Source organism: Aquila chrysaetos, chromosome 7 (assembly GCF_900496995.4).
Source record: "Aquila chrysaetos chrysaetos chromosome 7, bAquChr1.4, whole genome shotgun sequence".
Taxonomy (NCBI): Eukaryota; Metazoa; Chordata; class Aves; order Accipitriformes; family Accipitridae; genus Aquila; species Aquila chrysaetos.
The window spans coordinates 11,545,524-11,617,612 of NC_044010.1; the positions used below are offsets into that span (position 1 = coordinate 11,545,524).

General features: G+C 39.9%; 1 protein-coding gene across 2 annotated transcripts; it reads right to left on the reverse strand.

Moving 5' to 3' along the window:
* Positions 1 to 13,171: 13,171 nt before the first annotated feature.
* On the reverse strand, positions 13,172 to 49,626 carry GUCA1C (guanylate cyclase activator 1C). Of its 2 annotated transcripts, none has more exons than XM_030020445.2 (4): positions 49,328 to 49,626; positions 21,090 to 21,239; positions 18,226 to 18,313; positions 13,172 to 15,163 (listed from the first exon to the last, which is right to left on the reverse strand). In XM_030020445.2, the coding sequence occupies exons 1-4, from the start codon at positions 49,529 to 49,531 to the stop codon at positions 15,033 to 15,035; spliced, it is 573 nt and encodes a 190-aa protein (XP_029876305.1). In that variant the 5' UTR covers positions 49,532 to 49,626; the 3' UTR covers positions 13,172 to 15,032. The 2 variants fall into 2 exon arrangements, with proteins under 2 accessions (XP_029876305.1, XP_029876306.1); XM_030020446.2 differs by lacking the exon at positions 49,328 to 49,626 and adding an exon at positions 43,377 to 43,664.
* Positions 49,627 to 72,089: the final 22,463 nt, after the last annotated feature.

A 72,089-nucleotide genomic window follows, 5' to 3' on the forward strand; every position in this document is an offset into this window, starting at 1 on the left:
AGATCTCTGGGGATGGTGACTCAACCACGTCCCTGGGCAGCCTGTTCCAGTGCTGGACAACCCTTTTGGTGAAGAAATTTTTCCTAATATCCAATCTAAACCTCCCCTGCTGCAACTTGAGGCCATTTCCTCTCGTCCTATCTCCAGCCACCTGACAGAAGAGACCAGCACCCACCTCGCTACAACCTCCTTTCAGGTGGTTGTAGAGAGCGATAAGGTCTCCCCTCAGCATCCTCTTCTCCAGGCTAAACAACCTCAGTTCCCTCAAGCCGCCCCTTGTAAGACTTGTTCTCTAGACTCTTCACCAGCTTCGTTGCCGTTCTCTGGACACGCTCCAGCACCTCAATGTCTTTCCTGTAGTGAGGGGCCCAAAACTGAACACAGTACTCGAGGTGCGGCCTCACCAGTGCCGAGTACAAGGGGATGATCACCTCCCTGCTCCTGCTGGCCACACTATTTCTGATACAGGCCAGGATGCTGTTGGCCTTCTTGGCCACCTGGGCACACCGCTGGCTCACGTTCAACCAACTGTCGACCAACATCCCCCTGGTCCTTTTCCACCAGGCAGCTTTCCAGCCACTCTTCCCCAAGCCTGTAGCATTGCATGGAGTTGTTAACAATGAACATTATGCCATTTTTTTGCTATAAAAGAGAATATTGTTAATTAATATACCACAGAAACACAGACATTTCAAGAAAACTTCTTTGGTGCCTGTATATGCTTGAAGCTTGTCCTCTGCTCTGTCCAAGCTCCACATCTTCTGCAATTCTGTTGAGTAGGTCTAAGCAGAAATGTTTGACAGAAGATTTAACTTCAACTTCTTCTTGATTAGTTTGGCTTGTAGAAGAATAATTTGTGGGACTGAGTTGTGTGTGCCGTTGCTTACCCCGTGGTACACTGCCATATGTAATTGTTTTATTCATGGTGTTTATTTATATTTGCAGAGAACTGTGTCCTCTCTAGCTCATCAGTTAGCCCAGCCTCAAGCTGTATTTTATCCCTTTAATCTTTTTATCACTTTTTTATAAATCAAAACATCTGCACTAAGTGATCATTTTTACTATTTGGCTCTGAACTCTCTCCAGTCAGTCAATATCTTTGAGTATGTAGGCATCTGGAATAGTAAATCATTTTCTGAAAGCAACCTCTGAAGAACCATATAAAAAGTGATTTACACATCTATTCTCTGTAAATGTTGATCTTCAGACACAGCCAAAACAGCACATTGACTATTGAAATGACAAACTCATCTCTCTTCAGTATATTTCTTCCGGATTGCATGCTGCTCTCATTCTTTGTACAAGGGAGTATGAAAGCATAAAATAACTGCTCTTTTCCAGAAACCCTTGCACAACTCAGCTTGTGTCAAGTCAGTGAATATAATTGGAGATTCAGAGGCTGTGAAAAACCACTGAGAAGTGTGGAGGGGGAAGTAGCTGTAAGCATGCAGAAGAGCTGTCTGCTTGTGGAAAAGGGAGCATCGAGCATCCCGGGAAAACACCACAGTAAATTAGTTAGCACAGGCCAGGTGCTGCAGCAGGCGCTGTGTACCATCGCCTCTGCGAGGAGCCCTGCCTTCCCCGCTCTCCTAGAGGTAGGACAGAAAACCGTATTTTACTCCTCCTTACTCATGACTCTATCCAGGATAAAGTCACAAATTAGTTCCTTCACATAAGGCAGTCCCTGCATGAGTGTCTCTATTAAAACAGACAGCTTTTTCCAAACCGTACCATAATTAAACACATACAACCACTCCATAACTCTGCTTGTGTAAAACTTAAAAGAAAACAAAAACAAAAAAAACCCCCACAGTTGGCCATCAGGAAGCCATCAAAAATCTTGCCCGTCAAGCCAAATAATTTGCTGAGCTCCCAAACACAGTACTGGGCTGAGTAACACTATTTAGCTCCCTACTTCTGAACATTGTGTGCAGGCCTGCTGGAAGGGAATTGGAGCAGGCTCTAAGGCTGCCCTTGCTGGGTCGCTCGTTCTCTGAAGGTTGTTTACTGCCCTAAGTTGTTCAAGAGCATATTTAATTTTGTGGGGGAGTGATTTAATCAGTTCCAGTCTAATCAGTCCTCTGCCAGAATGGAACTTTGCTATTTTCATTTCTTTCCTGGTGTACTGAGTCTGGCCGGGCTAGAGCTATCTTCCTTCATAGCAGCCCTGTGGTGCTATATTTTAGGTTTGTGGCTAAACCAGTGTTGGTAAGACATTAATTATGTGGCTATTGCTGAACAGTGCTTGCAAGCATGAGGCTTTCTCTTTTTCCCAGTATGCTCCCCCCCACTGTCCAGTGAGTATGAGTAGGTTGGGTCTGTGCCAGAAGTTGGGAGGGGATGCAGCAGGACACCTGACCTGAATTGACCAAAGGGATATTCCATGCCATATAACGTCATGCTCAGCAATAAAAACTGGGGTAGAAGAAGAAGGTGGTGAGGGTTTTTTCCTTCCATATTGGCCATTGCTCAGATACCTCTGCTTGTGGGAGGTAATGAGCCTTTGCATCAGTTGGCTTTTGTAGGGTTTTTAGAACAGAATAGAATAGAATCATTAAGTTTGGAAAAGACCGCTAGGATCATCAAATCCAACCGTCAACCCAACACCACCATGCCCACTAAACCATGTCCTGAAGTGCCACATCTATGCATTTTTTGAACACCTTCAGGGATGGTGACTCCACCGCTTCCCTGGGCAGCCTGTTCCAGTGCTGGACAACCCTTTCAGTGAAGAAATTTTTCCTAATATCCAATCTAAACCTCCCCTGCCGCAACTTGAGGTCATTTCTTCTCGTCCTATCTCCAGCCACCTGACAGAAGAGACCAGCACCCACCTCACTACAACCCCCTTTCAGGCGGTTGTAGAGAGCGATAAGGTCTCCCCTCAGCCTCCTCTTCTCCAGGCTAAACAACCCCAGCTCCCTCAGCCGTTCCTCGTAGGACTTGTGCTCCAGGCCCCTCACCAACTCGGTTGCCCTTCTCTGGACACGCTCCAGCACCTCAATGTCTTTCTTGTAGTGAGGGGCCCAAAACTGAACACAGCACTGGAGGTGCGGCCTCACCAGTGCCGAGTACAGGGGGACAATCACCTCCCTGCTCCTGCTGGCCACACTATTTCTGATACAAGCCAGGATGCCGTTGGCCTTCTTGGCCACCTGGGCACACCGCTGGCTCATGTTCAGCCGGCTGTCAACCAGCACCCCCAGGTCTTTTTCTGCTGGGCAGCTTTCCAGCCACTCTGCCCCAAACCTGTAGCATTGCATGGGGTTGCTGTGACCCAAGTGCAGGACCCGGCACTTGGCCTTGTTGAACCTCGTACAATTGGCCTCGTCCCATTAATCCAGCCTGTCCAGAATGTGTAGAGCCTTCCTACCCTTGAGCAGATCAACCCTCCCTCCCAACTTGGTGTCATCTGCAAACTTACTGAGGCTGCACTTGATCCCCTTGTCCAGATCATTGATAAAGATATTAAAGAGAATTGAACCCAAAACTGAGCCCTGGGGAAAACCACTTGTGACCGGCTGCCAATTGGATTTAACTCCGTTCACCACAACTCTCTGGGCTCGTCCATCCAGCCAGTTTTTTTACTCAGCGAAGAGTGCACTTGTCCAAGCCATGAGCCGCCAGCTTCTCAAGGAGTACTCTGTGAGAGACAGTGTCAAAGGCCTTACTAGATTTTTTTCCCCCTCTTTTCTTCACCTGCTCAACTGTGTTTATCTTGACTCATGAGTTTTCTTGCATTTGCTCTTCCTATTCTCTCCCTGTCCCACTGGGGTGCGTGTGGGTGCTTGGCTGCTGGCAGGGCTCAACCCACAGCACCTAGTTACTTCTGAAGCCTTCTGATCACTGAAATATGTCCCACTAAGCTCAGTTATAAAGGCAGGTCCCAAGTTCAACCACCATGTCTGTGAATAGAGGGACAAACAATAACTAGGATAGGCATTACCTTGAAATGGTCAATCCTCTTTTCCATCACATGTGGAAATGGAGAAATGAGAACAAAAGTCACTTTTTATCATTGAGGACTCAGGGCACAAAGCTCAGGAATCAGACCTAGTAAGATTGTACTACTATTGAAGGAAAGAATGAGAATTTCCTTGAAAAGGAATGAGCAATTCTTGCCCCTTTCACTACTCACCACTTTCCCCAGTTTCTCAGCATCGTCTGAAACTGTCTGCATTGACTTTTGCTCCAAACCCTTCACTCTCACTGGCATTTTGCAGAAGTAGCTCCTGCCTAGATTGGCAAAGAACTGAGTGTCACCAATGTGCTGAACAAGTGCCACGATGCAACAGTTGCATCACGCCTCTTTTGCGTAGATGTCAAACTGTTACACAAAACATTGTAAGAATTACTAACCTTGCTTGATAGATGGAAAACCTAAGGCGCAGAGCTAAGTGATTTGCCCAAGGTTATGCACATGCCGTTGGCAGATTGGTGAATAGGCTGTAGGCACATCCTAAATTCTAGTCTAGCATCCCTCTGCTTGACAGGATTAACATCTAAATAATTGTAGCCAATTCCCCTGAGCGCTTTCACACACAGCAGGATGGAAGGCTCAGGGTCTAACCCCAGTATGCTAGTCCTCCTGAGGAATGCATGACTACCTGTTGTGTCCCTTTAGGTCTTCCTTTGAAAGAAAGGAAGCAACCATTCTGCATGACCCCATCTGTTCCTACCAGCTTGCACAAATGAACGAATGCAGTCAGATACATTGGATGTGATATCAAAGCATATTTGTCTGTAACAGAGGCCACTAAAAGATGTGCTGTAATCAGCACCGCTACCTAACCTCTGTCCTGCATGAGCAGAGTAAATTGTTTTAAAATGTTTGAACACAGCACTCATTGTGATCAGTCATTCTGTTGATCAGATCAGTGGGAGTGAAAAATAAAACCACATTTACTCAACAACAAATATTGGCAGCGCTTCTGAAACAGGCCAAGGGCTTATTGAAAAGAATATTGATTGAGCCAAGAAAACATCAAGCAGTTATAAAAGTTTAATCATATTCTCATTCAAGCCTGCCTTCAGCGCCAGGAATTAAAATTCTCCCATCTCCTGAGGACAGAAGATGCATTTCCATAATGTTCTGTAACTTCCAACGCTTTGCATCTGTACCGAATGGTGGAATTATTCATTGCAAATGATTTAGCTGAGATACGTAGCTCTTTCTACTGTGAGCGTACAAATTATGCATAAACAAGCTGTGATTTTTTGAATGTTTCTCATTTGCAATTGTTTAACAAAGAGCTGGGCAAACCAGACTTAGCCTGCAAGGTATTTTTGAAGTGGTCAAAGTAAATATTTGGTCTGCATGATTCAACAACATATGTCTGGTCATTCAAACCAGATGAAATTATAACAATTCCTCAGCTAGAAAAGATTAGTTTCATTAAAAGGATGTATCCATGTCCTTATTAGAAAACTGCTCATAAACATTAGCAGTTGCCAGAGAGAACTACTGTATGCAGAGAGTGAAAGGCCATTTTCAGAATGGCATATTTTGGCACAAGTGCTGTGGCAGTGTCTGGTTATAGAAGCTGTATGTGGTTTAAGAGCACAGGAGAAGTTAGTGCTTGCCAGGAGAGAATGGGAAATGGTTTCTCTGGGCTGCAGTTGTGAAGATTCACACCTTTCTAAGCTAGACTTGCTGCTGTGGAGAACAAAAAGAAAATAGAGCTATGTCTGAGCTATTATTTCTTTCCTTTTACAGCCCTCTGCTTCTCTTACATCTGTGGCAAGCTTTATGGAAGTCAAGTGCTGCTGGCTTCCACATAGCTGGGACTGTAGCATTAGCAAGGGCAGTAGGGTTGCGCAGGGCATGGACACCCCCTGTACACACCTGGGAACCCTCAAACATGCTGATGTATTCTCAAGGATTTTTGTATAGCAGGCACCTGGCTAAATCAGACTTATGTGGCATGTACTCCCATGTGTTGTAAAATTGACTTATATCCTACCCAAAATAAGGTGTGCTGGGTGTCCTTCCCCCATTGCAAAGCTCAGAAGAATTAATGGCTGTAAACAGGGTCAGTGGGCGGCATATCTTTACAGACACGTCTTGCTTGCCTCAGGCCTCTGACTTCTGACCACTGTGGACCGCAAAGAGAGGAGTTAAACCCATTTGGACATGTAGGCTTCAATTTTCTTTGTCTGGCTTCTCACTTCTGGGGTGCAAAGGACAGTTACATTGGTGCATGGAGTTCTGAATTTCTGACCTTCCTCTTTCTTGCCCCCCACCCTTCAATTGCTGCCTTTTGTGGGATCTCTTCAAGGAATTGGGAAGAAATTTCATACGTGAAGAAGGCTTTAAAATTAAGGTAGGGTCTGTGTGAAGTTGGCTTAAGGATTGGATTGCAGAAAAAAAATAAAATCAAAGGGGATGAATAAAGACCTAGTAGCAAGTGCTAGGGTAGAAAATAACACATTGGTGGCCATAGCTTGGGTGGAGGTGGATACAAATAGGAGCAGGGCCAAGAGGAACAGGGAAAACCTTGAAAACTTCCTTGAACCATCAACAGATGCACACAGCACTTGGAGGCCCTTTCTCAAGGCAATGAGGAGGAACTACATCCCCCTACTTGAAAAGAAAAAATACAACAGGAAGATTTAGACCAACTCCTCTTCCAATTTATCTGGGAGGGAAACAGTCAAAGTGACAAGTCCAGAGCATAGGGCTCTGCAGAGCTGTTGTGTCCTAAGGCACCTTGCCTACATCCGCTTGTCCGTTTTGGCATCTAACACTCGTGGAAATTCGTAGTAGAGTACCCCTAGCTCCAGCTGTAGACCTGCTACGCAAGCCAGGACAGTGCTTCCTAATGGCACCTATGCTTAAAAATGCCCCATTTGAAGATAAGTTCCCAGTGTACACTGTTATACCCTGGTCCTTCACATATCATCCAGCACCTCTAGCTACCTGCGCTTATTGCATGGCTCTGAGCTGTATGTGTGTTCGTCATGCTGCTTTGACAAGCTGAACCCTGTGCTCCTCATCACTTAACCCAGTATTTAGAGTGTCACACATCACCACACTCAGTTAAGCTGAAAGAATAGGTCTGCTTTTTGGCAAAATATACCCAAATAATATAGAAAGAAAAAGAAAGCATTGCTTTGCACTTTTCTTCTGCCTTACTCTTATGATGCACAAGGTTAACATTTGCTTGGACGTGTCTGTTTAGAGAAGGTCTGGTAAGGCAGACACAGACCTATACTGTGGGGTGGGGGATAAGATTTCAACAAGGAGATGATGGGTGCTGGGCAGGAGCTGCTAGTCGAGGAGTTGTGTCTCTTACTTATATGTTTTAAAGACGATACCATACATAGATTAACAGCATGTGAGAAAACAAAAGCTGATCAGGTATCATTTACAGGTATAGATTAGGATTACTTTTACACTGGAAATTAGAGCTGGATTTATATAGCTCAGTGTATCTGGTCACTATAATGCTACAGAGGTTATAGTGAAATTGATTCTCAACAAAACCTCCTTTAAGAAAAACTTGTGTTTATTTGGGCTTCTCTATCTCTGCATTCTTTTTGGTATCACAGAAACATGTGGAGATAGATCTGTAGCCAAATACTAATTCATAAACTCCACAAACACTAACTAACACCATCTGTGGCAATTTTTACTGCAAATTACCACAACATGTGAAATGCTTCTCTCAGTCTGATAAGCAGAGCCTTGTCATGGGAATAGTGTCACAAGGCCTCCTTGCACCATGGCTCTCATTTCCAGATGTCTCTGTTTTACATACATAGGAAAAGATGCTTTATTATATCTTCCAGTAAACAGGAAGGTTCATCTTTTCAGTGCGCCTTGAATGTCAATGCAAAGCAGAAATGAAAGAAATCAAAATAAGCAGCAGGAGTAGCACATCTGTGAGTAAACAGTTTTCTCCAGCACAAAGCTATTCCCCAGATGCCGGAAAGCCATTTTTATCTGTCCTCTCCTGTTTTTTCTCAGGGTCTGACTCCCTCTCCCTTGAGCTTCTAGCAGGACTTTGGACAGGTAGAAAAAAACAGAAGGAATTTGGAAGGGGAAAAACCCCCTCAGCCACAAGCAGACCAAAACAGTGGGAATAGGAAAAAGATATGGACAAACAACCCATCATATTCCATTCATATCTGATTTGCTTGCTTGTCACATAAAATATTCCTTCCTGCCAGCAGCGGACTGTCTTTCCGCAAACATACTTTGCCATCGCCACTTTCAGGAGAAACTCTGGAGGGCTAGAAAGATTTTGCTTTGAGGATTTCTCTTCCATCTGAAACAATGATTTAGTTTATTTGTTGAACTATTTCCCCCTAAGTTTTGTACCTGCAGGACAGTCATTTCTTATGTCCCCACCCTCAATTTGGGTTGTCTTAAGCTCATTGATCGGCACTTCCCTTTAGTCCTAGGAATAGCTTCTTGCCTATTGTGCACATCTGGCTTCTCTTCAGAGAGCCGGCAGCTTTCTGCGACAATCAAACCCACCAGGAAGTACTAAATTAAGATTTGTAATTGTGTTCTCCAGAGGCATTTACTAGCCCTGGCAGGCAGAACACGTCATTTTTGGAGTTTCCCTTTTTGGGGAGCAATGCTATGCCTTTATTTTGCTTGATTATTCATATCAGCTTCTTTAGATGGTAGGTCTGATGTGCTGACCTACCACTACAAGACCTTCCTCTTTCCACTGACTATCTAAGGAAAGTCAGCTCCTAACTTGGGTGCTTGGGAATCTCACCAGCTTAAATACTTAGGAAAAAACTGACTGATAATTAAAAAGCTTGGATTTTTTGTGTATTTGTTTTCCCTGTTCATTTTGAAGTTCTAGGGGAGAGCCCAAACTTTCTTGGAAAACTGAAAAAGTATTCTGTTTGGAGGTAGTTCTGGTCATAAAATATAGTTTGTGTTTTGCAAGCTGTTTGGTGTTCACCATTTATGGAAAGTTACTAGAAGTCATTGCATTGCTTAGAAGATGACTAAATTATTATGATCTTCACCAGAAGTTGATAGCTAGCTGACACTGCCTTTAGAGGCTGAGCTGGTAAACAGGATATCAAAGGAAAGACTGACCTAATTAAAAAATAAATGGGGCATGGGAATAAAGATCCTCTTTTGATATAAGCACCTTTAGTATAATAAAGGAACAATGAAAGAACAATAAAACCCCGTTTAATTGCAAATGTTCAACTTTTTCCTCTACCTGTTAGCAGCTCTTTAAGTGAGCTGTGTTTTAAATCTGAAGGGATTTGAAATCCTCCAGGATAGAGGTAGTTTGTCAAATATTTGTAATTTAAATAAAAAGAGGAGGAAAAGTGCAAACTCTTCCCATATTGTCCTGAACCATTAAAGCTATGTGCCAGAGGTATGCTGCTGGTGTAAAAAAACCACATCATTTTTATTGCTTTGGGGACAGCAATGGAAGGAACATGTGAACGGATGCTAAGAATGAAAAGCTGTGCCTGAAGCCTGATGGGAGTTTAAGTTCTTTTGATACACTCAAAACTGTGTCAACCCCTTCCATGAATATTTCATTGGTTTTTAAAAGGAAAATGGTCATGGCATTTTTATATATATATATATATATATATATATATATATATAAAAGTGTTTTCAAAATACTTATTTCATTCCTTCCCTGCACCCTTCTGTAGTAGCCCACAGAAATACTGTGCTGCATAAAAGGTTAGTAAGATTCTGAATAAATCAAGAATTTGATATATTCTTTAGATGTTGGCATGAAGAAATTCTGTTCTGGTTTGCAATCAATGGGATCATTGACTTATATGGGACCACAAATGGTCCGTAAGTACACATTCATTTATCATTCTGAGTGTACGTTTGAGTTTTCCAAGAAAGGTGGGGTTTAAAAGACCTGTAATTGCTATGTATATTCAAAAAGCTGGAAGACTAGATGGCTCATGGGATAGGAGAATGGAATACCAACCATTTTTTCTTTAGATCAGTTGCTCAGACTCAGCTGTGAAAAACAGTGCTTGAGTACCATTGCCATTCAGAGGTTGTTTAGTGACCTGTGAGAGAAGAAATGACTGTGTTTCCCAAATAAATAGTTTTCCACAGCATGCAAAATTCTACATGCCAACACACCTGTTGATACCTTGGTAACTTGGACAGCTAATGAAAATGATCTAGAGAGGAACAACAAAAGGTACAATTGTTTTGCCGGGCTCTTGAACATCCTCTGCAAAGAAACAGAAGACATCTTGAGAGGTTTGACCTTGGTATTTGAGAAATCAGGTGCAGTAGCAGTAGTGCCCCAACACTATCCTCAGGTAGAAAAAACTGCTGGTGCAGATTATCACTATTTCAGATTCCTTGTTTGTCATTTTACTAACCTGATTGCTAGACAGTCTTAGAAGGCAATTTTGGTTTGTACCTTTGTGCAGGAGGTAGGCATATGCAGGATAGTGTGTATGACCTCTTTTGGGCTCTTCAACAGTGCATTGTTGGAAAAGTTTTGCAATTCCATTAGGGCAGCAAGGAAAGCCAAATCTCAGACACAGTCCCAGGTGAAATACTATATACTTTGTTTAAGGTTTTGTTGAGCACTTGTAGAAGCAATTGAGTTGTCAAGTATCATCTGAGGCACAGAACAGTCACAACATGAACGTGGTTCTTCATAGCTTTAATCTCTCCTCCTTTTCCTCTTTTCCATACTTTGACATTTGGACTTTCTTCTAGAGCATGTCCCTTAGGGCCAGAGGTTGTCACACGATGATGTCCCTTTCATGGGGCCTGATACCCTCTACCTCCTCTGCCTCTATAGGTTTCTTCCCCTGCTTCTTTTTCCCTTTTTGAGTGTTCTGTGACTCCCTCCCTTCTACCCTCCCAGTCTCTCCAGTATTCTGCACAGGACATGGGTTAATCTACATTTTTTTGTAAACAGTACAGCTTTAAATGAGACAAGAAGTTCAGTCCTTACTAAAAGCAACGAGACATTCAAACCGGAGCCAGTAGCATTTGATGATTTAGCAACTCAGAAGTTAGTATTTCATTATAGTGTTGTTTGTAAGTGCAGTAACAACTGTGTAGCAAGCTGTCTTAAATTCTCTTACAGTTCTACTACAGAGGAGGTGAAAATAAAAATTAAGCAGTTATACAGGAGATCTTTTAGAATAATTGTCTTTGGCAGTTAGGTTACCTTTGATGGCTGAACCTCCTCTCACATGGCTGCTGTAAGGCAAAAAGCAGTGCAGGCCTAAGCATAAGACATCACTTTTCAAGTCAATCCCTCTACCTTCATTGAAACCCAGAGCTTTGTCTTCAGCTCAGGCTGTAGAACTGAAAGGTTCCCTGCCTGCTACATGTACCACCTGAGCAGTGGCTCCTTTCCTGATCTTTAGGTCAGAAGAAGTTGTCAGGTCACTGGAGAATAAAGCAAGGGTTAACAGAAACGCCAATGACGCAAACGATTTGGGCAGGGACTGGAGAGAAGAGCCTGTTCCAGCAAGAGATGGGTCATTATGCTTGTTATTTCAGACAGAGCTCTTACAACCTAAAGTCAGCTAGATTTTGCCATGTTAAAATCACATATTTAGGGTGTTTTCTGCCGCAGCTTTCTAATAAGGGCAAGTCAAAAAGTACAGTGTAAAGCTACATACATTTCCTATTTTTGGAATATTCTACTGTATTTAACAGAAGTTTTAAAAATGGTGATTAAAAATCCCTCCCTGATATCTTCAGCAACTTCTGTAATCATGCAAGACTTCGAGAAATCTTTCCATGTGGAAAATCTTGATCTAGTATCTAGTAAATGGACATAAATTCTTGCACACAGGGAACCCAAGCTTTGAATATTTAATCAAATATTTAGCTGTTACAGTTTGTATGGTACAGCTAATCTTACATAAGGTAAAAAATTAAATGCAGCTGTGAGATCTTTTCCACACCACAGCAAGCTATCCTCCCACTTTGTCAGGGATGCGTAACTATGGCATAAGGTTTGATCATGCCTGTTAATGCTTAAGCAATTTCATATCTACAACAAAAGGCAGTTTCCTTGTGGCTTTGAATTCTCAGATTCTCAGAAGAAAAAGTACCTATTTATTTTCCTAGCATATTGAGCTACCAGAAAAGAAAATGAGATAATTTTAGGACGATTAAGAATTGTTCAAAAAGGGGACTGTCACCACTAATTACCTTTAGTTGTTTGGATGCAATAGAAAGAACATAAAGTCATAAGGATTTCTTAACAGTAAAAGAGCTTATATTAGAAAAGAAACTACCAATTACCCTGTTGATTGGCAAAGCTCACCCAACTGCACAGAGTGAATTTGAAACCTGTGATTCTTTCCAAGGTGAATATGGTGACAAAATGATTAGCCATTCTCAGTGCACATCTATCTTAATTAAAACCTACCCCTCTGTGATGATGATATAGGCAGCCCAGCTTCTCTAGACGCTCACAGCTGGCATCTGCATCAATCTTGTTGACAAAGACACTTCTTGAGAGCATGTGCTATAGTGTTTTTTCTCTCCCATGCAGGGCTTTGAAGCAAAAGCATTCCTGTGGGCTCTGGCAGCCTTCAGGATCAGTGGCTCAACACTGCCCCTTAACCACTTCAGTATTTGCGAAGGTGTGTACATAACATGAGCTAACACTGAGCTTTCTTTTTCCTTTTCTGCTGTCTATTCAACTAGCAATAAACATTTCGATAGTCAGGTCAACTTACAATATTCCTTCATGACTACAAAGCACCTGCACCGTGACGAGTTGCAGCTTCATGTTTCAGAACAAGACTTTGGGGGGGCGGTCACACTTGACAGGTTTCCATGTGCCACCTGATTTCACTGATACACTTGATGAGCAGCTGACAGATTTAGAAGAATGAGACCAATAGAACATTGTGGCCATCATGCATTTATCTTAAGCAGCTGTGTATCAAATTGTGCTTAAGTAATTAAAGGAAATTTATGTTAATCAACTTATTAAAAAACCCTTTTAATAAAACACAACACTCCTCCTGGATTGGTAATTCACTTCATATAATTACAGTTACATGGAAAAATTAGACAAATTTAAATGGAAATACTCTCTTTAAAATCCCTTTATAAAAAAAAGACTGTGTACATAGATAATAGTCATTTTTCAAAGTCTGTAACTTCATTGGTTTAAAAGCAAAAATCCAAAACACAGCTGTTCCCATACACCCAAACTGCTTAGATTGGACCATTTTATTTTAAATATTTTAAAGCCAATTCTGAAGGACACCACCCTCGTAGGATCTAAATGCAAAAGCACTAGATTGAGAAAAGTGGTTTTTTGAAGCCTGGGTGTGAGAAAACGGATACTGACAATGACATATTAATGTGCCAATGATGAATAAATACAAGAACTTAAAATTTGAACCACCAGCAATCTCATACATAATTTTTTTTTTTTTGGAAAGGATATAAAAGATTCAAATGTCAGAACTATAATGTCAGAACTGTTTATAATGTCAAGTGATGCATGTTGCATACTTTCAGTATATTCCATTGATCAAACAGAACCTGGGATAAGTGCAGATGATGGAGCACATTTCATGTGCAAATGGACATGGGTTTGAAATGAATTTGGAAGAAAAACATTTTCATATTGAAATCTTAATAATTGTTTCATTCAACCTGCACCAATCCATGCACAAATTATTTTGCATAAAGCTGATGCTTCTAACAATAACTAATATGAGTGTGATGCCTGCAGGGCACTGTCAGCCAAGGAGAACTTATTCTTCTGATATAATGTAGTAATTTGACAAAACTTGTTGCAGACTTGAGAGAGTATCAATCCCAACAGAGCCAGAGAGAACTATAATTTTCCCTTTGCAGACAGTTCGTGCAGTTCCATTTCAGCTCATAGAATTAATCATGTTATTTATAAAGTAAGGTTGAGTTGTTTTCAGTCTGGTTTCCTAAGAAAATGAGGCATATGTGATCATGCCATCTGTGAATCCCTGCACTCCTAACAGCTACCGCGTTCAGAGACAATTGCAACCCAACTTGAAAGAAGGTAGAAGTCTCAGAGAGACTAAATTGCTAAAAGCTTTCAGCCGGGTATCTGAGCAGGGCAAAGATACCTAAATTAGTACTCCTTCTCAGGCAAAGGCAGGAAGAATTCAGCTGTTGAACAGTCTGTTTGGCAGAAGCCAGCAGTTCCACCAGCAGGAAGGAACTAGTCACGATACCTCTTACCTTTTGTCTCATACAGCCATGGCAAAGAGCCCAGTGAAACTGAATTGTTTTGAAAAGGAGGACATACAAGTCAAAGGACACAAATCTCTGGGAAAACAGAGTGCTTACAAAATGATTTGGTTTTAGCTATTCTTTGAACATCTAATTTTACTCTACAAAGATAACAAAATTTCATTCCAGCGCTTCTGTAAAAGGTTAATTTGAAAGAACAGTAGCTGAACCCTGCCAAAACCATCAAAACATCACATTATTTTAATTTACAGTTGTAATAAAATCAAGAGTGGTAGACAGCTTGTTGAGGAGAATGCATATCTCGGTAATATTAAGCTGAGTTGTTTCCCAGAGAACCTACTCCAATTTTGAGTACTGGTTAGAGCAAACGTTAAGTTAATGCAAACCAGGCTTCATTCTTAATTGATCCGGATAGAACCCAGTCCTACCTAGAAGTTTATATCCACACTTTAGGTAGTAGGTTAAAGAGCCTGTGCTTAAAAGAATAAATTTATTAACTCTGTGTCTTCTAGAAAGGTTGCATTTTGCGATATTTTCGTTATTTTATTGATTACTCTGAACAGTGTTCATAGAGACCAAAGAAGTTATTTGTACTGCATCAAATAGCTTTTCTGTTATATGTGGGCAAAGGTTTGTGTTCTGTGGCTGCCACAGTCATTATAAAGAATAAAGAAAAGAAAAGGAGAGAGATGGAGTCAAGAGTGAAAATTGTTACTCCTGGAGCAGACTGCTCAGTATTGCCTGGGCAGGCTTTGGCGACATCAAGCTCTCTGAATGCATCAATATTATCTTCCTTGAAATGATGACACAGATGCCACATCCGTCACTGGATCCTTCAGATGCTGTGTCTTCTGCCGTTCTGTATGACTTTGAGTACGTTGGAAAGGTCAAAACTTTTCGTAATCAATTCCATTAGGTCCTTGTCTTTTTCCACACCACTGATGAATTCTTCTAAAGTCAGTTCCCCTAAAAGGAAGTCAGATACTCCTTAGGAACCAGCAATCACTCTCAGCCCAACACAAGGCCATTCATACTGGATTGAATCCCTCAGGAAGGTCCCCTGTTCTCTGCTGATAGGCAAATGCAGGCAGAATATTTTCTAATCTTTTCCCACTTTGCATCAGATACTAGAACTCATACTTGCTTTTTTCTGTTAAAAGAAATCAAACACACCTTTCACTGAAGTCTAAGACCACTGTGAGTGCTTAGCATCTATGGTGACAGAAATGTGTAAAAATGGGTACTAATGAAGCTTCTATCAAGGCTGAATTTAGATGTATGGACCAATTCTCACTGAGCTAACTGGAATTTATCTTACAGCTGGTTTTAACAGATTAGGGTGTGATTTGCTGAGGATTACCAGGCATACTCCTTGTGTTGACTCCTAGGATTATTTGGAGCCACAATAAGACGTAGTAAAAAAATTGGTTAAGTGGTTTGATTAGAGAAATTCTTCCAAGCAACTGAAATGGTCATTTAGAGCGTGATTTTTTGGTCTTATGTCAAAATCAGGTAATACCTTGGAAGTTGCGAGACAACTGTAAAATCTCTTTTATTGAGGAGCAGGAATATCATTTAGCATTATTCCTCTTTTCCTGCTCACTTCCTTGTCAGCAAAGGCAAAGGCCAGTCCTAGGCATGTCTGTGCTTGCATGGTGCACAGGAGTGTACACAATTCTGTGGTTAGAAGTTATTCCAGTGATACTGTTTTTCTCTGAGAGAGGAAGCAGAACTTGGTTTAATAGGACGAGCCGGATCTTTTTTTCTGAGAACGGTTCAAAGATTCTTGTTAAAATCACAACAATGAATGATTTCTCACTGCAATAAGAAATTACAAGAGGCCAGACAAAGAGGAAGATAGCTGGATGACTTAGGGCCCCAGGGTGCAGGGGAGCAGTGATTCAAATCGCATGCCCTTCTGGTGAATGTTTAGCTGGATGACTTTTGGCTATTTTTGGATTTAAGTACTCCCCAGAGTTTTTTTGTGTTTTGTTTTTTGTGCATGGCAACCTTGGAAAGTTCATCTGATGTGAAAAAGAAAAATGATCAGCATTTGAAAAAATATGAAAACCACTTTCTACCCACGGGCAGTAAAGGCTGCTTCCTCTTTAGGCATATGGGTCCTCACTGCACCGGTGAGCAGGCTCATATACACACTATTAAAGTGGAAAGACGTCATTTGACTGAAGTGCTGGCTCTTAGACTTCACTGAGAGGAGTAAGACCCTCTCCAGGGGCTGGCGTGCAGTGCCCTGAGAATGTTCGTGCCGCCTCTTTCAACACCAGTGCCCTTATATAATCATCCCAGGAGCAGAGACAGAACAAGCCGTCTCCGTACGCTTGCCTGCATTGTCCTGCGTTGCTGCTCGGCCGCTCACTTCCTCCAATCTCTCCTCCTATCCCAGGCACTCCTCTTACGTCCCATCTCCTTCCCTCTCTATTGCCTTTGGCTGAGGTCTTTGGGTGGATGGGGTTCCTAGACTTGTCAGATGGACACCCTGCATCATTTTCCTGCTTATGCAGGTCAACTGATCTTGAATTCCCTCCTCTTAATCCCAGGCTATATATTTCAAGGTACCAGTACCAGCGTGCAAGCAGACAAAAACCGCTGCAGTTACCAGCAAGATGTAGTTACACTGGCATGCCCAGACTCACTGCAACTGTGATGGGTCTCAGGTTTCCTTGAGCTAATGAAAATAAATTGCAAAGCCATCAGATTTGGTTTAAGAATTGCTCCTTACAACCATGGGATTCTTTCTTGTATTTTAATGCGAGGAAGGACATTGCAACTTGTCTATTTGCCCTCTTCTTTAATAAGAAGCTACAATGAGGTAGCATAGTTTAAGCCAAACTTGGTAAAATTTGTCCCATTCCTCAGGTGAAGCTAGTCCTGCTGTTTTGCAGCTATTTGAAAAATAACTAACTGTGGAAAGCAGTTTGAAATGGGAGTATTATGAAGAGAATTCTGAATAATTCATGTTCTGGCATTTCATTGCTAAAATGTAAGACACAGAAGTTATTTTTTCAGCTGATGGTCTAGCTCAGATAAAATTATTACTTGCAGTAAACATATGGTCGAAGCAGTGGCCAAGGTACAAATAATCATAGAATTTGGGTTAGATTCTAGGATATGACTGTATGTTATTTGGAGTCCTTTGGTAATTTGCCTTCACCCAAAAGGTGGGCCAAGCAGGTGGGGAAAAAGTCCTGCACGAGTTATTCATATGCATCACAAGATCACTGTTTATACTTTGATTATATATCACAAACAGCTTTTTTTAAAAGTAACCTTAATACACCAAATAAGACCAGAAAAATGAACAAAACAATGCCCCACATTCCTGGCTGGGATCTGATTTTGCTCTGCAGTGCTTTCCTAATATTCCTAATTTGTCAATGATTGCAGTAACTGATGTAAAACATAATTGCCAGTGGAGGGAAGATCTTCATGATTAGAAGCATGGGGGAAGACACATGCGGCAGGTTTTCTATTAGAAACAACTTTGAAGCAGTGAATTAAAGTTTTAGTTTCCAAATGCAAGTCCAATTGGCTTAATCTAGCTATCTTGAGAAAAAACAGAAGCATGTGTCTTAGCATGTGTTAACGATCAGCCTTCAAGGGACATCCAATATGCTGTCCAGTCTTTAGAACGTGCTAGAGCCTGTGCAACCATGCTTCTTAATTGGTTTTCTTATCCATTTTAGATTAAGCCAACACAAATATACTAAAAAAAATCTCAATGACACTTTCATTTTGCCGTGCAACCAGAGTACTGGCATTTTGGATGAACAGTGCAAGACCTCCATGTTTTAGCCCCTGCTGCATGTAATTCCTCTGTCAGCTTAAGTCAAGTTGACTAACACTTCACTGTAAAGCTGAAGTAATATATGAGTAAAGACAAACAGATTCAGGCTTTCGGTTTGTCTAAAACAGTCAGTCCTGCAGTAGTGCCTTCAACTCCCCTCTTGATCCCATACTTGGTTATGGGGGAAAATCCCTGCCAATGCCAAGAAAACCTAGATTCTTACCGTCATTGTTCACATCTATCTTCTGAAATATCATGTTTGTGAACTCTTCGGCAGACATGTTGGTGTGGCCATTAATAGCCTGGATAGCCTAAAGGCAGAAATGCAGAAAGTTCTTTCAGACATTTTTCCATCAAGTTGTGAAAACAATACGCTGGCAACTGCAGTAATTGCGATGCAGCTCTTTAGTTCACCAACCCTTTCAAAAATTGCTAAATAAATAGCTATTTCAAGTAAATCTTCAGTAATGAGGATTGGAAATTTAATTAACATAACACAGCCTGAAGATTACAGGCTAATTTACATATCTCTGAAGGTCTTCTGAAACCATGTGGCACCTCTGCTTTGCAATACGCTTTAGATTCCACACCAGCATTCTTATCTTGCCCTAGAGAGTTCTGTGTCTTTAGAGAGTGCCCTATGGTCTGTGTGATTTAAATAGAGTATTATTTTTCACAGCCGAAAGCACATGAGGAGAAAGCCCAAGTCATTTTTCTATTAAGACATGCTTAATTTAGTAGTCACAAATAAAGTCAGACCAGCAGTCCTGGAAGCTGGCGTAATTTACTTGTCCTCCATAGAAATTAAGAAAGCCAGAAGTTTCCCCTCTACTTTTTCTGTGGCAAAAAGGACCCAATATTTGGTATAAAGGTATAAGATATAAATGAATATTTTTGCTAAATTGTATCCCATTCACTGAGACAGTAATTTTTGCATTTGGTGGTCATTCAGGTTAATAAAATAGGAGCCTATATGTTAATAGCCAGTGGTTCAGATGCAACAAGCATGTGTTTAAAGAGTTGGATTCAAACTCAATATCCCAATTAGTAATTGACTGGGAAAATACGTGCATATATATTTATAAATACACATGCATATATGTTCTATAATGTGCATACTATAGAATTTGTTTTTCTACACCTGAATTATCTTGAGATGAACTGTGTTGTGTGAAATAATTCACCATATATGCCAGTTGTTTCTTTCAGTATTCCTGATATTATATTAGAACTCATTATATTTAAATAAAAGGTTAAGTTAAACTTATTCAGCACTGATGTGGAGTTTTTGACCACTACTGTCTTTATCTGACTTTGCACAAATGAGTTCCAAAAGGGCAGCAAGAATTTTACAAAAATAGGTACGTAAACTTGTTTGTATTACTAATTCATACTTTAGCTACTTTTGGTGTTCCATATGTCTGACCCTGATGCAGTCTTCAGCAGAAAGTTGTACTCCTGCCACAGTTAAATTTGTTGTAGCGCTAAGAGTAAAGCAGTGGTTCCTGAAGTACTTGAATCACTGACTACCACAGAGTCACCTTAAATAATAAAATAACTGGGCTGTTAAAAGGCATTGAGAGGGTCCATGGTTGTCTGGAAGGAATTTTAATCATTGATAATGATCTGCTGGTCCAAAGTTTGCATAGCTGTAGGGACATATGAAGTTTTAATAGGACTTCTGTGATTTAAATTAATGTCTCAGATATGACATCATATCTTTTTGGACAAACCCTTGCTTACTGATGCTTAGTATAAGGAGGGCCCCTAATGGCTGTGAGCCTTTATTTTTATTTTTGTTTAGAGCCCACTGATTTTAATCTAGCCTAGGTCAAATGACTTAAGCAGGTTTAAGTTAAAGTTCCCATACTCCAAAAGAAAAGAAAACACACAGAGGTTTAAACTGGTTTTAAAAACAGGTAAGTTGAAAAAGAAATCTTCTTTACATTAAAAGGATTTTAATTCTCTTTTTGGATAAAGCCCAAAACAAAACACAGTTGCCTCATTGCCTCTGGGTGAAAAATGACGCAGAATATCTGCAAAAGAAAGATGTCATTAGTCTTAAATGAGGAGAAATCTGGGAGATGCAGCCTCTCCGTCTACCTTTAGAAAATTGCTCTTTAGAAGGTGACGCATCAACCTTATTTGTTTGACCCCGTGGCTCCATCTGGCTCCAGTTCCTTTTAATGTGAGCAGCAGCTCTTGAAAGTCTCTAACAATGACTAGCCAGGCACCAGCACAGAATCCAGGAAGAGTATGTTCCTTGTTTATTATGACATTAAATCCCTATTTCGATTTTATGCTCCTTGCAGCAAAACCTTGATCTGTAACGAGTCCTGTACATTTAGGGAGCAGTATTAAGTCATTCATATTTGCAAGGAACCCTGTAATACCTTTTAGATGAAAGCAGCTACTGAAGTGCAAAATACTATTTCACTAGAGCAGGTTGAAAAATACATAAATCATTTTAAAGAAAGAATTTCACCGCTCTGGTTTTATGGGTTTGAAATGGACCCATTTTCTGCAAAATTTTATACAATATTTGTATTTGGATGTCACTGCATGATTTCATGGTAAAATTAAATTACCCCAATTTAATTTTAAAATAGGAGTAATGGCATTTGTAGTAAACAAATCTAAAAGCCTTTCAAAAAATTAAAATATTGGAATATGTTGATGACGTGTATTGTTTCTTGCAGCAAGATCAGTTTGAGAAGCCAGTTTTCCACAACTGACTGGCACAAACACTTGTAAACAGCTGTTTTATTCATTATGCTGCTTCAGTTCTACCCTGCCTTATAGTATAGTTTATCACAATAATGTCTCTACTGTTTCTACAGTTTTTCACTTTCAGTAAAGCATTATATCTGTAGAGCTATGTTTTAAAGTCAAATACTACTTAGATACATTTACTTCAATAAGCAGGAAAATAATGGCAGGAATGTCACTAGCCAGAACAATTCTGGTTTTACAACTGTAAAACATTAGGTAAGGTACAGACAATCCATTTACAACACATGATGAACCACTGTTTCAGGGGCAATGCACTGTGTCAAATGCTCTTGCTATTGGTCCTAACTTGCTTACCGTGAATATGCTTAATAGTTCTTTTTTGTCAATACATCCGTTTCCATCCGCATCATATAACTTAAAATACCACTTCAATTTTTGGTCAATTTTCCCTCGTATAACCAAATTTATTGCAGCTATGAACTCCAAGAAGTCTATAAATCCATCCTAAGAGAGAGAGAGAGAGAGAAAAAAACATATTTAACAACATTGGTTTTCTGTTAATTCTGGCAATTTCACAGAAACAGGTCACCAAATTCACTATAATCCACACTGATTTATAAAGCACCTTAACACAGAAATCTCCTGTGGTGTTTAAAAAGGATGAGCTCAACTGGAAGTACTATGGGAAGGGGTGTTAGCACAGACACTTTTGTTCTCCCCTGAAAGCTGGGGGCAGCGAGGGTGGGGGGCAAATCTGTTCTGAGCGATTGTTATTGACACTTTTTGATGATAAGAGAAAGAGTTTTGTAGTAGACTTCCACATGCAAAAAAGGGGAGTCTGGGATATCTGGTTTGGTACCAATGAGATGTCTAAGCAGAGTTGCTTATATTCATATGGGTACTGCAGAACGACGGATGATTTCCAGTGCAACAGAGCTGCTCCAGGTGTTACTCATCTGAGAGATCATGTACTAAGTGTTGTACATGGTAACCAATAACCTGGCATGAACCCCAGGTACTGTGGTTTATCCATATAAACATCAGGTCTCTCTTGAATAAATGCATTTTGCATGGGATATAAAGCCTTCAAGTCATAAACTAGTTTCTAAATAGTGAGGACTGGAGGAATATTCATAGGGAAAGAGCATTTCAGATTGATTTAATTCCCTATTTTCTGCTTCCTTCTCTGAAGCTACTGATGGAAATCTGTCAAGGACAGGCCTCCATGGTCAGGTGGTCCAAGCTACTGTGACAGTTCCTCTGTTTCTACAAAAATGCGGTGAGGATGGAAGAAACAGTTGCTGAATTTGGAGAGTACTTGCTCCAACTGTTTTTCATGTGCATATAAAAAGAATTAACAGCTGGTAAATTTAATCTTGTGATCTTTACATTGGTCAGAATCCAATTGCTTGGAAAACGTTGGAAAGCGTCATCAGTTTCAGATGGCCTGTGATTGAGAAGAGAAGGTTGGATGAGTATCTAGTAGGTTTAGCGTGTTACTTATTTTTATTGTCATATATCAATGCACGTCTTGCCAGTTGAGGTTTTGCAATCAGCAGGCATTAATCTGTCCTTGAGACTGTACTAGGCTAAAGGAAAAGAAGTCCTGTAAAGGTGCGGTGCAACTCATTGCCATACTTGTACTGCTTGTTTTGAATTCTGTGCGAGGCTGTTCAGCAGGGTAGCACCTAAGAGGTAAATCCAATGTTTCAAACACACTGGATTCAATGTACATGCAGAAATGGTGCGTGCGTAACTTGTGCAGACTGACCATTGCTTCACAGACTCTCTGTGCAGGTTCTGCTGTGGTTGCTGGATTTACTCTAATTGCAAACACAGCAAAGGCAAAGGCACTATTCAACCACTGTTTGGGATTAAATAAAATTTGGCAGTAACTGCATGTAGTTTTCAAACAAGATTAGGCCCAGTATTAAAAGCAGATGCTTTACCAAAAAATGACACACCGTGTACTGCAAACTTTATGCTCCTTTTTGGCACACCAGCTTGAATTTCAGTTTTGCAAATATTGTTTCAAGAAGCGTCTGATCAAGTATTTTACTGGAGGGCAAGGTTTATTTTGCTGATTACATTTCCATCATCTGATTTGATAGATCTATTAAGAATGTGGTTAGATGCATTTCACATTGCTGCCTTGTTATTGCTTTTCATACTCCTTATGAAACTACAGATTAATTTTAGGTTTGGTGGATGTCCATGACCAGATTAATTTTCTTCTTTCTCCCTTACATTTCACTTTGGATTTTGGAAAATAGTATTTTGTTTACTTTCTTCCTGTGTCTTGGTGTCGCTGTTGTTGCTCTGACAAAGTATCAGAAGTTTGGACAACATAATAATCACCTTAATGTGTCTGGCTGTGTAATTCTGATCTGGTGGATCGATTGGCTGTCTGACTGAAGGCCAAGGACAGAAAACTCCCACCTCTGAAAAACACCTGAGAGAAATTGTAGTTACCAGGAAAGCCCCAGCCACATTCTGTAGACATGCAAAGACCACCGGTGACATGTTAACCTCAGCAGCCAGTGCACCAGGAATAGAAATACTGAGAAGGCAGATATGTTTATCTACATGATGCAGTACCCAGAAGCATTGCACAAAAACATTGATGAGAAATATACTGGTTTTCCTTTCTACACCAAAAACCATACATTGTAGGTAGAAACGCAAATGTTTACGTGATGCAGAAGGCTATGGTGATCTTGTTACACATATACAGAGCTTTCTTAGATAAAGAGAAATACTGCACTTTTTGCAGTAGCATCCAAGAGCCTCAGAATAGTACATTAAATAATGAAAAAAATTGTAACAGTAACCTATGAAGATCATCCTGTGGTTCTGTGAGTACAACAAATAATACAATAAATGTGTTATGATGTTATTAAAAGAATACTGCTGTGCTGATTTACCCATCTGCTGCTTTATAACCATTCACAATGCAAGTATCTAGGTAGGTTCTTACATGTCTCCAGGCTCTGTAAAACTTCACTCTGTGCAGCGCACACAGTAAAGCATCTGTTGCTCATTAGGAAGTCAGTAAATCACAAGCAAAGGGCTACTGTAAAAATAATAAAATAAAATGAAAAAAAAAATCCAAACAAAAAACCCAACAACATAATAAGCAGAGATGATTACCAGTGGTGGAAGTTATAAATAATTTACTTCTGGTGGTTTACTCTGTTATTCCAAAGGGCAACTTTCTAATATTTTTATTAAATGGAGTTAATGCTGGTGAAGCCTGCTTGTTTGGCTGCTTAGGATACTGGACAGATTTGGGTGATGGATGCACTTCTTGTGCGTGAAGGCTTATTTTCCATGTCTGCACGGCACTTGCCCTGCCTTCCTCGGCTGCAGCACATTACAGTGGGATACTATGGGCATCTGGAAGGATGGTGAAGTCCAGCTCCCTTCCCTGGCCAAATGGGCAGAGCCGGCTGGGGAAAGCTCACAGGGTATCCCCTTTGGATACGGTGTAAAACAGCGGGGCAGAAATCTCCTAATGCCGTTCTGAGGAGTGGGCCGGAGACACACAAAACAAATGGGTTCAAAACTTCCTTTACATGCCTCAAAGTCTTCTGGACTTTCTGCTTAGCATAGTAGACAAAATAAAAATATATACTTTTTTTTTTAGTCTCTTAACAGCTTCATCAGATGAACTATAAGCTTAAGGATGCCTTATGGTTGTGCATGCGTTTGTGCCCTTTGATGCTGTGTTTTTGTAACTTGTTTTGCTTTCACTGATGAGTGATTTTTTTTAAGCTGCTTGGAACAGTTTGATTCACAAAACAAAGACAAAAGGCGGCTCCAAAACTGGAAGGCGAATTTGCTGATGATATAAAATTGGTCCTCATGGCCCCGAGGGCACCACCAGCCCTGACTGCCTCTGCCCAGGGCCCAGGCCCCATTTCAGTTGTTCATTAGTTACTGGATCTCCTGAGGAGAAAGCAGTTTAATGTTGTCTTTTTATGAGATGTTTTTGCTTGAGAATGTCAGCCTGTGTGCAGTTGCTGGAGGCTGCTCGCTTTTGTTCGGTGAGGATGGGGATGTGCGTCCTGTGAGAGCAAAGCTGGGCACTGAGGGACCGTAGCGTTACACAACAGCAATTAATACCCCAGCCGGGGAGCTGTAGGAGGGCATTATCATTCAGATCCCAGAATAGTGTTGCTAATCTTCACAGGTCCTTAAAAAACTCTCACAGCTTCAAACTATTTGAATACAGATTAAAAATAATTGACTTGTCTGCTATGAATACACAGCTGATCTTAAACGGCACGGTAATTCAAGGTTGGGCCAGAATGATGGGAACTTGGCATTTTGGCTGCCTAGATCTTACCTGAGAGTGATTTCCTAGCAGTGTTGATGCAGTGCTACTGGGATAGCCGGCCGTCTCCCACCACGCACCATGGCTATGCATGTGGAAAGGGACAATTTCTGTCCCTGCAAAACCCCACGATGGGTGAACTCATTGTCTTGGAGCACTGAGCACTCTACCAAGAGTCTATACACAACAACCAATGTCTTGTCTCCAAAATTTGCTCCTGAAAAAGCTCTAAATTCAACCTGACACCAGGAGAATAGCTCAATAGGCTTTATCGGGATTAACAAATGTGCAAATATAGATGGTCTAGCTCTTTCAAACGTAGGGCTTAGGACATTAAGCCACCTTCCCTCCCCACTCCCTGTCTTTCAGAGCACAACTTAAACCTCATAAAGCAGGGGGAGGAGACACAGGTCAAACAGCAGATTACAACAGCTCAGAATAACTGTGAAATTTATAGCTAATCCTGTGTGCTTCTCTCTTTCTCTCTGGACCCCATTTCAAATATAGCACTGCTTTCTCTGCCCTCAGAAACCAAAAGGAAGATTCATTTTGCTCCGTTTCATCTTCCCCCATTTCCTTGCTTGCTTTTTGCTTCTGAAGACTTTTAGCTGTTCCTCAAAGGTTGCATACACATTATTGAAGAAATACAGAGCTACTTGTGACTCTGTTACTTTGACACGTCCCTAAGGTCTGATATTGGAGCCTGGGGCTTGGAGAGAGCTCCAGATCCCCTGCAGACTATGGCCAGAATCACCAGTTTCCCAAGTAAACAAAGCTGGCATTTGTCATGGGGTGGGGGGAGACTCTGGGCAAGCAAAGGCCATTAGATAAGGATGAAGAACGAAGCGGGGAATTAGGAGCTGCAGATCGTTAAGTGGTGTTGTGATAGCTGCATACCCACTGTTACATAAAGAGATGAGGTTGTATTGACCAGATTGTTACACAAGGTTCTGCTTTGCCCAGATTAAGAGGACCTGTGAGATTTGGGGACTTAGAAAAACCAGGACCTTTGTGTTAGAGGACTGGGAAATGCAGAGCCAGCTATGTGTCCTGGCTCTCAGGCTTGTAGGCTACCCTGGTGAAACCTGGTGAAATCCAAAATGTTAAGGTGACAAACAATTTAATTTCTTTAAAATTAACAACTACCCCCCAACCCCCTGCCATCACTCACGATTTTCTTTCAAGATTACTGGAGAAGCAGAGAGACAGGGAAATGACCAAGGCATCGGGCTGGGTCCTGTGCTCAGCCTGCAGCATGGCACAGCAGTGCCCAGGAGGGCTGTACTGAAGGAAAACATGTGCTCAGGGACCTAGTCTTCTGCCGTCATCTCCTGGATGGTGGTGTTCAGCTTTCTGCACCTCTAATTTTAAGCCTCTGCCTGTGCTTTTAGGAGCAACTTCCCCAACTTAAAACAAAGCAGTAGGCAAGAGAGAGAAAACTAAAAAATGCAGCCATGACCACATAATGCTTTTTTCAGCAAATTTCTTGCTGACAGTTCAAGCACATTTTTCTTGTTTGACAAACCCAAGAATGTAGCAAGACAAACCTCCAGGAAAAGCACTTTGAAGACATCCATGTCTTATACTGGCAAAGATGCTCTATTTGGCAGATTATCTCAGGTGCTCCTAGGTAATGTTTTTATGAATTAATGTCTCAAGGGATGTATGCAAGAAGGCTCTTAAAAGTTAAACACATATACTATAATTCCCTAAACTGCTCAGTATTATCAGATAAAGGACCTCAGGGAAGGAAGAAGTTAATAATCTCTACCTTCTTCGCCTAGTAGGCATTTTTTATTTCTGTAAAAAATGGGAGATTATAGATTGTGTTTTGTCACAAGAAAGCAGCTACCAATTTATTGTCATTGCATGAGTTTGCGGCCAAGTTAGTTAAAACAGATCATTCAATTTATGCTGCATTTTTTCTGCAATTATTATTTCCAAAGTGTGGTTCGCCAACATCATTGTCGCCAACAAATGTGTGAATCATGATTGCATATTTTCGGATGTTTCAAAGCAACACTTAAATGATAAAAGGGGAAAAGAAGAAAATGTAAACCTGGAGTAGCCTTTAGCTTCTCTATTCATAATTAATATGGAAATAAATAGAAAAAAAGACAGTTGCACTTTTAAAAAATACTTAAAATGTCTTTAAATAAAAGAAGCAGATTCCTGAACTGTTTCTCATTAAAATTACTTTCCCCTTTATCTACATCATAATTTAACAAGAAGTATTTAAAAGTAATTATGATTAATTGTAAAGTTAATCTTCATTGCCTATTCATGTAACATGACAAAATTACAGTGTTAGCTAGTAACAGTAGTAATATGCTCCAAGCGCTTCTTAAGCTCAGTGAAAGCTACAGAGTACATGCTAATTTGTTTACACTTAAATGAAATTTTCAAAGACACCCTACACATGTTGTTAGAAAAGTGCAATTGCTTCTGTTTGATGTGTAATTTTGGTCACTGAGTAACTGCAGAGGAAATGACTCTAAACCCTTTCTTTCGTTTTAAAAACAGTCAAGGAGTGTAGGAACTCGGGTAGCACAACTCAATGGGAGACTACAGACATGAAGATTATTTTATTATTTTTAAATAAAATTGAACTTCATCATTCTTTCATATTCCTCCCTTTCTATACTGACTCACATTGAGTTTTGCTACATTTGTTTCTGCAGGACATTCAGTAAAAATGTACGTGATACAAATTTAATCCATGTTAAAGAAAAAAACAAAGAAAAAACTTAAGCCAAAGAACCACTTGACCAAACCTCTAAGTGCTTATTTTTTATTGTCAGCACTTTTTGCCACTAATTTCCCTGTATGCAATGCAGTGATTCATTTTCTCTAGGTCTCTTGTGCAATGTAGCTGGCATTACAGCTTCATACAGGACCTACTGGCTGGGCTGTCTCAACCTGTGGATCTCAGGTGCCGGGTCCTAGCGTGAAAGGGGACTCCTGATAGCCACCTGCCAAGCATTGGTGGATGTAGTACCTCTGGCCTTGCACCACACACAAACACTATCTTTGGTCGGGGCATGCTCTACAGTGTGATGGACCTACTGCCCAAGTGCAGGAAATGTCTATTGCAAATGCAGTGAGCCTGGACGTGGTGTGCACAGATGGCAAGGAAGGGGCTACTCGATGAGGTGGGGACACTCCATGGTGTGTGCTGCCCCATCACATAGCTTAATCCAATCCAGCTAAGCATCAAGACTGCAAATTCAACTGGAATATTACTTAACAGCCCTTGCCTTCATGAATATTTTGAAATTTTGTTTTTAAAGAGAAAATTTCTTGGACATTCAGATTACTTTTTTTGAAATGCAAAAAAAAAAAAGCCACTGAATTCTGCAATGCTGTAACAGAAATCTGAGACAGACCTCACTTCAATATCCCATGTAAAGAATCAGCCTTCCACGCTTGATGCTGCTGTGCCACTACTGGGGAATTGCCTCTGGTCTAAAACTTTGAGATCATAACTCATACCATCAAATCCTACAGTCAAGAATTCAACTGTACTGACATTAAGCAAGTGATGAGTTTAATGGTAATGTTAACGTAGGCTTTTAGCTTGTAATGACACATTATTGTAACATAAGCTAGTACTATCACATCAGTAAGTCCTGTGCCAAACCACTAGAAAACAAAATTAAGATTGTGAAATTGCACCAATAATTGTGGAAAGTCCTTACAAAGTAATAGATTCTTTTTTGGAATCAATATATAAAATTGTATCTAAAAAAAATTGTGGAGGTAGTTAAGAAGTAGAACAAAGACATTCTTTAAGACAGTCTATAAATAGAGAGTAGTGTTTCATGGAACCAGGTGAAATATTTGTAGAACATAGTTTCTGTCCCGTGGAGTTTTTTATAAGGGTGCAGTACCTTTCAAAAGCACTGAAGCATGCTCACAAAAATGATATAACTACAGTGCCTTGAAAACAGCAAAGCATAATTTAACCTCCTCTTTATTTACAGTAATCAGGCTAGTTACATTACATTTGAGATAATTTTATGCTACATTACTCCAGATTAAGGAGAAGCAAATGGTTTGGCTTTGTTGTTTTTGTTGCTTTTGTTGGATTGTGTCCGAAACTAATGGGAGATGGATTTGTACATGTACATGTCAACTCTGAAAAGCCCAAATATTTCAGGAAGTAAGATCTGTAGATTTTTGTTACTTCAGACAGAAGAATTCTTTCTGCTTAAGAGATATCTTGATTCTTATTTTTTTCTAGCCCTTGGTTTAGAAGCTGATTAATTTTTTGACACACAGGCTTTTATTGCTGACTCTATAATGTGATCGCTATGACTGTCATGAAAAGAAAATTTTCTAAGTGTTTGTTGTTGGGGAGACTAATCGAAGGCGATTGTGAGAGTGAAAAAGGGTTCAAAACCAGAAAAAGCAAGAGGTAGACTTCTCTGGGCAAAGTGGTAGTGCCATCCCAGTGTGCTGAGTCAACACAACAACCATGGAAAAGGAATAGCATAAAACGTAGCATGTCTTGCCAACCACAATACCAGCTTATAGGGCTCTTGGCCCCATAGTGTAGTGTGTAATGCAGATGTTGCTGCTGCAGCCTTACTGCCTGGGTTAAGCTGGCTTGTTAGAGTCAGCTAAGAAAAGTGTACTTGTCCAAAGAGTCATTTCAGCCTGAAGACATCCCTAAAATTATGTGTACAGCTGAACTTAACATTTGTGCAACTATTTGAAGACTTATGATACAAAAGAGGACAGTTGTTCAGGAAAATTTGGGAAAATATTTCTGTAATTATCATCCTCTCTCATCACCCTGCTTTGGATAACTATTAACTATCACACCCAATTCTATTGTGTCAACTTTGATAATGCCTGCAAACATGTAAGGATGCAGCAAATAGTCTAGGCAGTTCCTTAGGCAGCCTAACAATTCATATCACAGCAGCTGTTCCTGGTCCTGAGGACACATCAGAGCAAGACAATCTGAGAAAGGAAGCCCAACTGAAGATCAAATTTTCCAGCAAATGAGAGTTAGCAAAGATGCCCTGAGCCATTATAATTAATCCCACAAGAGGTGGAAACACTTAATATTTAGGTTCCAAGTAGTGTTTAAAGTATTGCTTACTAGCAGCCATTTTATTTCATCTCTTAAGAGCTCCTCATGCCTTCAGTAAGAATGTAGAAGGCAGCTATCACACGGTGCTAGGTAACCATTGCATAGTTGGGCCGTGTCAATCTTTAACAAAGTAATGTCTTCAGTAGAATCTCTAGCAACTAATTGCCTCATAACAATGAAAATAATATTCCTCTGTCTCTAATAATTCTTAAGAAGGGGGGGAAAGTGGAGGCAGAAAACAACTGAAAGTCAAATGAAGAATGAGTTACATTGATCATCAAAACATCTTTGAAAAGTATTACATCTTTCTGTGAACATTTGCACACTTTTCTTGGAATATGAGGTGCAACCACTGCTTTCATAGAGAATTTAATGGCCAAATGATTTGCATTTCCTTCTACTACAATACCTGAGAAGATACACTTGGCTAATCTCATTCATGTCCCTATAACCAGAGAGGATAACATCTATTTATAGCCAGAACACAGAATCAGATGATGAAAAGACTACCTGAAAATCGGAACTGTAAAGACACAGCAGGACAGTACAGAAGGAGCTAGGATGAGGAAAAAAGGAATGGTGGTCTGCCTCCCAACACTTGTCAGCATTGTGCAAAGTATGAGGAGCGAAGGGAAACTCTTACTCTTCAGGAAAAAAAAGAAAAAAAAGTTGTAGCTTGAGACTCAGTTTACGTTGCTATGTAGTCATTTCGACACACAACAAAGTTCTATTGAAGTAACACATTTTTGCATTTCTCATTATCTGTTGTACATCAAACAGCCTGTTTAACTTTCTTCTTTAGATTTTAAAATGGATTCCTTTTAAAATCCTTTTTTATAGTTCTAATCTGCATAATGATGTCAGATGAACTCTTGTTTATCACAGAACTACTTTAAATTTTAGATGAAAAAGCACAAACTAGAAAGATGATTAAAGATTGACATCAGTTGGTGGCTCCTTATCTAACGATTTCTTAAACCCTTTGCTGTGGAGTGTCCATTTTTCTGCATCTACCAACTTTATCTCTGCATAAGAAATGTAGCAGAAAATACTGTTCTCTGTTGAGAACTATTCAATGGTTTATAAAATGTTAACAGAAAATCCTTGAACTTGCATAATTTTCCTTTGGTGCTACATTCCTATTGATCTTCTTTACTCTTCACAGTATATATCCTACCTTTTAAAATCCCATTTTCTTACAAATCAACAGACGCTTATTCCTGTAGCTAGTTTCAATTAATGCCAAAATAAGCAATAAGAGAACTACAATAGCAGCATCCCATTTTCAGTACATTGCTTCACGTGTTAAATGGCTATGCAAATTTTGTCCTTCACAGGTCATAAGAAACCAATCAATCAATCAATTCTTACAGTGTTCAATTTTTATTTTTAGTGGTGGCAAAACCTATCTGCAAGCCAGTGGAAGTGGATGAAAGTGATCTGGGTTTCTGATTTAAAGAAATAAGATTTTTTAGAATAAGTGTTAAATAGTAGCAGTGCTGACTATAGAATGTTTCCTTAGTTCTGTTTAAGAGAAACTGACACTTCCAATATATTATGAATACCCCAGACATTATTTTTCTAGATATGCTCTCTCCTTTGGTGTAACCTCATTTTGAAGGATATAATTTCTCTGGAATATGATACATATTCTCACAGAAAACCAAATATACATCAGTATACTTGGCAACTGCTGAAGTATTTTAGATAAACATAATTGTTTCCTCTCTAAAATTCATCAGTGGGGTCCATGAACTAGGACTGCATGATAGCTATGTCTGGACTGAGATGCAGAGGGAAAAAAGCAGGAGGAATTCAGCTTACTTGTATATGATTGCAGCTTTTTCATTTTTGTATTACAAATAGCTTAATGGTGAAGAGAACTGAGATCATTTTTCCCTAAAATGACCACAAAGGGAATCTTTTAAAAAATGAACTCTGTTGCACTTGTATTTTAATAAAAACATTATTTTTGAAGGTTTTCATTGGAAAGCTGTGACAAAAGATAAACCCACCATTTGTTATACTCCCAATGCCATTATACATTAATACTTGTAAGCATTATTTATACGAGTCATGAATAAAACGTTTGCTTAAATTCTACCTCCTGCACTCCTCGTGGTAATCTCAAGGAAAGTTAACTTTGCAATTACAGTTCTGAACATTCAGCGTCTTTGTTTTTCACTGGAGCTAAGAATGATGATCGACTTTCAAACTTCACTAACATAGTTATTTATTTGTTTGTTTGTTTATTTAATTATTAGCAAAGCATACCACAGAGGTCAAGGAAGGGATGAAAAGTCTTGACATAGAACCCTTGTTTTTAAGAAACACGGAAAAATTAAAGACATCTGCATACTTGGTGTATAAGGTCAAGTAATTATGAAACAGCTGGTGGTCTGCACAAGAGACACACCAGAAATGGTTAGCATTTATTTAGTATGCTCCTGAGAAGAAAGCTTTTAGGACATAGCCTATGTCACTAATCTCCAATAGAAACAGGCACTGACTGGAAACAGCTTTTATACATTGAAGCCATAGGCGTCAATACCTGTACAGTACTATGCTTTGCACATATAAGTACGTGAGATAACCGAGTCCAGGAAGCCATACAGCCACGGTAGCATTGCCTCTTTGGCACGGTGAAGTTAGTGCAGTGCTCTGAGCTTACATGGTTTGCCTCCTGCCAAGACCAGAGGTAACCTCAACCTCTACATGACGTTGAATTGTGCTGTGAAGGTGTACCCCTCCTTGTCATACATCCACTGACCTTAGTAATTTCCATGAGTGAGGAGCTGAACTACTCTATTATCTCCAACCTAAAGAAATCCAGGGAATGATAAGGTTTGGCTTGCAACTGAATTCCTGTTGGTATTTGTGTGGATGACTTGAGTGAAACAAGCTTCGACTAGGCTTTCAATCTATCATGATTGTCAAAAAAACCTACCATGCTGCCATAATTCCCTTTTAATTCTTTCCAGTTTACTGGCAAGTTGGTTTTTTTAAATGGAAATCCTAAGTAGGAGAAGGATGTCTGTAACAGACTTCAGCTGGAAGCAGCAAGGCTAACAAGGAGCTGAAAAGTAATTCACAACTTGATTACCTGCCTCCCTGCAAGTCCCACTGGCATCCTATGAGGTTAATATTCCACACCTTATCTGCTAGAGGTTTTAAACTGGGCATACATGAAACACAGAGGAGAAAGTCTATGCACCTTTTAAGAGTGTTTTATCATCTTATTCTGTGATAAAATACCTCCCAGCATGGACAACCCTAACTTAACTCAAGGAGCATTAGGCTGCTATAATTGGAATTGTAGATTAATCTCAGGCCTAACACTTTACCACAGCTTTCTGAGCAGATTCCTATTTGTGAAAAAACAGAAGCCTACATGAGAAAAATATATTTTAGGCTGAGAGTAGAAGGCCTTATTAAATGACTCAAGTTTTCCAGAATGAGTTTCTTTAGATTTAGATCAACTGCAAACTAGTCCCCAAACTATGTGCTTTTATATATAAGCTTCAGCAACAGAAGTCATAACAATTTTAAACTGTAAAAGCTCCACTATTAAACCATAGTATTTTCTGGCCACAAAAGGTTAGGTAAAGAAAAAATCAGGTCATATATCTATAAAAGTCAGCTGGGGGAAACATGGGAGAAGGTTCAACTTTGCTAGCTGTCTAGCTAAACAGCACTTGTATATAAAGGGTACTATTACGAGAAAGGAAATCGTTTCTATCAAGAAGTTTTGTATACTTCACCACTCACTGGGATAATTCTATTAGAAAGCAACAACCAGACAAGAATATAACAGCAAAGGAAATAAGATTTTGATCTACAAACGTGAGAAGTTGCTTTAGTACTGAAAGAAACGGTAAGCAAAAACTCAAATGACCAAATTATTTCTGAATTTGTGCGTTATGCAACTACTTGCATCCATTAACTTCTGTGGCTTGGAGATGAAAGATTATCAGCTATTTAATATTGCACAGTGCCTAAATGTTCTACATAGTGTCATGGAAGGATAATGACCCCTTATTTGTCTAATCATAGCTGCCATTTCAGAGCCCACAGTGTGATACTCCCGGTCAGCCATCCATTGACCACCCTTCACGCATCTGTACTTAATTAAAAGCACTTTTCAAGATCAAAACCTACATTTCTGCCAAAGACCCTGGGGAAGGGAAAAAGCCATAGAAAGGGTGTAGGACAAAAAGTGAGTGTATGGAATAAGGAAATCCTCTTATTTTACCTCATCAATAACATATGGTATTACTTTATCCTGCCCCGAGCGGCTGGTCTGTTGCCACTTTATTCCCAGTTTAACCACATAAAAAGCATCATAGCCATGTGCTTGAAAAGTGTTTGATTGGTTCTTGTTATTTCTAAAAGTATACCTTAAAAATAGTGGACATTAATCTTGGTAATAAAGGAAAAAATATAATTAAATTATGAAAATGGAATGCTGTTAATGGTACTAGGTAAAGAAACAACGGCTGTATGGCAACAGAAACGCAATCATTATACCGAATAGAGATTAAAATACAACAAATCTGTAAAGCTCTGTAAAAAGTTGTTGTGGGCTCAGGATATAAATCTTACATCTTAAATGGGTTCTTGCCATTTTTTTTCTGAACAAAACCCTCTGCTGGTCTCAAATATGCCAGATTTATCTTTGTTTGCCTGGCATCCTTACCTAGCAAGGTTGATCCTCTCAACACCTGACATAACTTTACAAATGCTCACAGGCTAGTGATCAGCATAGATTTCTGAGCTTTGCTGCACTCTAGCTTGATTCCCAGCTTCTGTATTGTTTAACACCCATTCCTCTACTCTGTTTTTCTGGTTTTTGGTGGGTTTTCGGGTCCTCCCCCATTTTTCTTTTCACTTGAAGCTAATCTACAGTTTGGGACCTCCTTGCTATATAACCACAGCTCAACTCCACGTTACACAGAGAGCTAAAATTTTCAGCAAACCTAGGTATGAAACACCTGAAAAAAGAAGGCTGTCTCTAGGGATTGGAAGAGGTGCTAAGCTAAGAGACTTCAAGAGGTGTTCAAGGATTACAATCTCTGTCAATGGCCATGCATGTGATAGTTGGGAAAAGCCCTTAGCTGCAAAGGCTGGTAAATGCATAGATTTGCTTTACTTGAGTGGCCCAGTCCCTATTTGGCAGATGGTGAGGTGCTAGTGCTGGGCACACATGGCCTTCTCTGGTAGAGGGACTGCTGTTCCAACCCACACAGCTTGCTGTCATCAAGTAGGCCACCCCTTGTTGGTCTGGTATCTGTGACCCCAAGCATTACAAAATAGAGACATGGGAGAAGACAGTAGGGGAAATGCTTTCTCTTATATTGACTATACAGCCATACCCTGCTATCCCCCAAGGATGTGTTGCTGAAATGTGTGATTGTCAGCAATGTGATGGGTGATGACGCAGTTTTTCAGTGAGACTGAATTCCTGATCATTAGCCTGTTTTTCCATCCTTTAGCCTTGGCTGATCTTGTTCATCTGAGGAAGATGAGGATGAAGACAATGATAAAGTTCAGAAAGATGCAGCAAGAAAGTTCCTGGTAAAAGAGGGAGTTCAGTCACACAGATGAAGCAGCTGAGATCTTCCAGGATGGTGTTCCTGAAAGCCATGCTGAAAAGACAGAGTGTTCTCCAGCTGACAATCCCGGTGCAGCTCGTCCAGCCTCTCTGCCCTCCACACTATACATACTGTCCCTCTATGTTTAAAATACATGTATTAAGTCCTCCCCAAGCATCTGCCCTCTACTTCTTACGGGAAGAGTTGCTTTGCTATCTGGCAACTTGACCGCTTCATATATGAGAGTGATGACAGCCTGCAGAGCAGGGCGACACGACTCTGAAACACCAGATTGAGAAGTAACAATTAGCAGAGGGTTCCCATTTTGTTTTAAGTGTGTTTGGCCACTGCCACAGCAATTAAATGTGAGCAAATGCTCTTTCTGAAACCTGCTTTTATTCCACTCGCCTCACTTTTATATTAATCCAGAATCTGAAGGTCTCACAAATCTGAAGGTTTCACAATTCTGCAGAGCATGTGCTGACAAGGCAGTGCCCTGGGATGCTCCAGCATCGCAATGAGTGGAGGGCTCAAGGTGGCCAGCTCCAGGACCTTATGAACATGAGACAGTGCTCAAGAGAGACCTAGAAAACAGCCCATACTTGTCTGCGAGTGATTAGTTCCTCTGATGTCTTTTGCCCAGTTCTAAACCAGATGGGATTGCAGAATGTGGCTAAAGTAGAAGTAAAGAGAGCCACGCTCAAATTATAGTTCATGAAAATCCAGACTCTCCCACTGACTACAAACATGCTTATAAGAAAAATAAAAATCGGGACATCCTCAAAGTGGTTGACTTGGAATTATGTGCAAACTATTAGCAACACACAAAAGTCTTATCCTGGATTGGCTGTAAGGAATAGTTACAATTTTTGCTGTAAATAAGGATGGAAAAAGTTGAGAGTGCAGACATGCCCGTTATTACATTCTATCTGTTGTAGGTGGATTAAGCCTTTCAAAAAACATACCCCTTTGGTCTCCTCCTTGAGGCACTTCATATGATGAATATGCTGTGTGGTATCTTGTATTTGTGTGCAATTACACCCTATTTCTCCCCTCTCAACGCGGATACCCAGATAAAACAGACAATTTTGGTCAGCAGCCGTGTGACAGAACCTGAGCGAAAGAGGAATCTTTTACAGTAACTTTTTTAACAAGAATCAGCTTGGTCTGATAAGTGAATTAAATACAAGTTTCCTTGCTGTTGGTCAGTGCTGTAGTCCTTTTATTTTTTTTATTTTACAGCTTTCAGATGAATTCCTTCTTCCTCTGTAAGATCAGGGAAGGGGTTAGGTATCAATAATATTTCTGTACTGATTAGCTTCTATACGAGGAGATGAGTGGCTCAGAAGCATTACTATAGCACAGACAAATTTGGAGCTATAAATACTGGTGTAAAACTATAGGATGTTAGAAATGAAGGAACAAGACATTCCTACTCATCCTTTTCATTTATAATCACACGGTGGAGTTAAAGAGCACAGTCCTGTGAGGTGCCGAGTGCCTCATGAAAAACGGCAACCTCCCTCCAGCCCGACTTAAGCCAGAAAGCAATCAATATCTTACTGGATCAGGTCAATTTTTGAGAAGGACTCCCATACTCTTAACGGGCTATGCTACAGCTCTCTCCACAAGGACATCATTAAGTTTAATATCATGCACTTCAAAACGCGGCATACGAGTATGAAAGCTTGAACACTCCTCAAGTGCCCATGAACTTTTGAAGATTAAACAGGAAGATACAGACAGTGCCATCAGTTTAGCCAAAACTGGTTCAGTAGGCAAAGAACATACAGCAAACTGGGTAGTTGGTGTGTTGCCTTTCCCCGAGGGACCATCTCTGAGCCCTAGAGCTGCTGTGTGACCGAGGGAGAGCGGGTACACCTCTCGTGCGGGCATCTCGTCCGCAGGCGAGTGCCGGCTGCAGCGGTGAGTGTGAGTGAAAAGGAAATGAGGGCAAGGGAGGTGAAGGGAAATAAGCAGACAAACCTCTTGGCTATGCAGAGTCTGACAAAAATCCTGAATTTTCTTCTTCAGCCGTCGTGCCCTTCTCTCAAAGCAATGACCAGGCATTGTGTCAAACACCAGAGAAAGACAGGGCACCAGGAACACGACTTAAGCAGGTTACAAACTTTACATGATATGATTAGGTTAAGAACTGTGCATCAGTAACGCACCCAGTGCTAGTCATCCTTCCCCTTTTTATCTCTTCCACTTGGACAATGACAGCTCTCTCGCATCTCTTCACACGGCCTTGTGCAAACACTGTTCACAGGATCCCATTTAGGCATAGGAACTTGGGACTTGCTCACATCTACTGATCCCTCTCCCCTCCCTCCTATTTCTCCCTCTGCAAAACCCACACCCTCTGCTGCTTGCTTCCAAATAGCAAGTCTTGGGGAAGTGTACCCATGGTGACTGAGCCACTTGAGAGAGAACACCGCACTGACTTAAAGATGGGGCCTTAGAAGTCAGATTTTTGTCAGATTTTGTACGTTCTGGTAAAAAACTTACAAGAGAATGTTAAATTAAAGTCGGAATGATTTCAAAGTAAAACCTGTTTTCAGGATCCCTTTAGTTTAATAACAATAACTAAAATACCTGTAAAAGACAGCAAACATGCCTGGGAAAAAAGTGATCTGATTTATAGCTCAGTCTCACAGCATCCCTCACCCCTAGTAGGGGACTGGAAAAGTATATAATAGCTGATATTACACCTGACAAAAAAAGGAAGGCGAGTTTTATGGGGCACAAAAAGGCTAAAATTTATAAGGCGCTGCATAGTTTGACAGCACTTAATAAACTCACAGACAAAGCATGTGCTGAGATAGTAGAAATTCTACACAAATCACCTGTTGCAGAAGCCAATGACAATGCAGCATTTCTACTTCAATAAATAAAAATAGAAAAATTCATAACAATGTGGAGCTGAACTGAAGAAATTAATATAGCAAAGCCATTTCAAAGAACACTGAAACAACAAGTATAGAGACTAGTTTGTATATAGGAAGCCCAGTGAAGCAATTCCAAATGAGCTATCTGCAGCAAACTGAACTGATGCTAAAAGATGAAGATAAAATTACAGTATCTATTGAGATCTACATTAGAGATGTCAAGAAGTTTTCTGGAGTCTGTACAATATTCTGGGAATTAAGAAAAAGATACAAACAGGCAACAGTGGGACTATGTACTTGCACTGAAAACGACAGTCCTGTAATAAAGAAGATTGCTGGTTCAAGGACAGACTGTTGCTAAACTGCAAGAACATGGGGCACACAGAAAATGCACACTGCAGGTAAAGCCAACTGTCTCTGCAGGGAAACATGAGAAAAAAACCCAGATTCATTAGTCCTGTTCTGAAAATGGTATAAAATCTCATCAGTTTTGGAAAAGATGATGTAATTTAGATTTCTTTACAAGTGAAGTAGAGGTAGTCTTTTGACAGAGTTTGGACATAGAGGTTGATGTGTGTTTTGGTTTTTTGTTTGTTTGTTTGTTTTTTTGTAAAAAACCCCCAAACTTCACAGCAGGGTGATCAGGAACTACCTTGATATGAAAAATGGCAGAAAAGTAAAATAATAAAGATGACATTCTCTTTCTCTTGGGTATTGCGAAAGCAGCGGTAACTCAGCTGTAGGCAGCAGATACTAAATCCCTGTGTTGTGAAACAAGGAGGTCACATATCTTTCCACTGTGATAGATTCAGCTGAATGCTACCTGTTTTAAGTGTAAGACAAAAAAACCAGCTGCTAGTGCTTGAAGTGGCAAATGCCAAGTTTTAAATGCATTTGAATAAAATGCTTATCTACAGATTTTTATCTAAATTTGTGTCATCTTTGCCAATTAACTTTCTGTCTTTTCCTCTCCATTTTTGAATCGACTCTGGCTCACTCCAGCCCCACTCCTTTTTTCCTTCCTCAGTAATTTGCTGTTTGCTCTGAAAAATGCCATTTCTCTCTCCTGCGTGAATCAGCTTGTGCTTCGGGACTTTGCCCCATCTCTCTCTTCTTCCTTCCCCTTTCCTCCCTGCACTCCACTGCTATCAGATGCTGGATCCTACCGGTGCTGAGTGCATACAGAGATCTGCCACTGCTCAGGGCAGGACCAGAGAAAGCACCATTGTGGGCATTCCCACGTCCCTGCCTAACCAGCTGACTTAAAAGCATAGTTTTCTTCCTCCTATCCTGCCATCTCCCTCTATTAACTTCATTGCCAGCTCCCCGCAGGCACAGGGCTACTCCTCATCTCCAGCCAGCTTCAGAGTCCATTCACGTTTCTTAAGGTAGATGCAAGCTACCTCCCAGCTCAAGCAGAGCTGGGTGAGGTGTTTTCAGAAGGACTACCTAGGCTGCCCAAATGAGAGTCATCTGGACAAAGATATAAAATTGTTGAAAGAGGAGGTTATCCCTCCAGGAAGAGCTGGTATCCTGGTCAGAAAATTTACCCCATGAAGGCTTTAACATTTTTTTTTTTGGTTTTTTTGAAGTCCCAAACTGTAAGGTCCCAAGCATCACCATCTTCTCCCTATGGCCCACCCTACACTTTTTTAACTCTTTTAATGAGTGTTTAGCTTCTAAATTTTGCCTTCCTCCTCCTGTGCATGTTACAAGGAGGAGGACCAAGCTAACCTTTCCTTCTCCTGTATCTTCGTCAGAATGGTAGCTTGCTTTTAAGGATTGTTTTCCTCTTCTTCAAAAACCAGAAAGCTTTTGCCCTGATGAGGCAAGTTTCTAGTAGGACACAACCTCTAATCTCTCTGAGAGGAGAGTACTCACCAAATTCTCGCTAACTCAAGCATGGGGATGAGGAAAAGAGAGGTCATCACTACTTTCTATGGTATTTTAGTCATAGCATGTGGGAATATACACACGTTTGCTTAATTATTAGCAAAGTGTGTGGGAATATACACACAATTGCTTAATTATTCTGTCATTGAAAACACTGATCAAGCACAGGCACAACTTTGTTAGCTCACAGTCACATTCCTTGTGTGCCTGCTACTATATTTCTACAAACAATGAAATCCTTGGGTTTGTGTATGGATTTAAAACTGAAACAGAAGGCAGTGACCATTTAAAAATACATCTATAGAAGCCTATTATGTCCGATTCCTTTTTGTACTACTGCTTCATTATTCCTTTCATGGAGATTATGAGTGTAGCACAATGATACACGTCCTGGTGATGAGATAAGCAATTGTGCTTATCTTAGTTGCACACAGTCTAGCTTAGGCTTTTTTTTTTTGGTCATTAAACTAACCATTTACAGACATGATTTCGTGGGTGTTGTTAGCCACACATACTACAGCGCTCCAGTATCTATAAATAACCAGCAGACCATGCATAATGAAATAACAAGTCTTATACTTCCCACAGAACCATTTGTAGTGCAGTTGTTTTCAGCTTAATGATTATGGGAAGTGCTCTGAGATACCGACTTTACATTTTCCATTTGGAGTTAAAGACTTAACACAATGAGGGCCCACTCCTGAAGTTGTTATTTTCATCAAGCTTTCTAGTTGCCAAAGAGGTGCATCCTCCTTTGTCAGGAAGATAAGTCAGGAATACTTTCTTTTTGTAGCTATTACAAATTCACTGATTTTCCTGAAATTAGGGTTGGCAAGAGCTTGGGCTGCGCCTTGCCTTGTGGGCATCAGGGAACTGCAAGTGGGACTAACAACTTCTGATTAAGGAGAGAGAGGCAGTGTAATGACTGTTAAGCTGTTACTTTTAAGTGGTCTCATTAGAAATGAAGGGAAAGAGTCCTCTCATCCAGGGAAAATCTGAGAGGCCAATGAAATGTCCTGGCTCCAACTGGGAGAAATAAAAAGAAAAGAAATCCATGAATTTTTGCATGCTGATAATCTGGGGAGAAAGGGGGGCAAAAAACCCCCATTAGTTTAAATTTATAAAAAGTAATTTAGGTTAAAAACTTCTTGTTTCAAGTCCCCCAAATCTTTGTGTTAAGGGTAATATCTCTGAATTAACCCCCACCCCAATGACATTTTGATGCCACAGGCTGTTTTCTTGAAGGATTTCAGCTTAGACAAATTGGATTTTTCCAGTTAATAATGTTACATATAGATCCTTAAACAACTCTAAATCCCAGCTTCCTGTTTTTATCTGCCTACGCAGCACAGCTATTTGGAAGAACTTTGGATATTAAAGCATTCTTTTTCTTTTTTTTTTTTTTTTTTCCCCTCCTTTTTGTTTTTTTTTCCCTGCACCAGCAATAAAATCCACTGAGTTAAGCATTTTGGAGAAGGGAAAACCAAGCCAATAGAAAGAGACATCAGTAAACATTTAATTAGAAGGAGAGGCTGTCTTCCCTAATTAGGTACCGTTGTTTTGATTGGAGATGTTCTCCTTCTTGGTGTCTGAAGTCTTTCCCAAACCGTGCAGACACTGAGCAACTTGCATCTCCTTGCGGCTCTGGTTAGCAAGGCAAGGGTTTGTTGCAGTTGCTGAAGAGCACGGCAGTATTTCTGTCTAGTAATCCCTTTTTCTGCTTTTCTGGGCCAGTGGAAAGACAGGCCCTGTGGAAAGGCATCCCGAGGGGCTGGATCTTGTGGCTGCCATTGCCAGCCTCTTCTACCTCTTACTGCAGCTGAGCAACCAACCACATTTATTGCCGTATGTTGTTTTTGTCCAAGTATCAGCTCTGTTTCTGATGGAGAATGAATCTCTCGCTAAGATTTTAACTACCTTTTCAACACTTTTTCTCCACAGCTTGCATTTCAGTTCCATGAGGGTTTTAATTAACATATGAAGAAGGAATAAGACTCTATTTCCTCCTTCTACTCTTTGAACATTTTTTTCCATCTCTTTATAATTGTGCCTTAATTTTGTGAATTTTATTTTTTGTTTGTTTGTTTTACATTTCACTTATTTCTGTCCTTTCCTGGAGAGCTGGTATCTACTTATCTTATTGCTGCCTATTCCTGTTTTTTGACTGTACTTTTTCCACTGCATTTCTTGATTCTTTCCATTTATCTTTTAGAAGTAGTAACACGGTCTTCTGGTTTCTGATCTATGCAATAACTCAAGTCTACCTTCCTTCCACTGCTCAGCTTTAAAAGTTGCTTTTTTAAAGGGGTGGGTAAGGAAATAAAACAGCTATATTACTCTTTTACAAACTTTCCAAATAAGAATAAAAATGGTGATAATAAAATAAAGAAAAAAAGGATAGATTAATTGTAACTGTCCAAAAATGCAGCTCAATAGATCTGAACAGACTTTGCTTTGGAAATGGTGGGGAAAATAATGTTTAAAAAGGAGAGTGAAGACAAAAATATTCACACAACCTTCCAGTAGTGAAAGAGGAGGAACATGAGGGTTTTAAGACTCTCTTCCTGCCCCACTTACAAGGAATTAAACTTCAGTAGATTTTTGAAGAGCTCTTCTCTTAAACAACCTAGATGACACTGAAAAGAGTCCAACAAATCCAGTTTTCTCAGTTTAAGTAATGCTGCACAGCTGCTGAAAATTAATGAGAAGAAAAAAAAACAACTCCCACTTACCTACTGTTTCTTATTTGATATCACTAGGCCAAAGTCCTCTACTGTTCATGCTAACACATACATTTCATGATGAAAATAGTCCAAGAAAATTTCTTACCTGATTCATGTCAAAGATGTGAAACACCTGCTCAACATACATGTTTGCCTGAGGGTTCATATCATGTAAACCCAGTATTTTCTTAAACTCATGGAGAGTAAGTTGCCCAGAGGGGCATTGCTTCATAAATTTCTGGTACCACTGACTGTTTTCTATTGCAGCAAAATCATCAGCTGATTCCCCAGCACCCATAGCACTGTCTGCCCTTCCTCTCCGTCCACGCTGCACTGTTTGCCTTTGCGCAGTGCTCGTATGTTCCCTGGCTCACCTCCAGCTAGAATTCAACCACAAACTAGGAGCTGCAAAACTACGATAAACCTCTTAAAGATCCCTGCAGATCTGGATTAGGTAAAATTAGAAATTCCACGTGATAATCCTTCGTGACCTGTTTGAATGCAAGCAGGCTTGTCAATAGGTGGGTCCTTCTCTGTGGCTACCTCGATGCGTTCCCAGGGCTCAGCCTGCTTCTGCAGGGGCTCTCTTGAAGACAAAACATGACATTTGTGGTTGTGTTGCGCAAGATCCTGTGTCAGGTGTGCAGATACCACAGAGATATCACTCTTGCTAAACTTACAGTGCTTTGCACTAAAAATGCCTTGGCTAAGATGACTTTGAATCCTTCCCAAACTGTGAAGTGGTGTTGCTGTGCTTTGTTTGGAAAGCTTTGCATTCAGCCCCTTGGAAAACAGGGAGAATCATAAACCCTGCAAAATACTAATGATGCGTATGGTGACTCTGGTGTGTGCCAGTAAGTGTTCATTCAGCTGAAGGAAGATAATACATAGACAGACCATACAGCATCATGATACTAGCATTGAAAACAAATGTTCTGATAATCTCTCACAGGAAACATCAGGTTATTTAAATACAAAACCTGGTGAAATCCACACACCAGAACCTGAAGAAAGGATATAAATCAGAGCTAGTGAAATTCAGGAAGGGAACTTCTTAACTGAAGGCAGACTGTTCATGACTCTCCACTTAAAAGTACCTACTTTCAGTTTGACTTAGCATCCTGTCTAAGCCAAGCATGTGATAAATACTTTTCATATAATCTTAAGGTAAAAAGAACTAGGAACATGTCCTTATGTATATCATTCTGAAACAGTAAGAGCATGTGGAGGCACTAAAAAGTAATCATATTGCTTCATTTGCATAATCTACTTAACACACACGTTCTGTTCACACAGTCTTAGTGATCGGTTTTCAGATAATACAGTGATAGAAATTTGAATATTTAAAGCATGGCACTTTCAGTTTCATAGAAACTGAAAGCTGATAGAGGCACCTTCAGCAATTTCAGGTTCAGGGAGAAGCTGGCAACACACCAAAGTCTGTTGTTTGCTTGGAATCTCACTTCCTAAACGCCAAATATGTGCTGCAAGAGATTAGATCCCAAGTTCTTTTCCTCATCCAGTAATGTCGAAGATCTGGCGGTGATTTTTACCATCATGGCAGTAGACAAAATCTGATCCTCCAACAGAAGAAAAATAACATATAGATTTCAGGAAAAAAAAAAAAAGAAAAGAATGAAAACTTACCCTGCAATATTCAACTTCGAAATATAATTGTTCAGACTGCCTTGCCCACTGCAGTGCAGTAATGACTTTTTGCATCTCTAAATGTTATGCCACTTCAGAACCTTGACTCACGCATAGTTTCTTTCACAAACTGACTAAAAATGTCTGCTTATTCGGTTAAAAAAGAGTTAAATACTTTTCACAGACCAAATCAGGTAGGTTGTTATTCTACTGAAGTATAAGGGAGGGCAGAGTGATTTGGTTCATCTAACTTGCGAAGAGCTGAGTCATCTTGAAATAAGATCCTTTGGCTCTGCTAAGCATGGAAAGGAGTATTGAGCTGGATTTATGTATTAAGATCAGAATGCGGAAGACAAATGCTTTTTGATTGTACTACAGATAAGTCATGCTCTTGTTAGAGAAGTGTTGATAAAGTCAGGGTGATCAAGAACGGTATGAGGATACTATTACTGAGAAAGCCCATACCAAGCCATAAAAATCCCATATGTATTACTCTTGGCAAGCTGGTATGCCAACATCTCATTCTTCTTCTTACATAAATTGGTTCCCTATGCCAGCCTGAAGCCCCACAGAATGACTTCACAGGAAACATACTTTACAACAGATAAATATACACATCATATCAAACTAAACAGACATGGTGTGAATCCCAAAGAGGAAGCTTATGAAATCCTGGCATGTGGCTTGAGAGGTCCTGGTCCTCATTTGCCACAGGCTTTTCAGTGAGGCTCTCACAAGGCTTTATTCAAGGCAAGAGAAAAATAAGACTAAGCTACAGCTTATCTAGTTGCTATGTGTTGTATCTGAATCTTGTAGTTTTACTGTTGCCATTTCATTAAAAATTATACTGTTGCTATTTCATAAAAAATAGACTTTTTTTTCTATTATTAAAAAGGAAAAAAGCAAAACATTCAGGTAAAACATTTTGGTTAATTTGATTTATTTTTTTAAGTGTTTAAGCCTTTCCAGCCACTAAATTATAGAAATAGCTTGGAAAAGGAGAAAAACTTGCCAGCATTTTACCTGGGAGTAGATGCCACGTTCTTCATATTATTTCCAGCTGCAAAAGGATACAGACCATACGATCCCAGCTCTATGACTATTCTAAATGTGCTATTCCAGTCCAGCCTTCTAAATAACTTTTCCTGGGCTTATTGCTGCAACAGCTCAATTAAGAAAATATACAATAAAATCTGTGCCTCAGATTACAGTAGCTAATGGAGGATTGTTACAACATCTTGCAGAACTGGAAATAAATATCAGATCTTTAGTGGGAGCTCATTATTAAATAATGAAGTTATAAGCCTAGCATAAGCAGTTTTATAGTGGATTTTATGAAGCCCTAAAGGCAAAGTCATTGTTTAATTTCATTAAAATGGGGGGAAGACTTCCAAACGGATAAAACATTGAAACATCGAAACATCTTTTTCAGTCTAACATGGAACATTAATTAAACAAGCTCTTCTGGGAACAGCAAAACAAAAGCCTAGATTTGTACAGACTCTGTCTTTTGTCCCCTAAATCTCTGCATCCTGGTACCCCAGCTCCACCCTGTATCCTCACCAGGCAAAAGGAAACAAGTGCCTGATTATTTTGCCAGCCAGCTGTTGCCTTAAACAATGAATAAAAGCTGAATTCTGCATGAGTGGGGCATTCACTCTGGGTGTGTCCCTGCTACCCAGCTGCAAATTTTTATGAAAAGTTTAGGAACTAATTAGCTGAAATGCCTGCTCTGTGAAATTTCATTGAAATATGCCAATTAATTAAAAAGTTATGGGGAAACAGGGGAAGGGGTTCAGAGATTGATGGATAGGACTATGTAACAGTCAAACTCTGATGCATGTAAACCTGAGAAGTTTAAGGCGTATGTCTTAATATTCATCAGATAACTTGAGCAAGCTACTCCCTGGGTGCTAAGCTATTTGTACAGGGAGGGAGGCCTTGCAATTAGAAACTTGTAAAAAACCAAGCAACCAAAAGTCATCCCCCCCACTCCAAGCCCCGCAAAAAACCACCCCCACCCCCAAAAGCTCCCCACCATTTTGGTTTAGAGCTCTTTCCCTGTTTAGACAGGTTCCAGGTTCACCTAAGACTTGTCTTCATACAGAGTGACTAGCTACATTTGGAAAATATTTTTTCCTTACAGAAAGGTACTCAACCTAGATATAGAAGAGTATTCTTCACAACTGTAACATGTTGGATTGTAATGCTTGAAGTATATAAAAATAAATGCCAGCATCTATATGCACATTCTCAATACTAATAAGTAATACAAACACGTGAAGAAAACTGTTACAGTTTTGATGACAAAAACTATAAATAGTAGAGAAACCTGAATGGGCTAAGGTGGTAAACAGCAACTGTGCCCTGAAAGCTTGTATTTAATTTATTCTGCACTGTCTGCCTGTACTGGATGCATCATTTACTGAGTACAATAGATATTTTCAAACATATAGACCAATATCAGCAGTAGTGGCAAGTTCTAGGCATTTCTGTTGGTGCAAAACTATTTGAAGGGTACTTCCTTCTTCTCTCTCCCCACCCTCAGTTATCTCATGGCAAACACTGAATTTCCCTATGCCTGTGGTTGGTCCTGCACCGGTATGCTATCATCTTGACAGAAGCCTGATTTTCAGGAAGTGTTTATTGCACCTTCCAGTTTTCAGAAAAGTAACTAAAACTAGCTGCAGGCTCAACTTTCTGAAACATCCTCAAGTCACTAGTTGCTTTGAAAGTATTTTTCTAAAATAAATTTTGGAAATACTTCCAAATATTTTTCAAGAGCACTGAAACGTCAAGGACTTTTTGCGGTACACATTAAAGCTCAACTGAAAAAGCTCTTAGATGAGCTCATATACTGTCCATGCGTGTTACCCAAGAAAGTTAGCATTGACGATGCTTTACTGGGAACATAATGGCTCGATTTATTAGTGGAAAAGAACACAGTAAGTTGACAATCTCTGCCAGTCAGATTCCATGTTTATGGACTAGAAGTTCGCTCATCATCTGTAATTAGCACATTTATTGAGTTAAGTGATGCTACTTAATCAAATTCCCGTATATTTAACCATGTGGTAATTGGCAGGGGGAAGAAAAGAGCATGGGAAGAGCATGATTTTATAGGAACAGTACTTGAAGATTATGCAAGAAAGAGTTACATAATACCAAAAAAGCAAGCTGAATTGGAGGTGGGGGTGTGTGTGGAAATACACATAGCAAGAAAATGGTGTAACAAAGGTACTGACTCTGGGAATTCTTAGTCTGCTGGACACCATACAAGAAAGGTTGGATGTAAAAACACACACGGTACCTTATACTCTCAGCATTTTCCGAAACAAATGTAATTCAGTTCATAATAAAGAAGAGAAAGGCCATTTCTGGAAATTGAAACTGTCTGGAGTAGTTCTGGCTACAATTTGGACCAGTTTTAACCTGCCACTAAAGTAACTCGTGTAATGTAGTAACACATTTTTCATTACATCTCTGAATTCATTGAGATCAATGGCATGGGTGGAGAACACTAATGCTTTTTTTTTTTAAAAAAAAAAAAAAAAAGTTTTTATACCATGATGGGCCCATCTGTTCTATTAGCTGGAAGCAGACTTTGATTGTGTAATATTGACAATTCAGCCTAAACCTTATTTCAGTCAAGGACAACCTCTTTTGTAGGAGTTACAGATGACTCTCCACTTCTTTTGTAGCATTTGATAGAAAGTGTTATTTTGGCTTAAGGGGAAAATAACAAGGCACAGTCTTCGGGATGGGTCTCATGGCTAGAAGGAACCTGTATGAACACCAAGTTGGAAGAACATGAGACAGCAATGCAACTAACAGCTGCTGGATGCCTTTGGGATGACCTAGGATGTTAAGCAGTAAAATTGGGAAGATGGATCAAAACCAGACAGATGTGTCTGTGAAAAAGGGGGATTGACTGATACCAAACTAAGCCACAGAAGGTGCTCGGAATGAATCCGGCAATATTTTATTTGGTGACAGAAGGAATCATGTTGTGTCTATGTTGCATATTCTTAAAGCATTAATACTCATGGATCCAGCCAAACACTTATTGCTTTAAAAAAGATTTTTCAAGCAGAGCTATATAAATAAAACTTCCAATTATTAACACACACTGAAAATAATGATAAAAATCTGGGTTTCAAAGATGAGAAACTATTCAACATGTATTAGAATGACTGTATGCAATTTTCAAAATGGCAAAATGTACTGGGAACAGAGCATTCAAAATTGTTTGCCTGCCACTCATGTTTATTTGCCTGTAGTTTTCTATTGAATCACCTCTGAATCACTTCCATTACCTCTGACTAGTCAGCATTGCCAGCCCTCTGAGACATGTTGCTGAGTGCATCAAATGATACAGCCATAAGAAAGCCAAGAAGAATGAATTCTTACCTTATTCATGTCAAATGTGTGAAATACTTGTTCAACATAGTTGTTAGCTTCTGGAGTAAGTCCGTGTAGATCCAGGACGTGTTTAAATTCATGCAGACAAAGTTGTCCAGATGGGCACTCCTTCATAAATTTTGTGTACCAATGGTGAATTTCCATAGCATTAATGTCATCTGCTGATCCAGCAGCACCCATAGCATCAAGCATACCAGGTAACCTTTTTCAGTACTTATTCATCCAAATGTTCACTCTTGCTTCCCAACAACAATCATTCAAACACCAGCTCTGCCTTTGAGAGCTACTTTAAACCTCTTACAGATCACTACCAATATAGACTAAGTAAATATAGCACCCTAGCAAGATTACTGGCTACCAGTTTTAGTGCACCATGGTTTTATCAGCTGATTACAGTCTTTGTGCAGTCAGTTTGCAGAGCCTCAGCAGGGCATGAGGACTGATTATGCTGATTCTCATCTTGCATTGGCATCTGTGGTGCTAAAGCTACGTAAACTGGATGAATATTGAATAAGCAACACACCGGGACTTTGAGAGCAGTTTCTAAACCTTTGTTTTAATAATTCACAAGGATTTTAACTAAACCTTCAGCCCCATTTTAATATTTGGATACCTTTTGTGCAGCTGCCTTGTAGCAACTGACTTCATTTTTATTACTTTTGTATATATTGTGGCCCAAATCTTACCTTATAGGCCAAAACTGCAACATGATTTGACTTGGATAACCTGAAAAAAACTGAAAGCAGCTATACACTAAGCACAAAAAACCTTGCTATTCTCTTTAGACAGCAGTTCTACAAGCATTTGGGTCTTGCATAAGCCAATATTGTCCTAAAAACTGGTCCCCCACTGCCACTGCTCATTCAATCCCATGCTTTCCCTTCCCTTAGGTCACCATGATTGTTTGTGGTTGCACTTGGGAACAACTGTAAGAAAAGATCCAGGCAAAAGCTTGCAATAAAATTGAACACTAATAAATATAGTTAGCTTTAGACAACGTTATTTAAATTTTGCATTGCCTGGTCTCACAAAACATTGGGTTGTACAAGAGAACAGATTAAGCAGGGATGAAAAAGGGTGGCCAGCAGTAGAGGGGGTGCAGGACTGCTACTTCTGCTGATTCAAATTGTGGAAACTTGTAGAGTAATGTCATAATATCCATATAGCTGTACATAGCAATTTACAGCTTTTAAACCTTACAGCATATGCTGTGGCGTGCAGTAGTTAAAGACTAAACTGGTGGAATGTAAAAATACAATTTTTACACTTAAGCCTACGATAAAGGTGTTGTCTCATCAATGGCACTCCGGTGGGGTGTCGTAAGAGGAGAGGTGAGCACCACCCGAGCAGCATTTCTACTTCCCTCTGCAGAGCAGAACGCAGTCCGGCTGCCCCCGGTGCGCTGTGCGGCTGCACGAGCTGAATTTTCCTCTGGGCCAAGGTTCGGGCTGGTTCAGTTGCAAAAGTGGTATCAACAGCCACGAGAGACAGATTTGATCTCAAAACTGCAGAGAAGCTGAATGCTACTGTTGGACACGTCACGAAACCTGGTTTTCAGGTGGCACGAGGGATGAGTGGTGGTGTATCTGTTGGTGTTGCACAGTGAGGGTGGTGTAACCGAACCGGGGCAAGCTGCAGCAGAAGGTTTAGGGCAGGATGTATGTCCCAGCACACAGGCTCACGTGGTCATCCAGTATTTTGAGCTCTGTTTAATTCTTTAGGCAAATAAAGAGCTGGGACACACCAATCATGTAAGATCAGAATTGTAAAAATATTTCTCAGAAGTAGATATAAGCCTTCACTGCAAAAGGTGACAGGGCTGGAACAAGCTGGGCTGTGACTGGAACAGGCTTGCAGCATATATTTATAGCTACACTGCATAAACCAGAGTCTGCAGCCAGTCAGGGCAATGCTGCCGAGGAGGGAAGGAAGGGGAAAAAAAGCGCACCTGGATGCCTGGAGGACTTCAATAGCGACATATACTGTAGCTATCATTAAAAGGTGATTTTTCTAATCTCTAGTCTTTCGTTGCACATCTTTTAACAGTCTCCCCAAAGCAACAATAGCTGTCTGCTAGCATGCTGTCAGTTGGAGGATCAAGGCCTTCAATACTGAGAAGCAGCAGGGATTACCTATGTAAAATACTGAATAAAACCAGAATAAATCTGAAACATGTGAAATGGTATTTGGAAATACTCCACTTCAAAATATCACTAGCAGGCAAAGAATGCTGTATTTGCAATAACCAAGAACAGCAAGCAAAAGAAAGGTAGCTTGAAGTAGCAATCTTCAGTCTTTTATCTTTGTTCATCAAATCTAAATTTTCAATAGCTAGTAACTGGAAATGCCATCACAGAATTTTGCAAGTGTATACCTAGCAAATTTCTTGTTCAATAAAAAAAAGGAAGTGTTTTAAAACTCAAACGTTACTCAGACTTCCTTTTCTTTTTTTTTTTCTTTTTTTTTTTTTTTTTTCCCCCAGAAATAACAGCAACATTCAAAGGAAAAAAAATCAAAGGTTTCAACTTTCAGAAGCCATAGACAATTAGTTTTTTTTGTAAATACAGGAGTCTACAATCATTTTTTGTACATTTTCATTTTCAAATGTGCTTCTGAAAAATGTGACAGCATAAATGTGAGTATCAGAGACTAAGCCATCTCAGTCCTTGAAAACATGCATATTTCTTTCATATAGCATGGAAGAATCTAACTCTGTTGTCTTTGTCCTTACAGAAGACAATGTTAAAACGCCAGAGAAATCTACATTTTATTTAAGTAACTCTTCAAGATAATAATCAAGCTGTTCCAAATCATCTATTTGAGGAATCTGAAAAAAATTTAAATTTTACACTGCAGCATTTGACAAAATAAGCATATGAACAAACGCAACATGCTTATCAGCAAAGGTCATAATTAAGAAATAAAGAAGAGAGAACACTGAGAAGACTTGAAGAAGCAGTGCAATAGCCCAGAATAAAGTGAAAACATGGAAGCTAGAATTAAGTGCAAGAAGAAGAAACTGCTTTTAAAGGAGTTCTTGTAGGCCACATTCCTGTTAGGATAGCTTTACTGGGGGATTATAGTGATGAAGTACAGGCAGATTAGAAGGGCTATGCTGGCAACACTGTTCTTTTTTAGCAATTTAATACCATCCTCGCTTTCACTCTGAGGAAAAGATACTTCTCTAATTAAAGCACAATTTTCTCAGACTTATCATATCTGCACATCCAGGTTGGGAATTATATTTCTTCACGTGTATGACCCTACATGCAAAGTCCAGAAGTAGAAAGAAAGAGAATGCAGAAGTAGTGAAGAATGTGCATTGTAGGTCTGCAGGCAATATAATATAAAGGGGAGGGAAAGCAGCTAGGAAAGGAAAATAAACACATAACAGAGAGATTGACAGGACTGTGAGAAAAAACTCCCATAAAATTCTGCCATAAAAGAAGTGTGAGGCCTGGAAAGAAGCAGCTGAACTTGTGCATCAGAGTGAAAACCAGAATTTAATTCCAAAGACTTAAATCCAGCATCAACAGTCGTACACAGAAACCTATTGCCTGAGTAGTGGCTGTATCAAATATATACCATGTGCTTACTTTCCTCTGAACATGATTGGAAAAAAAAGCCGGGTGACCTGGAGCCTCTCAGCACTGTACCAGATGGCACCTGCACTTAGACCTTCATATGTAATGGAGGTGACTCAAGGCTAGTAACACTGGTTATGAAATAAAGGCCCTTGAGGCTCTGATAAACTGTATCTAGGAAATTTCAAGTTCTCTGTGCATGATGTTACGAAATATAGGGGAAGATGTAATGAAGCATTTGAAACATAAAAATCGCAGACAATGAGGACAACAGTATCAGGACAGAGAAATTAACAGCTATTTTATGGAGAAGCTTCAAGGTACTAAACTCTGACCCCAGCTTTTTTCCCCTAGCAAAATTCTCATTAAGTCTCTCTCAGCGTTATATATTAGCACCATCAGTTTCTGCAATCCACAGGAATAAGATGCTTGGACTTTAAGGACGTAGGAAGACAGTGCCATTTAGAATTTTTATCTGACCCTTTTGCTAAGGTGACAGACATCAATCTCAACTGTGGCCATAAAAATTGCAGCTCACCGAACTAAAAAGTCTTATTTTCCTTTAACCTCAAGACAGCCTTTCTGGAATTCTTTGAAATATTTCTGCAAAATAATTTGAGAAAGGATCACTCAGATTTATTTAAAAAAGAAAAAAGAATATTTGTCTAATTATACTGTGGAACTGATTACCACAAGGTGGGATGGAGGCTAAAAGTAAATATGAGTTCAAAAAGCAATTAGACAATTTCATGGAGAAAAAGCCCATTAAACCTGTTTATTGAACTTGTTATTTGATTGAGTGGCCACATGCTGCTGGAAGCAGACAGGGTGACTAAGGGGTACCTGTTTCCTAGGCACATGCTCCTGGCTATTGCCAGGAAAGTGGACCAGAAGTACTTTTGATCTGACTAGTGAAGTATGGCTATTTTTATATACCAGGCATGATCCAAAGAGTGTCTAATTCGCTTATCTCTATCCAGCTGGTGGTCAGGCTGAATGAATGAAGAACAATCATTTTGGAAAAAATGATGCTATTTCGAATGTCCCATCTTAGATGGATGTCTGGGTATAATGCAGACAAACCCAGTTTATTTGTAATTTGCACATTTATCATAAAAGCATTGATGTAAATTATTTTTTCCATACAGTTTTTATTTACATCTTCCCGTCATTTTTTCACACAGGCTTAGTGCTTCCTTATTAGGACCATTTCTGTTTTAATTTGCCTGTAAGCGTCTCAGTGTGCTTGTATGTGAAAATATGCAACTGAATACACAGTAATAAACCTGTAAATTAGTGGCTTATTGTAGTGTTATGTCCTATATCTGTTTTCCTAAGTGACAAAACAATACATATGCAGAAATCTTTCTGGTACCAAAGTCATGATGCATATAGGGACAAAACAGTGTTCTACTGATACCAGCTAATAAGAGAACAAAAATCAGAAAGCATTGTGATAGCCTACACTGAGGAGATGACTAGATGGCAATTAACCTGCAATTCTTCCTTTTCTATTGTTTTTATTAATAATAAATTTGCGGTGGTTCTCATAAACTTTATTAGATGCCTCTTAAAACTAGTTTTTAAGTTGTTTCTAAATTGTTGGTAAGATTACTTAAGTAATATTCTAATGCTACTAAAGCCCTTTATAAAAGTATTAAGGTGACATAATTGTCTTTCTGGGACTCTTATACAACACAGACACTATTTTATCTTAAAAACCAACCAACCAACCAAACAAACGGCAACCATCCCCTTCCCCCCAGCCTAAGTGGAAAAAGAGATAGGATAAATAAAAGTTATTCCTCCTTCAGAAGGATACTAATTATCATAAAATTCACCAAAAGGTATTGATGAAACAATTTAACAATTAGTAGCTGAAAAGTGATTATACAAACTTAAGTTGAAGAACATACATAACCTGCTTAACACCACTAGCCTTGAAAAGAAACCTTACATTTAGTAAGTCAGTCACAATTTGATTTGACAGTAGTAATTGCATCTAATCTGTCAGTCCTTGCTGGGGTAGAGTCTGGGGTTATCTAAGTGGCAAGATTAGTGAACAGGCACAGGAATTCACAGCACACAAAGAATCACGTTCCTTCTGAGCACCTGGGTGCAGAGGGACTCGGCGGGAAATGGGAACAGATTCAGCTCCAGTGCACCAGGGCATGATTCCCAGGCTACAAATAATCCATAGATGGCCATCTATATACATCTATGCTTATAGATGGACATGCAACTAACTCTGGAAGCCCAGGACAGGCCACATATTTCTAGTTATTGAACAAAAGAAGGAAAACTTTAAACGTAATTTACCCTGTGAAGGCACTTTAGTAATTCTGCCATCTTTCCCCTCAGGCTACTAAGTTTTCATTGAACAGCTGTGTTTGCAGCTCACAGCTTTGCTGCAGTTTGCTAGCATACTCTGCTTTGTAGATGCAGCAAGCGAGGGACAGAATTTTTGTCTCTTTTTTTTTTTTTTTAAAATTTTTAAATGGAATGAAATAGTCTTTCAAATCTAAAGAGACTGTTTGGTTTATGTCCTGGATAAAAGGAACCCTGCACTCCTTTTAAAATATATTTCTACTAAGAACTCCTATAAATATTCATCTGCATGTAGAGAATTACTAGCTAATAACCCATCATGGTTAATGACAGAGGACACACAAACAATGGCCTGTAAGATACATCCATGGTTCGTGTCTGGTCAACAGCAACTGGTGCAGAATGGACTGATTACAGTAACTTACATTATAGCATATCCCAAAAGTTTTATCTGAACCTTTGCCAGCCTGTTAACAGCCACAATGCCACTTTTTTTACATTACTGAGGTCAGACTGAAAAAACTTGTAAGTTTTGTGTTCTCCCTCCTGTTTTTCTGTCAGAAGGGCCCCAAATAGTTGAGAGCAAGATCTCTTAATAGAATAGGACAAAGAAAACAAAAAGGAAACCGATACCTTTTTATCTTACTATCAGCATTTGGTATTACCTCCTGAGAGGCAATACACAAAAATAAAACCAGCATGGAATTTAATTTAAAAGAAAGATGTAGGAAAATCTTTTGAGCTTTTATAGTTTATATTCCTCAAAAGGAATTTCATCACCACTGTGCTATGCAGCACTGACTGTGCTGCAAAGTTGTCTCACACCGCCACAGCAATCTCAAAGATAGTTCCTGACTGCTACAATTCTTGACAAATGTTAAGATATGAAAAAATATCAGTAGGCACAACATTTATTCAAGTGTTTTTTTCACTGAGTATTGACAAAGAGCATTGCTCTGTGTTTCAGTGTGAAAAACTGACGAAAATACACATTGGAGAATTTACTCTTCACTAAGAAGTTGCACTCTATGAGTAGGAAGGCACAACCTTGGTGCTTTTAGAAGAGGAATGTATGTGCTTAATCAGCACATGCAATTAAAATAAACACACAGGAAATCTGGTAGAGTTTAGAAAGTAAAGATCACTGTTTCCAGAAAATTTTGCTGATGTATTACAGATTACTTTGGGGCATCATGTAATAGGTTAGCATATCAGCATTCACTCTTAAGAGTAAAACCACTTGAACTCTTAGCTGTGAAAAATTGGATTCAGACTTGCAATCAAAATTTGAAAAGAAACAAAGGGGGGGAAAAAAGTGATTGGTGTTCCAAAGCTGTTTGAAGGTTCAATTTCATGAAAAGAGAAGTGCTCTCTAGCTTAAGAAGCGGAGGTTACATATTCTGTTTGTGAAACCAAGTAGGTTCCTCTCAGCCATTATACTTAGGTGGAAGTAGAGACCTCAACTGATCTTCCAACGTCATGAGCTGGTATTTTAAGAAAAACTAATCTGTTCCAAACTTCCATTTCCTTGGAGAATACAATATCCACTGAACTGGCAGAAAGTCCCAGGAAGAAACGAGATGACACGAAAAAATTCTCATTCCTTAAAAATCACATGTTCACCATGCAACAGCGAGCATGAAGATTTGAACAAATTCTTTTCTGTAGCAGATACAAAAGAGGAAAAATATTCTAAGTACTCCGTGTTCATTTGCTTACTAAACCAGACCTCATCCTTGAAAAGCACATCACAGTGAAATATGTGAACTATTCTTGACAGCAAGTGCTGTTTGCATGAGCCTGGAAAACTGACCTTTAATGGACTAATATTGCTTCTCTCACAGTTCTTACCACATTGATGTGATTTGTCTAAGACACAAAATACACCTCCTAGAGCAATTCCTCTAAATCTGAAGATTTACTCAAGGATAACCACCCTGGTTTTGCACTAATAAGTTTGAGACCAAATTTTCCAGCCTGTTATCAAAGAAATGAATGTATTCACAACCCCCCAAAAATTTCACAAAAAACATTTAAGTGAACTAAATTCTTTCTGTATTAATCTTTTGATTGTCTCGAATGCCACAGTATTTTGCAACAATAACTGAAAGCTAAAGCTGTGCTTAGGTTTTTTGAATTAGGCTTAACCTTTTTGTCTACTTCACATTATTTAAGAAGGCTCTCTGGAGTATTAAACATACTTCCGTTAATAAGCTCAGGAATATAAATCAAAGAATGCTCTTTTCCTAGGAAAATAGCATCCATAAAGAATAATTACACCTATCTAGTGGCACACCACCTTGACATAAAAAAGAATTTTAGATAATATTTTTTACCTGGATGCAGCATGATTTTGACTTCTTTAATTGTTCAGGAGGAATCTCTGGTTGTTCTTATTTAGAAGGAAAAATAATTAACATTTACATTCAGGAGGTGAGTATTATATGTGTGTATAAAAGGAGTCAAGAGAAGTTTGTAAAGGAAGAGCTGAACAAAAGTAAATAGCGAGAGAATACCAATTAAGTTCAGGAGGGTATGGAAGCCCTAGATGAGCAAACTTTACCCTCAGCTGGTGAATAATGACTTTTTCACAGCTGAGTTATCCTCCTATGCCTTAAAGGTGACATTGGAGTATTTAAAAATAAGAAATCTGCAGTGCTGGAGAAAAAGGCCAGGACAACTGATAAACCTGCCCTCTGATACTAATATGAGTTTCAAATCCTTTGATCTAAAATGAAGCTTACTGCAAGAACCATAACAGGCTGTTTAATTCTGTAGATCAATTGCTGGAAAAGTGTGAAAAACTGAAGTTTGTTGCTGTGACAAACCTCAGAGAATGTGAATGTGCACTTTGGACAACCAACTGCTGGCATCTTCTAGTAACAGAAGCCCCCAGTAAACATGCATAGGTAGTAAACTTTCCTGATGCTGCAAGACAGCACAGGACAAAATATAAAAAGATCTCTGATAAAAATTTATGTTTCTTGCATCCTTGATGGGAAAGCAGTTCAAACTTCGCATGAAAATATCTCATCTTTGCCTTTCACCTTAAAGGTGTCTGGAAGCTGTTCCCTTTCTAAATTGAATTAGCAATACGCAGAAGCTGGAGGGAAGCAGCTTATTAACAGGGGCAGGGTGAACTGCAGCTTCTCCGAATGGTACTGTAGTCCTATCTTCTGAGTTCATCGTACATCTGCAAATGTATGTAACAATTTGTCCACAGAGACAAAACATAGCAGCTAAGCATGTGTAACATGGACAGGTAAAAATAATCAGGCTGAGTAGCTGTACTTACCAAGAGTGACTCCTAAAGGGTACCATTTTCCGTTATAAATGATTGTTGTGCGTTGACCGTGGCCGGCTGCCAGATGCTCACGCAGCCTCTCCCTCATTCCTCCTCCTCAGCAGGATGGGGGGCAGAATAAGATGAAAAAGCTCACGGGTTGTGATAAAGACTGGAAGATCGCTTAACAGTTACTGTCATGAGCAAAACAGACTTGACTTGGAGAAAATTAATTTAATTTACTCCCAATTAAAATAGAATACCATGCTGAGCAAGAAAGACAAATAAAAACAACACCGTCCCCGCAGCCCCCCTGTTTTCCATGCTCAACTTCACTCTCTCACTCCTGACTCCTCTACCTCCTCCCCCTGAGCAGCGCAGGGGATGGGGAATGGGGGCTGTGATAAAGTCCATAACAGCTCCTCTCTGCCTCTCCTTCCTCTGCACTCTTTTCCCCTTCTCCAGGGTGGCTCCTTCCCATGGGCTGCAGTCCTTCAGGATAAACCTGCTCCAGCGTGGGCTCTCCATGGGCTGCAGCTCCTTCAGAGCATGTCCACCTGCTCCACTGTGGTCCCGTCCACGGGCTGCAGTGTGAATACCTGCTCCAGCGTGGTCTCCTCCAGGGGCTGCAGCAGAATCTCTGCTTGGGCGCCTGGAGAAGGTCCTCACCTCCTCCTTCTCTGACTTTGGTCTCTGCAGGGCCATTTCTCATGCTCCTCTCTCACTCCTCACTGACTGCGCAACATTTTGCCGTTTCTTACACATGCGTCCTGGTTTCAGCTGGGATAGAATTAATTTTCTTTCTTGTAGCTGGTGTGGTGTTATGTTTTGAGTTAGGTATGAGAAGAATGTTGATAACACTGATGTTTTCAGTTGTTGCTAACTAGTGTTTAGACTAAGTGAAGGATTTTTCAGCTTCTGATGCCCAGCCAGCAAGAAGGCTGGAGGGGCACAAGCAGTTTGGAGGGGACACAGCCAGGACAGCTGACCCAAACTGGCCAAAGGGGTATTCCATACCATGTGACATCATGCCCAGTATACAAACTGGGGGGAATTGGCCTGGCGGCTGGATCGCTGCTCAGGCCCTAACTGGGCATCAGTCGGCAAGTGGTGAGCAATTGCATTGTGCATCACTTGTTTTGTATATTCCAATCCTTTTATTAGTATTTTCATTTTATTATTGTTATTATTATCGTTATTAGTTTCTTTCTTTCTGTTCTATTAAACTGTTCTCATCTCAACCCACGAGTTTCACTTTTTTCCTTCTGATTCTCTCCCCCATCCCACTGGGTGGGGGGGAAGCGAGCGAGCGGCTGCGTGGTGCTTAGTTGCTGCCCGGGGTTAAACCACGACAACACGCTTTTCCTGAGGCACCACAAGCTCGGCTCTGGGGCTCTGCACGGGTCGGCTGGAACCGGCTGGAACCGGCTGGAACCGGCTGTGTCCGGCTGTGTCCGGCTCGGGGCAGCCCCGGCCGCTCCTCACAGAGGCCACCCCACAGCCCCCCTGTCAGCGCCTGGGCACCTGCACCGGGTACGTTGCTTCAACCAAAATTTCAGTGCCACTGAGGATGGGGACGAAAGCAGACACAGCCTGCACTGAGAAACAGGTGAGGCCAATCGCTCCCCTTACGAAACTCATTGGAAAAATTGTGTCGATGCATGCCTTGATACCAATTCTGTAACGTCCTCACGTATCTATGGGCCAGTCGGTGTCGCTGTGGTTTCCAGTGAAATAGGAACTCTGCCTGCATCTGTGTGTCAGAAGTACTTAAGAGAGCAGGATATTCCCCCTATTTAGAAAGCATTTTTTTTTAAATTACAGCAGCGTGGACCTTTTCTAGTGGAAGATACTCTAATTCTGAGTGAATACAATCAGGCAGCTGTAGGTTCCCATACTGTAAACGTAGATGTAAGATCCCCTATAGGTGTGCAGGCGAACTGTTCTCTTGATAGCTTATGTCTGGCAAAAAACTACAGCAGAACTCTAAGAAGTTCAATGACAATAAAAGCAAATGCACATCAGTAATGAAGATTTCTAAAGCACTGAGGTCAGGAAAGTCATGTCCTGGTCACTCAGTCAGGGCATCTTTACTAAGGACCATGGCTTGTAGTGAAGCTCCCCCCAGTACAATGGAGGGAAACAAACTGTGTGCAACAAATGAAACTATGCTTTTAAACACCGCAAGGCTTTAACTTCTTGTAGCTCCGTCCGAACTTTTATGGAGAAAGATTAAAATCACGCACACAAAGTGTGCTTACAAGACTTCAGCGTATGCCATTCCATTAGAAGAACTAGCAGAAATTTTACTTAGTGGGCAGTTTCCAATTTAGTACACTTTTAAATAGCAGAAAACTTCTCAATTTTATGAAAATGAATTCTGTTTTTTTTTCAACCAGCTGTATAAGATGATACTAAACCATCTGGCAGCCATAGCGTGTAATTCGCTGTGTTTAAAATGAAAGCACTGGACTGCAGGCCAACTATTTGCGCTAACGAACGCGTCTTCACTGTGGCTGTGCTATCTGATGCCATCAATGTGGCTTCCACACAGTACCAGCAGAAGAACAGAAAGCTTCTTTCATTTTAATTTCACATCATTGATGTAAAAAGTCCATGTTTTACAAAACACTTCCTTGTATTTCAGATAAGAAGCTGCAGCACAGAAAGAGATTTGTCTCAGAGCTGCAGTGAAACCATGCTGGGGTCAGAAATAGCTCATGCAGATCTGACACCTGAGTTTATCCCTTGGCATCTCAGGGATGAGGTTCCCTCCCACTCCACTCGCTCCGTCCTTGGGGGGGGGTGCAGAAGAGCTGCCTTCTGCTGCAGGGATGCAACAGCTTCCACTGAACAATGTACAGTGTATTTACCCATGTCACTGCCTGCATGGTGGTTGTGAGTTCGGTAAGGAGGATAAGAGTAGCAACAAAGAAAGGGAATGAAGGAGGATCTTCTTTCAGACAGAATATTCACGTTGCCTAGTCTGTACTGCCTAATAACCCTGCTTGAATTATTGAATGCCTTAAGATGGATGCCAATCAATCGTGGATGCCATTTTAATAAATGAAGTGCAACCCAAATCACAGACAGAGGCTTAACACACCTGGAAATTGTACTGCAATCTCGCGTGAGACCCTACCTTACATGTTCAATTACTGTGCCACTGCACTTTGAGAGTAAGGGAAGCTAGCTTCTTACAAGCTTAATTTTACCTGCAAAAAGTTTGACTGTAAAGGCTGACACTGGTGGCATTTCAGATGCCTGTACTTCTGGCCTTAAGGCAGTCGTGCTTTCCCACAGAACAGCATTGAAAGGCTGGGTTTCATGCATTTCTACCTATTGGCAGAAAAGTCACCTTAGGGAACCTCTGGTACTTCTGGCAACTTGATTGGACATCTGCTCAGTTTCAGGCACATAATGATGATAACACTGCTATATGTCACCTATAACACCCATTTGAAAAGACTGTTTAATGCATGAGCTAAAAATCTAACAGTTCAACTGCAGCATGCTCATGCTCTTTTACAAACTACATCTACTGAATCGAAGAATAACAAAACAAAAGACAGCAGTTTTTCATCTGTCAAAGTTATTAGAAGGTTTTTGAGTGATTTCAACATTTCTTCTAATTTAGGAATTGTTCTTCTCCTCTCAGAAAATGACTTAGAGCAATTATGTTAACAATCTTAATGACGTAGCTGGCCACAGCAACTATATTCACTGAAACAAAAATGTCATCATTTTTTTAACAAATATCTTTAAAGCTTTTTCCTATCTCTACTTTTTCACTTCACAAGTTGATAATCCTTAAATAAGAAGCTTGGTTAAGTTTTATCTATTTTATCTTAGTTCCTGCCTATATATATAATTTTTTTTTTTTTTTTTAAGAAGAACCTACTAAGCTATGCTTTATCCAGTGGTTGTTCAGTGTAAAAGACTCCTGGAAAGTAGAAGCCTACTATGAGACCAGTTGCTCTTCATACTTGACCTAGAGCTTCTTAGTTTTAATGATTGGTGTAACAGGAGTATGGAATATGTCCCTAGTTCTGTCATTTGCTTAGTATATCACTCCTTTTTTGTTTCAGGACATAAATGGTCTGAAAATATCTAAAACTCTTTTTGCTTCTGTCTTCAGAACCTGACATAACACTTTGCTTTTTACTACAGAGCAGACATTCTCAGAAGCCAAATCTGCAAATGAATCAGTTTGTGTTTTACTCCCTTTGTGAAACACATAGTGCATGACGAGCCAAATTAAAAGTGCAGTAAAAAGTGAGAGAGTTGCAAAGAGAGTTGAGATAGCACTGCTGCCACAATGCATCTAGTTTAAATTCTAAGCACAATGGTTCAAAGTTATACTCTCAAACCCCCATTCCTTCTCCAAACCTGGTAGAAACACAGCATCTGCCAGAAACTTACGTATTCAGTATATGCAATTTCCTGACCACCAAGTTCAGCACTAAACCAAAGATTTCCTCCCTCATCCAAGGACAAACTACTTGCAGCTTCACTTTTAATTCAATTCACTGTCCAGAAGAAGGAACAGTCTTTCACTCCCTGAAAAGCAGTCCTGAACACCCACAGGGAGCATGGCTATTACTGGCTTCAGAGAGAGACATAAGAGGTAGTAAGAGATGAAAATCCTCATTTCACCCTGCTTCTCCATTACACTATGGTGATGTGACAGGAAAAGAGCCAAATACCTGCCACTTTCATCCTGCTGAAGTGCTGAAACCAGGATTAGAGTTATATAATGTTGTAAAATGGGAATTCAACTTCCGACAGGAGGAATCTCTCAGTTCTCTTCCTTATTAAAATCGCTGCTCGTGCAGCTGAATAGCATCGCCCCAACATGAACGAACGACATGGAGAAGCCAAGTCCTCAAAACTTTAACTCTCACCCAAGCATAGCCTTACAAGAGCACACTCCTGGTGTTCTATGTGCACCTGAAAATTTCTGGTAAGAAAAAAAAAATAGAGTAAAACTGCAGGGCACACATCCTAGAGTGGTGAAAACTTGATCAGATGTTTATTATGTTCTGGGTATTTTGTACAGTGCTCAAACTTCGTTTATATTTCAGCATGAGGCTCTGAAGCACAGACTGAAATTGGATTCAAACCTGCCTGCACGCAAGATGAGCACAGCGGGACTGCTCAGGTATTTGCCATAGAAAAGCTTACCTTAAATGAGAGGTTGGCATTTCCAGTGTCCTCCTCCACACGCACGTGGAAGATCCCAAAAGTGCTGTCACTGCATCAGCTTCCCATCTAATGGCGCAGACTCCTTCAGTACACTAAATGAGCAGAGAACAGAATAAACTTAAAGTCAGAGGTACCCTTCCTGTCACCTTCTTAACAGTCAACATGTTAAAGGTGCCACAGTAAGTGTCAAACTAAAACTTGAAATCAGGGAGACCACACTGTCTTTATTTTTGAGTCTAGGTTGTGGAAGCAGGTGGAAACCTCCACTGAGCCAAGGGCACTGACCCCAGGGCTCTGGACTGGGGAACTCCGGTTTTCTCCAACCCTGCAGCACAATCCAAAAGTCCACTTGGTCCTGAAAGCAGGCAGTAAGGGATGGCTGCCCCAGCCTCTTCAGTCAGGGAGCAGAAAAAGTGCATTTAGAGTTGTAAAAGCAAAGTGAAAGCAAAGGGCGGACAGAAAGGCTTGCAAATAGGGTCAAGTAGGTCTGAGCCCTTCCAAATTGTGGTAGTACTAATGCCTCTCAGGAAGAGAAAGTGCTGGAGGAGTTTGGAAGAAGTGGAGCGAAAGCAGCTCAGGTATGAAACATCTGCTTTTTCTTTGGGAACAAGAGTATATGTTGCTTGGAAAAGCACGGCCTCCTTGACAGCCTGGCTGTATAGGGTAGACCGCGATATGCACAGTGTAAGCCAGGAAAACATTGATTAAATCAACTGTTTTGCCAGCTGGAGTTCAATAATATCAGACAGGGATGAACAGAAGGCATCCTTCAACCTATTCTTTCATCCAACAGGAGACAGGTACTTTTGTACTAGCAAGACAAGTGAATTAGTGTTGTAAATTTTACTAAAGAGCAAATAATAAGTGGCTGGCGGAGTGAAACCTTAGAACTTAATTAGTTAAATGTGCAAAATCAAATAAGTAACACGTGAATAGGTACTTTTGCGAAGAAATAAGGAAGATAGGAAACAGACTAAATCTTTTAAGAGACAGCTAACTTTATGCATTTTGGAATTTCTCTAAAATGCTGGATATTTTACACTAAAATATCTAGTATTTTAGTACTGACTAGCCAATATTCTGACTGTTGCCCTTTCAGAAAAATTAAATTACTTTGAGAAATCTGCTAAAAATAAAGCTTTATTCAGTGGGCTTCCTTTCAAAGAGTTTTAAGAGAAACACATGAGAAAATTCAAAGCAACAGTTCCCAGTTTTGACACATATTGTAAAGTCCAGAAATTGATACTGCACGCAGCAGCAGTCCAAGATACCACATAAAGATAAATAATTGAGGTAGTGTGAGAGACTGAAGGAGTTAATGTCTCAAACATTGTGGTGGGGCAAGTTCTGCTTAATGACTAACTTTGCATAAAACCAAACTCTGCCTAGCAAGGAACCACAGGTGAAAAGAAGCCCATGAGCACCCATCAGCAACAGGACGGGGAGGTCGGTCGTGCTGGAGGGTGCACAGCTCCCGGTTCTGGTGTGCTGTTCTGATGTGCTGAGCAGAGCAGCTCACCAGGTACGGCAAAGATCACGTCTGCAGGGAAGGGGAAGCTACTCCCCAAACAACCCCCAAGCCCATGGCCCAAAGGCTACCTAATTAGCCTAATGAGTTCGAGTGCCTGCCCGAAGGAGGGGCAAGGATGATAAAAGGACACAACCTGAAGCCCCATGTGAGTAAGTCCACCGGAACTGGACCTCTTGGCTGACTGAACCAATGCTGGATCCAGCACTGGTGAAATCTTCCTCTTTCCTCTTTCTTTTCCTTTTCCGTAATCCCTACACCTCATCCCTTTAGACATAAACCGTTGACCAAGTCTGGCACTAGGAGCAGATCCAGCCACCCCTGGGCTCCTCTCTGAGGAGGAGTCTGGAAAACAAGGGTGTCTGCTCTGAACCTCCTGACCCAGCAGGAGGGATCTCTCCTTATTGTCTTCCCTGAACTGATTCCCAAATAACTAAGGCCCGTAGTATATGTTTGATGATGTAGGATTAGCACATGTTACACAGTTTACTGACATAGTTTCATGCCAATTTTTGTTGTGAGCATACCAGTTCTGGTGGTGAGCATGCCAATTCTTGTTGCGAGCAAATAAAAATTGAATTTTGTGAGTTAAAGATCCCTGGTGTCGTTTCACCTTAATCGTGACGTGGGAATCGGCAAACCCGAGTCATTGTCCTGAGAAATTGGGACGTGACAGATACTGCAGAAAAAATATTTGTCCAGATACTACTTTATTCTGATACAACATTATTTTAATACCTGCATTACTGTTACTGAAGTGCCTTTTCCATTTATCTTACCTCTGTGCAGCAACACTCTACATGCCCGTAAACTCATTCATCCAACAAAGCCAAGACAGCTGGCTGAATGCTACACTGCATTTGACCATCCTGACAAGGCTAGGGTCAGGCATCCAACAACCCCAGCCTAGGGAGTCTTATTATAGCAAATTTATGAGAGCAGATGTTGCTCCGATCCTTGCAAGACTACGTGTTGTGTTTGGCACACTGCAGTTAAGCAGCTACAATGGTACATACATTTTCTCACAGCTGCATAAAGTAGTAATTATATTGGTCTAACTACATGCTAAAAATGTACAACGGAAGCTAAGCTAGCATGATTAAGGGTTCTGAAACCTTGCACAAGTCCTTGCTTTTAATATACTGAGTGAACAGCAGGGTCTTAGAAGAATCTTTTCTGGTTTTTGGCAGCTTAGAGAATAGGTGTTTCTAAAGAATAGGTGATTCTAAAGTCTTCTTACTGAAAATTATTGAGGCTGTGTTTTCATCAAGAATGTCAGATTTTTTGTATTAACCCTATATTTATGAATGAAAGTACCGGGAAATGAAGGAGAACAAGTATAAAGAAGAACAGGAATAAACAAAACTTCTATAGGTATCATTTACATTGTGGCATTTATTTACAGAAAAATGTTGCATATAAAATTATTAGCACTGTTTCAAAATTGAATGGAATTATGATTTAAATATTCAAAATACTAAAAGAATCATTTCAATGGGTATGGAACCCAAGATTTCATAAATTAGTCTCAATTAAGATCACACTCAAACATAGGAAAAGGTTGCTAGCAAACGGAACAGTTACTGTTACTTTTGGTAAAAGGAGATGCTGCCGATCATCTGCCGCAGTAAAAGATGGATCCTAATCAGTTTATGAACAGAGTTGTATGACATAATTGACACTAGGATGAGGAGATGGGAGATTATGTCTCAGGAGGATACTCCTGGTCATGTAATCCTCAGATACTAATATTGAAGGTGGTCCCAATTTACCAGTGTACCTGGTGACTGAAAAAAGCCTCCAGTCTGAAACGTTTTTGGAAATCAGGATATTTTTACCAATCAGGTCGGTGTATAAGATCAATGAAATAGATTTAATGGTGATACAGTCACCAAAAATAAAGCATAAATACAAGACATCAGAAATAATTCTCCAGGGAAGATCTCACCACTGAAACCTGAGGGGATCATTAGCCCCAGTTCCTAATGCACTCTTTTATATAGAACGGTCTATGTTATGCATTGCATTATGTTTTGTGTCATTAGCTGTAGCTATTCCAAATAGGATGGTTACTCTTCTTGCCTGTCTATTTTAGAAGCAGCAAGCTACTTCCCTTTTCTTCCCCATCAAATAAATATGTCTGTACATCATAACATTTTCGCTGCTTTCAAATAAGTCTGCAGACTTGGCCAAGAACATCAGCTGATTTATTTGAAAAGGGTATCTTTAAAGAACTTTTTAACATGTCTACCTTTAGTAAGCATGTACATGCTTATTATTTAAAAAATATTAGAAATCTTTTTTTAAAATCTTTTTTTTTACATAGAGGAGTCATATTGTTCTGTATTGAGTGCAAGCAGAGCAAGAGGCTCTTCAGGATGACTTTTCTTTCAGGGAAATAGTCTGTAACAGGCAGATGGCACTCAGATTGGTTAGTTGCTGTTCCATATGACATACAAACAAAATAAGGTTTTAGTCCTGTTATATAAATAGTTTTGTTAAAAAACACTCAAGAGCAATAAAATCTCATGAATGCAAATTAAAGCTCAGAGTAGCAGTTTTTTTTCCCTGTTGTCAATACAGCCTATTCTTAACTTTCCTCATGCCAAAATAAGTCTTCAGTCTCATCTTGAAGCAAAGTTTATAAAATGTCACTTAGAATAAAGTCAAGTTTTCTATGTGTTAATCTACCTAGCTTTTGATAAAAACATGAATATAGCTAACAAGAGTCAGATGCTATTGGTTCATCAGGTGCAATTGCATCCTACTTTACCTTTGCTTTTATTTTCGTCCGAAATATGTCCACTGATGTTAATGGGTTCAAAATGGCAGAGCTGAGCTATAAATATTTCCTTGCTAGTTGTTTCCCATTTCAATTCAATACATTTTCAGGCATCAGCTCATCATTATTATGAAACAGATTATGAAACTGTCTTTATCTTGAACCACAAATTTTTCTCACTTTCGCTCTTCCCATTCTCTCCCCCATGTCCTGGGGGATGGAGGTGGGTGGGGGTGTGAGCGAGTGGCTGGTGAGCACTCAGTTGCTGGCCACAATATAGAACAAAGAAATATGTGTGCACACACAAAGCATTTTACTAGAGTTCGTGAAGAAGATAAAGCTTTTTGCAAGCTCTTTGTCTGCCTTGAATAACTTCAGTATGTCTATGTCCTGACAGTTACTAAATAACTTCATAAGCAGATACGCAGACCTTTAAGAGAAGTGGCTGAGCTGATGCTAGTGGAAGAGCCCCATTAAGACCTGCTGTGGAAGGCTGAGTGAAAGAGCTCAAACCTCCCACCCGCCAGCCCAAGGCAGTGGCAGGTCACCCTCTTCACTCATTCTGCCCTTCTACATGCACAGTCCAAAAGGAAGAAGCAGAAGCAAGACAGGTTTTGCAGGGAAAGCACTCAGGTGGATGCAGGCTGTCTCTCGGAGACAGAAACTGAATCCCCTGTTTGACCAGAGGTATAGATTCGTACTAGCCTACAATTTCCTGTCATTTATATATAGCACATAACTGCTTTAACTGCCCTATTTTATTGCCTACTGAAAAGCGAGTGGGTAATTTCACACTTGCTCTTGGATATTAGGTTTATTATACCAAGCTTTATCTCAGAGTTTACTTTGAGAACTGTTATATATTTTGGAAGAACAGGGATTTGTGACAGAGCTAGTAGCAGGCCTTTATTATAGAGGTGATAGGAGTTACCATCTGAGAATAGTAGAGGCTTTCTCACAGAGTAATTGGCATTGATTGTCTTCCATCCATGTGCACTGTCACTTATCAGTAGAGATGCCCTGGAAAGATGGTTTTATGAAGTGTCCGTGTACGGTTCTGTAACTTTCTTTGTGGTAAAAGCAAGCTGATTATCACCTATGATCAAATCAGACCAGCCACAAAAGTTAATCACAGGTCTAGATGTCCGGTATAGAAGTCATGGAAAGTCAAGAATTATTAGCTCATAAAAGGAGACAGGCAAGCTTCTAGCTTAAAGGCAAAAAAAAAAAAACCAAACAAACCACAAACCACCCCCCAGAATTAAAGAAGAGGTAAGAAAAGAAAACAAAGAGCTCCTGAAGTGCAGGGTGCTGTTAATGGATCAGAAGAGGACAGCAGGAGGAGCAGCGTTAAGTGCTCTTGTTCATCTCTTGTGGCCACAGTAAGTTCTCAAGACAGTTTAGACAAGGCTTAGCTATGCCACTTCCCTGAAGTGTGTTGACATAGCTAATGACAACAAGGCCCAACAGATGATTAAAGACATGAGGAAAGGAAGCGGCGTCATGCTTTCCAAGGAAAGAAAGGATCAAGACAGATGTAACTCACTCCAGTTCTTAGCATCACATTCTTACAAATAGAAAGTAATACTGAAGCTATTATTGTCACCATTCAGGCATGATGAGAAGTGTTAAAAATAATGAACTACCTGTCTGAACACATAAAAATGAGGCAAAGCATGGTATAATGTATGATTATCAGACATCTCAGCTAGCCCTGAAACAGGGATAATATGTGTTCTGCAAACTATCCATCAAACCTATCCTACATTATTCCATCTGACAGATTAAATGGCTGATCTTCAGTGCACGTAAAATTGCCAGATATCCAGCAACTTAAGAAGAACCAGGCCAGTTTTCACAAACAAGGATCCTGAGCCTAGTAGTAATGAAAATTACTACCTTCTTTTATTTGGCCAAAATGCCAGGGTTTGTGTGGCTTGAAACATAAAAATGAGAGAAAGACTGTGTGCAGATAGCTAAGCAAAGAAAGTGGGGTTAAGATGAACAAAAGCAGGTTGAAAACTGCCAGCTTTAGGGTAATAGAAGCTCTAAGGGAACACAAGGCAATTAAATCTTATGTTAATTTTCTAGCACAGAAAAGCATAATCAAAAGGCAATTAAAGGTACATGAGGTGGTGATCAGCTGACCTAATTGTTCACCCACAATCTGAGGCTGGTTTGTCAGCTGTGATCATATAGTCATGGCTTAGGCAAGTCAGAGTGTAAGATGTTTATATGTTTTAAACAAATTGAGACAGTGGCATAAGGGCTAAAAGAAACTCACAAAGAATCAGAAAAGATAAGCATTGTAGTGGGTGGCATACCTGGAAAGAATTATGCAGTAATCTTGAAAGTTAGTGTTTCAAGCATAACCATTTGTAGGGAGTTTATAGCTATTCATCATTTATAGGACAACCAGAATAGTATCTAATCAGTAATTAAAGATGGATTAGGATCAAATGATACAGTGGGTAGAACTTGTATCACAGTGAATTCTTGCTCAATAAAATAAAAATTTCAGTGTAACACAAAAAAGTGTCCTCACAAGGTGTAATTGGCTCAGCATCATTAAGTACTGTGTACAGACTCAAGTTTTGTTTGCCCATCAGCAGCACAGACCCTCTATTACAGAGAGGAAACAGCTAGCAGGCAATTTCATTTGTAACATGACTTGGTAAAACCTGTAAACTCAGGCCAGATGATACAAACTTATATTCCAGTTCTATCACACATGCTGCCTCTGAAAAGTTACTTTATTTGCATAGAGACAGATATTTATTTGCAGGAAAAACATGGAACACCATGTAAGTGAAAGCAATGCAACTATGGTTCATCTTGACCAAAAGGACTGCAACCTAAACAGCCTCCTGTGATATCACCCCAAAATGGATGAGTTCCAAGGTCTGATAATAAATCACATGCCTTTAGTGCCTTGCTCAGCATCCCTTATGCAAAATAGTTGTGCGCTACATGCACTCAAAACTTCACTGACATTTAGTTTAATGGAAAGAAATTATTTTGCTTTCAATCAGCTCAGTAATATTCTGCTCTTAAATTGACTGCTAATTCCTAACACAAGCCTGCTATCCATCCATACTGCTATTATAGAAACTGCTCCTTAACTTGAAAGTCCCTCTCTTTCTTCACCAAAGGTGTCACAAATTGGTGCAGATTTCTTTTGTTCAATTAAAAATGACATTAGGAATTTTTTTTATGCTCTTTGTACTCTAAAAGGCCTGTTCTGTGCTGCAGTGAAGCACTACAACAAATTCATGAAAATAACCTACTAATACCTTATAAGCTTTACCTGATTTATCTTCTGCTTATGCTTTACCCTCTTGATTCTGGGGTGTTCAATTCACACTATTTTCAGGAAATTACTTTTCCTGTATTTCTTTATAATTTTGCAAATTAGCCTCTGGCTTTCAAATTTCCATTTCTGAAAGTTAATACATAATAAATGTCTTTATCTCCTATATACTATATCAGTGGGTTTTCTTTCTTTTCTTTTCTTTTTTTTTTTTTTTTTTCCTTTCAGAGAGGGAGAGGAAGAGAGAGAGGGAAGGATAAACCTACTATTTAGAGGGTTTGATATTATTCTAGATTGATTATATTTGTGTAAATATTTGTAAGGAAGCATTAATTGAACTTACCTAGCAGGTCTGTAGGTTGACTTTCACTGCATCACCAATATTATGTTTTCAAGAACAAGTCTGCACTTTAAGGCAGATGATCCACAAGTAATTAAGGCAAATGATATCCCAAGCTAGAGATTTAGAGTGCTCAGTCACTGTGTTAAGAGTATTACTGGCTTTAAGACATTGAAAGCCCATCCATGCTACTTTTCCTGCCACAGCACAGTCTTTTATCATGGTTTACAAGAAACTTGGTAAATTCGTATTTATACACAACTGCTTTCGATCCTCAGTGATAGGACAATATGGTAAGACACCAGTTTTAAAAAAAGGGTTTTTTTTAGGCAGCAGGAGGTTTAGGATCACCCCTGTGTTCAATTTTGATATGATTTGCTCTCATACAAC

Excerpts from the sequence above, each read along its gene's own strand:
- GUCA1C (XM_030020445.2), bottom strand. The coding sequence starts at position 49,531 with ATGCTTGATGCTATGGGTGCTGCTGGATCAGCAGATGACATTAATGCT. Across the intron at positions 21,240-49,327 it reads ACACATTTGACATGAATAAG|GATGGATTTATAGACTTCTT; the intron begins GTAAGAATTCAT and ends TCTCTCTCTTAG. Across the intron at positions 15,164-18,225 it reads GATAGATGTGAACAATGACG|GGGAACTGACTTTAGAAGAA; the intron begins GTAAGAATCTAG and ends ACTTCCTTTTAG.